Source organism: Dasypus novemcinctus, chromosome X, assembly GCF_030445035.2.
Source record: "Dasypus novemcinctus isolate mDasNov1 chromosome X, mDasNov1.1.hap2, whole genome shotgun sequence".
NCBI classification, from domain to species: Eukaryota; Metazoa; Chordata; class Mammalia; order Cingulata; family Dasypodidae; genus Dasypus; species Dasypus novemcinctus.
In genome coordinates this window covers 153,633,772-153,704,922 of record NC_080704.1, presented here as the reverse complement: position 1 = coordinate 153,704,922, position 71,151 = coordinate 153,633,772, and the positions used below count along the sequence as shown (strand labels likewise).

At 40.3% G+C, this 71,151-nt stretch overlaps 1 protein-coding gene across 2 annotated transcripts; it reads right to left on the bottom strand.

Annotated features, from left to right (window-relative positions):
• Positions 1-10,656: 10,656 nt before the first annotated feature.
• HPRT1 (hypoxanthine phosphoribosyltransferase 1) lies at positions 10,657-46,674 on the bottom strand. Of its 2 annotated transcripts, XM_004474308.4 has the most exons (9): positions 46,522-46,674; positions 38,944-39,050; positions 37,741-37,924; positions 30,776-30,841; positions 22,706-22,723; positions 19,087-19,169; positions 12,952-12,998; positions 12,704-12,780; positions 10,657-11,363 (listed from the first exon to the last, which is right to left on the bottom strand). In XM_004474308.4, the coding sequence occupies exons 1-9, from the start codon at positions 46,546-46,548 to the stop codon at positions 11,316-11,318; spliced, it is 657 nt and encodes a 218-aa protein (XP_004474365.1). In that variant the 5' UTR covers positions 46,549-46,674; the 3' UTR covers positions 10,657-11,315. The 2 variants fall into 2 exon arrangements, with proteins under 2 accessions (XP_004474365.1, XP_058148236.1); XM_058292253.1 differs by lacking the exon at positions 22,706-22,723 and having other exon boundaries at positions 46,522-46,666.
• Between the last annotated feature and the right edge of the window lie 24,477 nt (positions 46,675-71,151).

Genomic DNA, 71,151 nt, shown 5'->3' with positions numbered 1-71,151 from the left:
ACCTCAATCTAATCATGAGAAAATGTCTGACGAACCCAACTTCAGAGACATTCTACAAAACAACAGACCAGTATTCATCAAAAGTGTCAGAATCATGAAAGACAGGGAAAGACTGAGGAACGGTCTCAGATGGGAGGAGACTAAGGTGACATGACAAAAAAAAACCCACAGTGAGATACCACTTTGCACCCACAAGGATGACTGTTATTTAAAACATGGAAAATAACGAGTGTTTGGAAAAGATGTGGGGAAATTGGAATTCTAGCACGTTGTTGGTGGGAATGTAAAATGGTGCAGTGACTGTGGAAACCAACATGGTGGTTCCTCAAAAAGTTAAATATAAAATTACCCTATGGCCTAGCAATTCCATTCCTAGGTACATACCCAAAGTGAAAACAGGGTCTCAAAACACCACTATTTATAGCAGCATCGTTCACAGTAGTCAAAAGATGGAAACAACCCAAGTGTCCGTTAACAAATGAAAGGGTTGGGGTTTAAGATCTATTTAGGGGATTTGAATCTCTGGACTGACAATGTGATAGCCAGGTCCTGAGCCTCAACAGACTCCAACACCTACAATCTGATTCATTGGACTCACCACACTCAGCTAAGATGGAGTTGAAGAAGGACAACCACCACACCATGGAGCCTAGAGTGATTACAACTGAAAGTGGGAGGATTGCATCCAGCATCCAGGTGGAATCTGAGCCTCCTCTTGACATAGAGGTGCAATGGACACAACCAATCCAATGTCCACATAGAAAAGGTGGCATTGGATTGAGAAAAGTGGACATGATGGCTGATGGGTATGGGGAAAGGCAGGAAGAGATGAGAGGTAGAGGCGTCTTTGGGACATGGAGCTGCCATGGATGGTGCTTCAGGGGCAATCACTGGACATTGTAAATCCTCACAGGGCCCACTGGATGGAATGGTGGAGAGTGTTTGCCATGGTGTGAACCGTTGACCATGGGGTGTGGGGGTGCCCAGAGATGTACTTGCCAAATCCAATGGATGTGTCATGATGATGGGAACGAGTGTTGCTGGGGGGGGGGGGAGAGGGGGGGTGGGGGGGGGGTTGAATGGGACCTCACATATATATTTTCAATGTAATATTATTACAAAGTCAATTAAAAAAAAAAGAAAGAAGCAAGGCTCAGAAGGACAAATATTGTGTCATGTAACTTATAAGAGTTATCTAGAAATAGCAAATTTGCAGAGACAGAATGTAGATTAAAGGTTACCAGAAGATAAGGGGAGAAGGAAAGGGGAGTTTTTGCTTGGTGGGTATAGAGTGTAAATAAAAATTAACATTTTAAAAAGGAGACATGACAAATAAGTGCAATGTAGGATCCTGGATTGGATCTTGGAGCAGAGAAAGAGCTTTAGTGAAAAATGTGAAGTAAGAATAAGGTCTTGAACCACACCAAGGAACCGAGAGAGTCTACAGCTGTGGGCATGAGAGTCCCACCCACTAGCCATGTGGGATCAAAGCCCTCTCTCAACTGAGAGGTAGAGTGGGCATCACCATCCCAGGGTCCCCAGGATAGAGAAATAAAATGTGGATTAGAGTAGACTTACTGGTATTCTACTATAGAACTATTGTGACTAGTAATGGAAGAAACTGTAGGATTGATGTGGAGAAAGTAGCCACGGTAGTTGCTGAGGGCAGGTAGAGGCAAGAAGAGATGTGATGTGGGGGCATTTTTGGGACTTGGAGTTGTCCTGAAGGATATTGCAGGGACAGAGGCTGGACATTATATATCCTGCCATAACCCCACTGAATGAAGTGGGGGAGAGTGTCAACTGCAATGTGAACTATAATCCATGCCGTGCTGCAGTGCTCCAAAATGTATTCATCAAACACTAATGAAAGGAGTTGATGGGGAGGAGTGGGGGGTAGGGGAATGGGGCATATGGGAACCTCCTGTATTTTTTAATGTAACATTTTGTGTGATCTATGTATCTTTTTGAAAAAATTAAAATCCATTTAAAAATTTTTTTTAAAAGAATACGGTCTTTAGGTCAGTTAATAGCATCGTATTAGTGCCGATTTCCTGGTTTTGATCATTGTACCATGGCATGCAAGTTATTGACATTAGAGCAGGGATTCTTAACCTGTTTTGTTCCATGGACCCCTCTGCCAGTCAGGTGAAAACCACAGACCCCTTCCTAAGTCCACACCATACTGTGTAGTATTTAATAAATACATCACACCTGCACCAACACTTCCCCACAAGAATACTGTTGTTTTGAATTTCAATTCAAGCTCATGGACCCCTGGTTAAGAGCCCCTGCATTAAGGAAGTCAGATGAAGGGCATATATAGGAACTCCCTGTTCCATTTTTGCAACTTTTCTGTATATCTAAAGTTGATTAAAAATAAACAGATAAAGGGGAGTGGGTGTAGCTCAGTTGGTTGAGTGTCTGCTTCCCATGTATGAGGTCCTGGCTTCAATCCCCAGTACCTCTTTAAAAAAATAAGATAAAATAAAATTTTAAAGAATAAAGATTAAAAGGAGATCATTTCAGATAGTGATAAGTGCCATGAAAGAAACAAAGGAGGTTAACAAGAAGGAAAGTGATTTGGGGTGGGAGTGTGAGTGGCTACTTTAAACAGGATGGGCAGGGAAAGTTTCTCTGGGGAGATGACATTTGAGCTGAGACCTGAAAAATGAGAAGACTCTTAAGAATATCTGAGGCAAGGGCGCTCAAAGCAGAATAAGCCATGTGCAATATAACTGAACTTTTGATTTATATCCATAGCTCTCAAATATTGTCATAATGAAAGGAATAGGATAAAAATGTTAAGGATGTTCTACTGAAAAGTTACCAAGTTTGAAAGTCATTTCAGTCATGAATCATAATGAGAGAGCTCATTATGAAATACACCCATATTGGGTAAAGAGAAAACTTGAAACTTAATTTGGCAGTTTTTTATCAGTGATGCTTGAAGTTACAAATAATAATGAAAAACCATTAAAAAATCATTACTCTTTCAAGTGGTTTTAAGCATCTATAAAACTCACATTTTAAAATGGCAAAGAGCACACACAATTCTTCATGCCAGAAAGTTATTTTGTCTGAAGCTGCCCATGGGATCGTAAAATAAGCCAGCAGAAAAATCTGAAGATCACATTAAAGGAACTTTGCAATTGGCTTTGAACATAGTTTCTAGTGCTAGAGGAAGTCCGTTTACATTCTTAATGACCTCAAAAAGCTGTGTTTAATGTATAATTTGTTTGGAAGTACTACCTTCAATGAACTTCATATTTTCCTCTACGCTATTAGTGTGTTAGTTTCCATATAAGAGCTGGGCACTATACAATAAGTGGCAATGAACTAAGAGGGCAGGCTCTGGAATAAGATGGCCTGGGTTCAAATTCCTACTCTGCCACTTCTTAGCTGTGTGATCTTGGACAAACGATGCAAAATCTCTAGGTCTGCATCTGTAAAATTGGGACAATTATAAAAAGCGTCATCGTAAGAATAAAGAAGTGCTTCACCCAGTGCCATTGCATATAGTAATGATTCAACAAATGCTGGCTAATATTAGTAACAAAGATTTAAATTTTAATTTTGGTGCAACCTGAAAAAGATACATTTTGCTTGTAATTCTAGGTAGTTTAGATATTCACAATTTTCAAGACTTTCCATTGTTTTTTAGCTTTCCATCACCTATCCAACAAATATTTATTAATACATAGTTTTCTAGGCACACTTCTGGAAGGCTAGGGATATAGCAGGGGACAAAACTGGCACAGTCCCTGCCCTCATGGAGCTGACAGTCTACCAGGGAGACAGACAATAAATAAGGAAAGGAATAAAGGAAAATATGAGCAGGAGCTTTTAAGGGAACAGCTCTGCAGTGGATGTCTCCACAGAGAACAGGCTCAAGCGGCGTCTGACCCAAGTCCTGGCAAAAACCCCTCTGTGATCCTCCCAGGAGCATGGCAAGAAACAGCAGTCCTGTGAGTAGCTGTCCCAAAGCCGCTTCCCATCTGCCTGCCTGTCTTGGACTTTCAACCTTGCCTCCCTCCCTAGGGTAGAACTGCAGGCTGTAAAAATCACTTAACTGCTTTAGGGAGGGGACTCCTCCAAGGCAGTGACCCATCGCTCCTGCCATCTGGCATCTGACCTCTCTGCTTTGATGTTGTCCTGTGTGTGACTAGGGGATGCGGGGAGCTGACACCAGGCTGATGTTGCTGCTGCTAATAAACTATCGCTGGCCACTTGGGCTGGGGCAGGGGCAGGGGCAAGCCCAACAGAGCTGAGTGGCAAGCCCAACCGAGCAGCTGTAGCCGCTGCTTAGGGAACTCTTGACCGCCTGACAGTGCTAAGGACTCGGAGGAAAATAAAACCGGGGTAAGGTAAGAGCAGAAGTGACCTTGAGGATTTAGAGACAGGGGTCAGGGTAGGGTTCACCAAGGTAATATGTGAGCCTGCCAAGCTAAGATTTCAGGTTATAGAGTGACAGGCAGAAGGAACAGCAATGACAGAGGTCCCAAGGCAAGCGGGAGATTGGTAGGTTCAGTGAGGCTCAAGGGAAGTGAGCAAGGAAGAGAAAAATCAACGAAGTTAGAGAAGTAGACAAGGACCAGCTGAGACAAGGGGTTGGAAGGCCCTAGAATAGTTTACATTTTCTTTTAAGTCTACCGGACAGCCATTTGGCGTGAAGCAGGCAAGCGATATGATCTGATTTATATTTTCAGAAGATCATCCTCCAAAACAAGAAATTCAACTGCAAAAACATCACCCCAATTCTGCAGTGAAGAGATTGACTGGAAAGGGGCAAGAGTGGAGGCAGGATGTTCCTAGCAGCATTATTCACAATTGCCAAAAGGTGGAAGCAACCCAAGGGTCCATCAACAAATGGATGGACAAAAATGTGGTGCATATATACAATGGAATATTATTCAGCCATAAAAGGAATGGAAGTTCTGATACCTGTGACAACATGGATGAAACCTGATGTTGAGTAAGATAAGCCAGTCACAAAAGGACAGATATTGTATGAGCTCACTGATATGAAATAACTAAAATATGCAAATTCAAAGAGACAGAAAGGAAAGGACAGGTTACCAGGAGCCAGGGGGAGAGGGAATGGGGAGTTAATGCTTAATGGGTGCAGAGTTTCTGCTTGGGGGTGATGGAAAAGTTCTGGTAAGAAGATGATGATGAGGTAGCACAACATTGTGAAGGTGATGAACACCACTGAATTGTACACTTGAAAATGGTTAAATGGGAAAACGTATGTTGTATATATGCTACCACAATAAGAAGAGTGGAGGTAGGGAGACCAGTCAGGAGGCTGTTACAGTAATCCAAGCACTCTAAGGTTAGGGTGGTGGAAACTAGTGGAGCAGCAAGGGGGCAAAGAGTCGATTATACCCCATTGAAAGGACTTTGGTTTTCCCTCTGAAATGGGGAGCCACTGGAGGGATTTGAGCCAAAAAGTAACTCCCTGACTAAAGTTTTAACTAGGGTCACGTTGAGTGTGTGGGGGTGGGTGGAGGGAACAAGAATGGAAGCTGGAGATGAAGCCGGAGGCTACTGCACTCATCCAGACAAGAAATGATGCCCGATTTGACGCGGACAGCCTGGCCTCTGTGATGGTTAGTCTTAAGTGTCCACTTGGCCAGGGTGTGGTAGCCAGTAATATAAGCAAACACTAATCTGGGTGTTGCTGTGAAGGTATTTTGTAGATGTGGATAACATCCACCATCAGTTGGTCGACTTTAAGTAAAGGAGATTTCCTCCATAATCTGGGTGGCCCTCATCTAATTCATTGCAGGCCTTCAGAGAAAACCCAGAGGATTCCTGGAGAAGAAATTCTGTCTCTACATGGCAACATAAAAGCTGGCCTGTGTTTCCAGCTTACTGGCCTATCCTACAGATTTCAGACTTGGCAGCCCCCACAGTGATATGAACCAATCCCTTAAGATAAGTCTCTTCCCATGTCTATTTGTTCTGTCTCTCTGGAGAACCCTGACTGATAAGGAAATCTGTTCTCTCCACTAATTTGGAGAGGAGACGCCCTCCTCTGTGAAATGTGCTGTGAATAAAAATAATGTGAAAAAAGCACTTAGCACAGTATCTGGCACCTATTAAACACATCTTAAATAGTAGTTATGCAGAACAAATGTACGTTAATGCTACAAGATGTTAATAATAGGGTGATATCTGGGGAAAAATATAACCAAAGCAAACTATGGACTGTAGGGTATAGTAATATATTAATAGTCTTTCATCAATGGTAAAAAAAGGAAGTACGGTAAGTGAAAGAAACTAAACACAAAGTACGACATATTGTTTGACTCTATCTATACAAAGTGTAAATACAAATAAATCTATAGAGATGGAAACAGATTAGTAGCTACCTATAGCAGGGGAAGACTAGGATTGAGAGGTGACTACGAAGGGGTACGGTGTTTTCCTTTCTGGAGTAATGAAAATGCTCTAATATTGATTGCAATGATGAATGCACAACTCTGCAATTATACTAAAGGCCATTGATTGTACACTTTAGATGGATTGTACAGTTTATGAATACGTTTCAATAAAATTGGTTTTTTAAAAATATTATTCCTAAAAAAAAAGAAAAAAGAGAAAAAATTATTCCTGCAGTCCCTGTATCTGCTTTCAGGACTGCTTAGATTCTAAGCCTTAGAGGTTCTTGTGCTTTTGAGAAAATGCAAATGAAATCTTAGCACTCCCTGTTTAAAACCCTCCAGTGCTTTATGTTGAGCAAAGCAAGCCAGACACAAAAGGACAAATACGGTATGACTGCGTTACTACGAACCAAATATATTGTGTAACATATTGTATGATTCAAAAAAAATGATATGTATCCAGTACATTTGAGAAATGGATGTTTTTTTTAACTGTGTTCTCTTTTTAGTTTTAAATTGTTTTTATTTTCAATTATTAAATGTACAAAATAAAGTTTTAAAAACACAAAACCCTCCAATGCTGTCCCAGTGCGGAATGTAGAAAATCTAAACTCCTCTACTGGAGCCTGCAAGGTCGTCCCTGGTCTGCCCTGGCCCTGCCTCTTCTGTCTCAGAGGCTCCCACTCTCCTGAGACTCCCAATCCCAGCTGTCTTCCTTCTCTCCCTCGAACACCTCAGGCTTGTCACCATCGCAGGGCCTCTGGCAGTTGCTATTCCGACTGCAAGGACCTCTCTACCCCTACCTCTGCACGTGGCTGCTTGCTCCTTGACATTCAGGTCTCAGCCCAAACGTGAGCCTCCCTAACCACCTTATTTAAAGTACGGCGTCCAGCCCTCCCCTGCTTGCCCCCAGTGCCTGGCACATCGCCCTTCATAATCTGTCACTATTTGAAATGATCTTGTTTATGGTTCCTCTCCCCAACTCGAGTGGCCTCTCCAGGAAACCAGGAACTTTTCTGTCTTCCCCAGTACCTGGCGCCCAGAGGGGCCTCAATGGGTTTCTGCAATCTTACCTTTCCAAGCTCAAGTGTAGGAGCAACAGCTAGGATTATTCACAAATCTTTTATACATGGAATTAAAGTGGGGTTCTACCTGTATTTACAGATGTGACACATACAGTGTTCTAAGCATTCACAATACAGAAACACATGAAGGGCTCGACGCGTTAATTTTCCAGGTAACCAAAGCTTACCTCTTTTTTAAGGACCTCTGCTCCCTTGGATAGTAATGTTTCTAAAATGGACTCCATGTTTCCCAATCTCCTCAAATCAAGTAAATGAAATTTCATTTTTCCTTCCTTACGAACATCCTTATTATATGAGGTGGTAATGAAAGTGAAAGCCCAAGGGGTTATTAAAGTGAGGCATTTTGGACCATTTGCTTCTTTACTAAATGGCCCCATGTGGCTATTTTTTCTCTACCTGGACGGTTATCTTTAAAATTACTGCTGCTCCTTTCAGTAGCTCCCTTTCCCCATCTTATAAACTATGTCTAATCTGTTGAATGTTGGCTAAGTAAGTAAAATTATTAGAATTGTATGCCCAAAAAGCAGGTTATGTAAAGGTCTGAGGAGTAGCCTTCTGAGAAAGTATACAAGCCTTTAGTTCAGGCATGGAATTCTCATTCCTAGCTGTTAGCTGGGTTTCTTGCTGTGTTTACCAACCAGTGAAAGCATTACTTAAACTCAAGAGTTTGGGCAAAATTGGAAGGGGAAAGAGTTCAGCTTCTTCATGATATTGTAGAATCACACAGGTCCAGCTTTAAATCTTGGCTCTGGCCCTTACTACTCACTAGCTATGTGCGTAAGTACTCAGGATATATATTTTTTTCAGCAGCAACTAATGTTTATGGAGCTCTTGAGATGTCCTGGGCCACTGTCCTGTTTTACCTGCACTATCCCATCTAATTAATCCGTATAGTAAGCACCACTCACCAGTTGAGAGAAGAGGTTCCAAAGCTAAATAGCTTGCTTCGCTTCGCATAGCTAATAAAGTCTAACTCAGAGCTTGCCCAGAGCTCTTAGCTATGCAGTCATTCAACAATCATTTGAGCTCCTACTGTTTGTTTTCTGAGGCACTAATCTGGGCAATTTAGGGTACGTCAGTGAACTAGACAGATCAAATCGCTTGTCCTCCTCCTGGAGTTTATCATTCTTACTGCGGTGGGTGGGGCAGGCAAATTGGGAGCAATAAGCACAACAGTAAGCTGTGCAGTGTTATTAGATCATGCCACTTGAAACTGCCAGTAGCTAACCATTGTTTTGACCGACAAAAATAGTCATTTCTAGAAGGTAGTAAGTGCAACTGAGGGGGGAAAGAAAGCAGGGTAAGGACATTTGGAAGTAGAACGCAGGCTGTGGGATTAAATGGGGCAGTCAGGTCGGCCTCACTGAGGGGACATCTGAGGAAAGACTTGAAGCAGCTCCCTGGGGGAGGAGCGGGCTAGGCAGAGCCAGCAGCCAGCGCGCAGACTCCAAGGCAGACATAGCTGGTGCGTTCAAGGAAGGAGGGCACCCATGTGGCTGGTGTAGTAAGCAAGGAGAGGGGTAGATGAGGTCAGAGGAAATGAAGGGGAGGGGGACGGTGGAATGAAGTAGGGCCAGGTGGCCCATTATAAACCATGGAAGCCCTTAGGGGATCGTGAGCAGGGACGACAGGATGTAGCCTAAGACTGTAAGAGTGCAAGTTGGAAGCTGTTAAATAGGCCCTTGCAATGACCTGGGAGAGGTGACAGTGGCACAGAGCAGGGTAGGAGCAGTGATCAGATTCTAGGGTTTCTTTCCTGATTTCTAAAAAAAATGTTATGGCAAGCTTCAAGTGCAGGAGAAGAGAGGGCAGTCACCCTCCTACCCTCCAGCTACCACAATCATCAGTGAACGGCTGCTCTTGTTTCAGAGGTGAGACCTGGCAACCCTTGCCTCTCCCTCCCCAGTGGATTATTTAGAAACCAACCAGGATACTGAATACATTTTAAAGTTGAGTTCAACAGAATTTCCTGACAGGTTGGATGTGGGGTGTAATTAAAAGAGGCCTCCCGGGAAGCAGATGTGGCTTAAGCCATTGGGCTCCCATCTGCCATATAGGAGGTTCAGGGTTCGATGCTCAGGGCCTCCTGGTGAAGGCAAGCTGGCCTGTGTGGTGGGTGAGCTGGTCCATGCGGAGTGCTGGCCCACACAGAAAGCTGGTGCAGCAAGATGATGCAACAAAAAGAGATACAGAGGAGACACAATAAGACACAGCAGATCAGGGAGCTGAGGTGGAGCAAGAGAATGATCACCTCTCCCCAACTCCAGAAGGTCCCGGATTGGTTCCCAGAGCCACCTAATGAGAATACAAGCAGACACAGAACACACAGCAAATGGACAGAGAGAGCAGACAACAGGTGGGGGGGGGGGGGTAGGGGGGAGAAATAAAAAAATAAATCTTTTTTTTAAAAAAGAAGGTCCCCCAAGCTTTAGGGTTCAGGTAACTTCTAGGAGGACGCAGGTGGCATCAACTGAGACGGGGACAGCTGAGGGTGCAATCTGGGGGCGGAGAAGGGCAATGAGGAGTTATTTTGTATATTGGGTTCACCTGTGGTAGCACCTACCTCAACCTCAGTGCTATAAGGATCCGATGAAGATGTTTTGAAAATCAGGAAGTACTAGGATTATAGCAAATTATTTTTCCATATTATTTCAGTTCTCTCACTTTGCTGCTTGGAATTACAGCAAACTCTTTTAAGGCATAAATACTGCTTGAAATGGCTTACAACGTTGCTAGGTCATACCTCACCTGGAGCAAAGAAGTGATTAAAAGCTTTGATTTAAACTTTTTCGTGCTGCTCCCAGAAAACAAAAGGCTTCGCTATTGTTCTTTGGTCAATAAAGTATTATCTACACAAAGAAGATAAAAGCATATGTCTGAAAACAAACTGTGGACATGCAACTGAGACTGCAATCTGTACAGTTAAACTGAACTCCAAGAGAAAATCTTGTTATTCAGGATAGTAAAATGTAATAAAGTATACCATGTGTCTGAAATTGAATGTCTCTGAAAGTAGGAATTTCACTAGCTCCACCAACTTATTCTACCAGATAATCATTATTTGCTGTGTCTGGTAAAAGATTACAATTAAACTAGCTACTAAGACTTAACAGACAAGGAAAGAGTAACCAACAGAAAAACTATACTAGGTTAATTTGTACAGAAATGATGAGTATGCATACTTTCCTTTAAAGAGACAGTCTTTATTTTCAGGATTTTTACAGTGAAGAATTCAAAAAAGTGGTAAAGTATTTTGGAATATATTTATTTATATTTAAAAGGAACTATTGATGAAGATTCACCAGAAATAACCTGAACGAGTGCAAAAATTCAGTTAATACTACTGAAACACTACTAAAATAATTCCAGGACACATGGTTCTGTACACAATAAAATCTGTCATTGATACGAAAACTGACTGCTTCCTACTTTTCTAAACACTTGATGGTATAATTAACAATATTCAACCACTTCTGTTCTTTCATTAATATATAAAAATTAAAATACTAATTAAAAAACTAATATATCTTCTCTTTAAATGTTTCTTACAGATACATTTTCAATATTTTCCTTCAATAGTGGTGTGGTGTAAGAGATTTTCCATTCATAAGCGAAACTGCAATCCATCCAAAAGGAACTGATAGTCTATAGGCTCATAGTGCAAATAAAGAATTCACGCTGCAGCAAATGACATTTCTAATGTACAAAACAGATAAAATTCTTAGAAGGTACATGCACAAGCTCTATTAAGCAGATGGTCACAAAACTAGGACATTTCATAATTTTATTGGTGATGTCAATGAGACTTGGGGTAGTTGCAAACTCGACTTGAACTCTCATCTCAGGCTTTGTATTTTGCTTTTCCAGTTTCGCTAATGACACAAACATGCTATAAAAGAAAAACCCAGAATAAATAAAACAAACAAAATAACCAAAAAATCCAGAAATTCACATTAGAAAAGTATTCTGAAATGAAAGACAATGGTATTTTCCATATCGTATAAAAATAGTTATGCCACAAGAGTTCTTAATAAGATAGAGACACAAGTAGTAATGTTGTACTTAGACCAGTAACTTTGGGGGCAGGAGGCAGGGTACACGGAGCATTTCTTTTGAAAACAAAGCAGTAGAGTGTCCCATGTATGTGCTGGGCTTTTTGTCTCGTTATTTAATTTTGAATAACAAATGAAATAGGGGATTTGAAGTCTATCAAAGCAGGGGCCACAGTAAGTGGTGAAAAAAGATTAAGAACTGCTTGAGATCATACTGTCCGTGTAGTTCTTCCTCAACCATGTTCATAAACACGTCCATGGGACTCCTGCCCTCAGGGGGATGTGGTGAGAGACCCATCCATCATCCAAACGGGATCGAAGCCCTCTCTCAATTAGAGGTGGAGTGGACATCATCATCCCCCATCCTCAGGACTGGGGAATAAAATACGGACTAGAGTGGACTTACTGGTATTCTACTATAGACTTATTGTGATTCTAACAATGGAAGAAATATCATTGATGTGGAGACAGCGACCACTGGAGGTGCTAAAGGCAGGGAGAGGGAAAAAGAGGTGAAATAGCAGGCATTTTCAGGACTTGGACTTGTCCTGAATAACATTGCAAAGACAGATAAAAGCCATTATATATCTTGCCATAACCTACAGAATGGAGCAGAGAGAGAGTGTAAACTACAATGAAAACTATAATCCAGGCTTAGTGGCAATGCTCCAAAATGGGTTCATCAGCTGCAATGAATATACCACATTAATGAAAGAAGTTGTTAATGTGGGACAAGTGGGAGGTATGGGAAGTGGGGTATATGGGAATCCCTTATATTTTCTGTGTAACATTTTATGTAATCTAAGTATCTTTTAAAAATAAAAATTTAATTTTAAAAAGTGGGATGTGATATACTGAAGGAGAGTGAATTAAAAGACTTAAACTAGCTCATTGATTTCTTACTTAGGGCCACATTTATCATATGAACTAATATCTGGACAGTTATTCTTAGATTAAAGCTGTTCAACTTTTTCAGCCAGCAAAATGTGTCACCCTAGCCTGGCCAAGTTCCAGGTTTAAGGATGTCTGTACTTGACTACAGCTTTATGTGACTAATGAGAACCATCAGTCTATTCAACTTATGAGGTGCTGGAAAGAGAAAACAATTATTCTTTTTCTTAAATTTTTATATGGGGTTTGAAAAATGAGAGTTAAAAAAAAAAGAAGCACTACTTACATTCAAATCCCTGAAGTATTCATTATAGTCAAGGGCATATCCTACAACAAACTTGTCTGGAATTTCAAACCCAACAACTAAAAAGAATCAGAAGTCAGTATTAAGATACAAAAAAGATCACTTTCAGCTCCAATATGTGCAAATGTGCCTTCTCTACAAATACTCTAATGTAACTCTACACCACTTCTTACGAAACCTGTTTTAGGTTAAAGATGGCTAAATGATTGACAAAAAAGTAATTCACTTACAGTCTGGTCTATATCCAACACTTCGAGGGGTCCTTTTCACCAGTAAGCTGTTAATTACAAAAGGTGACATGTGACACATATAGACACTACAGGGCATTAAAAAGAGAACATTAATCTTCGCCAACACTGTTTCATCTGCATTCAGTAGTCTATGGTGAGTCTTAACATAGACTATGGAACTGAGAGCTAAACCTCAGGGATCATCATGCAGAGGGCAGCAATATGTTCACTCTAGAGATGAGGCTTCTGGCTGATCGCCACCTGAAACATGATGTGCGGTTCTGACAGCTGCACCTTGGCTACCAACGTTCAAATCAAGAGGATGAATGGACGGGGAGTGCCAATGCACTAAGATGAAAAGGGAAGGGCTCTCAGGCCAGAATCCCTGGAAATATAGTCCCTAAGCCCCAAAGGGCAGGCATTGGTGAGGTCAGCATCACTTTTCATCAAGATGTTTAATAGCTGGCTTACAAACAGGAACTTTTGGCTAAAAAAAATAACTAGCACATTCAAGAAACCAGTATCTATTTCTGAGAGCAAAAGTTTGCAGGTGGGGTGAGCCTACTCTACTGAAAGCTAATTTTATAATGCAAAGGCTGCCTGTTGAACATGCTCAGCCAATTGCAAAAAAAAGCTGTAGAAGGTGCTTTGAAAGCCTTTGCATAGGTTAAGGACAGTCCCATTAAAACTTATGATTTCATACCTCCCTAGGTAAATGTATTTAAAGAGCTGGAAAGGGCCTAAAGTGATTTTCAACCTTGGCTGCACATCAGAATCACCTCAAGAGCTTAAAAAAAATCTTGGTGACTCAGGCCACAGGCCTGACCAATTATATCAGAATCTCAGGGGAAAACAAACAAAAAGAAATTAAAACAAAACAAAAAACAGAAATAAAAACGAAAAATAAAAGTAAAAACCAAAACAAAGAAAGAATCTCAGGGGAGGGGACATGGACATAGGTTTGCTTATTTTAGTCCCAGGTGATTCCAACGTGCACCCAAGTTGAGAACCACTGGCCTAAAGCCTCAGGTCCTAGACAGGGTTCTTAACCTATTTTGTTCCATGGACCCCTTTTCCAGTCAGGTGAAAACCACAGACCCCTTACTAAGTCCATACCATACTGGGTATTATTTAATAAATATATCACACCTGCACCAACACGCCCCACAAGACTGTTTTTTTTTTTTTTAATTTCAACTCAAGTTCATGGACCCCTTGTTAAGAATCCCTGCCCTAACGGATCATCTAATCAAGTCCCTCAGGATTCCTTTTCAATAATTATATAGGCTACACTTGAACTCAATTTCCATTTAGAAAGAAAATAATGACCCCAAAAACCCTTCCCTCCATCTGAACTCACTCAGGAAAGCTCCAGAAAAGGTACCACTAAACATGCAAGCTGGACTAAGACTCCAGGGGAACTTAGTACCTTATATGCCTATAGATCTGAATATTTACTAAAGCTCCACGGGTAAGGTATGTTTTTAGCTGGTGTTTGAAGCAATTTTCAAACTTTAAAATGGGTAATCACACCGAAGAAAATATGCAAATGGCCGATAAGTACATGAAAAGATGCTCAACCTCATTAGTCATAAGGGAAATGCAAACCAAAACCAGTAAGATAGCACATCACACCCACTAGGATAGCTATAATAAAAAAGACAGAGAAATGTAACATGGGATTGTATAACACAGTGAAACCGCATGTAAAATATGAATATGGATGACATTGCATATGACTGTTTTTACAAAATATAAACATAAACTAGAGACATGGAAAGAATATCAGCTATGTACAAAAGTTAAGACAGAGAAATTGAGAGGTGATGAGTTTTTTTGTTTGTTTTTTATTATTAGGATAATGAAAATGCTCTAAATATGACTGAAGTGATGAATGCACAAAACTATGTGATTTTACTGAATACCAATGATGGTACACTTTGGATGGATTTATGCTTTATTCATATGCATCAATAAAATTGATTTGTTAAAAAAATACATATTCCTAACTTATTGGACCTCTGTACCTTGCTGCTGGGAATGTAAAATGGTGCAGCCACTGCGCAAAACAGCCCAGTTGTTCTTGAACATGTTAAAGAGTTACCATACAACCCGCAATCTCACTCCTAGGTGTATATACCAAAGAGAATTGAAAACAGGTGGTCAAACAAAAACATGTACATGGATGTTCACAGCAGCACTATGGGCAACAGCCAAAAGACGGCAACGACCCAAATGTTCATCAACTAATGAATGGACAAACAAAGTGTAGGATATATGCATGAAATGGATTATTTGGTCTTAAAAAGGAATTAATTAATTTTACATGCTACAACATGGCTGAACCTTAGAAATACTACACTAGTGAAAGGAGCCAGATACAAAAGGCCACATACCGTATGATCCCATTTATGTGAAATGTCCGAAACAGGGAAATCCATAGAGATCATACTGGTGGTTGCTAGCAGCTGTGGGGTTGGGAGTAAATAGGGAGTTACTGATAATGGGTATGGGGTTTCTTTTTGGAGAATTTGATAGTGGTGATGTGTGCACAACTGTGTGATTATACTGAAAGCTACTGAGTTGTATACTTTAAAACAGTGAGTTTTATGGTATGTGAATTATATCTCAGTGAAAAAAAAAGGGTAATCATTTCCAGAATCAGCCACATATAATGAGCTATAAAAACCTTACTATCCTTCCTACATTCCAAGAAGCACAATTAAACAGCTGCACACTACATGAGGTCCACCACATTACAACAACCAACAGTGCAGCAGTGCTTTGCAGCTCTAAAAGATTTTCGTACACATCATCTCCTCTGACTCTCACAGATACCCTTTAAGAGAGAGTCAGGGTATAATGATCACCCTGTTTAAGGATTAGGAAACATGTTCAGAGAGGTTAAGTACTGGATAGTACCAAGAAATGCCAGTGTGAAGCCTAAAGCCCATGCCTTTCTCACTGTCCTGCTCTGCCCAGACACTGGAAACTGGAAAGAGTGGGAAGAGCCTTAGCTGTCAACTGGGCCGCGTATTCTCAACAGCAAGGATACCACTTTCAAGGGAGCCAAAACTGCTTGTGGGCGTGGAGAGGCAGGAAATTTCAGATATTACCATAATCGTGGCCCTCCAAGTCGCAATTCTACCCAACAAAATCTTATTCTTTGGTATTTCATTTCTGTTTTTGGGTTTTCTTGGATATCACACAGAACAGTGACAGTGAGTTCATGGAAGATACATAAAATGTATGCAAAATCAGCACATTTTAATATGGCAAATAGAAAGCTGTTATTAGAGGACTTTTACCAAAGGCTAGACCTTGAAGTTATGTCATGAGAGGTGGCCTGCAGGTGCCTGTTTGCTGCCTGTGTTGTTTATATTTGCTTCTCAGTTTATATTTTATTATTTAATTCCACAAAAGTTATTCGATCCACTATTAATTATGTTCAGTACTGAAAAGAAAAACTGTTGGTAAGAGCTGCATGAATATCTAGAAGTTGGTTAAGTTCAAAGCTAATTTTCAAGCAGAAGTTAAAAGTTAAGTTTACTAAAAATAATTTTTTAAGAAATTATTTCTTCATTTGGTTGATGTACTAGAAAAATAATAGTTCTGAATGAGTCTTCTAAAAATGTGATTACACTGCTTGTAGTATTAGGTATTTTAATTGCTAATTTGCATATGAGATTTGTCACAATCTGTGTAAGTAAATCCCACTGATATTCATAGTGGCATTTTTCACAGCTGCCAAAAGAGGGAAACAACCGAACTGTCCATCAACCAATGAATGGATACATGTGATATATACATACAATGGAATATTACTCATCTATAAAAGTATAGTTCTTATTCATGTGACAACATGGATGAACCTTGAAGACATCATATTGAGTGAAAAAAGTCAGACACAAAAGGATAAATGTGGTATAATCTCACTGATATGAATTAATCAGAATAAGCAAACTCATAGAGCCAGAATCTAGAATATAGGTTACCAGGTGATGGAGTTAGCATAGGGAATAAGGAGTTAATGCTTAAATTGTACAGAGCTTCTATTTGGGTTGATGGAAAAGTTTTGGAAATAGACGGTGTTGACAATGTAGCGCAAATTGTGAACATAATTAACAACACTGAATGTGATTAAAAGTGGAAATTTTACGTTTTATATAATAAAAATTTTAAAACATAGGATTGTACAAGATGAATAGTGAAACCTAATGTAAACCATGAACTACAGTTAATAGTACAACTAAAAAGATGTTCTTTCATGAATTGTAACAAATGTATCACACTAATGCAAGACGTTAAAAATAGGGTGGTGTATGGGAACACTCCATGTATGATTTTTCTGTAAACCTACAGCTTTTCTAAATAAAAAAAAATGGTGCCAGGCACATAGTAGATATTTAAGAAAAAAATAACAGGGAAAACCATATGTGTGTGGGGGGGAATGGTATATGTGATCTCTGTACTTTCTGCATGATTTTTCTGTAAACCTACAACTGCTCTAATAAAAAAAAAGTTAATGTGATTACACTGCTAGTAGTATTAGGTATATAAATTGTAATGTATGTATGTAATTTGATATGATCCTTTTAAGTAAATAACTTCTATTCAAAGTTACTCAGCAAGTATAATTATTAAGTTAAATGTTAATAGTTTTAAACATTTAAAAATTTTTGAGTAATTATAGATTCACAGGGGAGATCCCATTTACCTTTTACCCAATTTCCCCCAATGGTAACAGCCTGCCTGACTATAGTAAATGATCACAAGGACGTTGACATTGGTACAATCCAGTGACCTTATCCAGATTTTACGTTTTACATGGACTCATTTGTGTGTTAGTTCTGTGCCATTTTACCCCATGTCTAAACTCATGTAACCACCACCATCATCACAATACAGAACTGTTCCATCACCACCAGCCTTGGTACCCCCGGATAGTCATGTCCACTCCATCACCCCCCTAACCCTTGGCAACCACTAATCTGCTCTCCATTTATATAATTTTGTCATTTCGGAAACGTTGTACAAATGGAACCACAACAGTATGTAACCTTCCGAGATGGGCTTTGGTCGGCACAGTTCCCCTGAAAACTGCTGTGTGTATCAGTAGTTCCTATCTTTTGCTGAGTAGTATTCTGTGGTATGCGTGTACCACAGTTTGCTTCACCATTCACCTACTGAAGCACATTTGGGTTGTTTCCAGTTTGAGGCTATTACAAATAAAGCTGCTATAAACATTTGCATTCAGGTTTTTGTGTGGACATAAGCTTCCATTTCTCCGGGATAAGTACCCAGGGGTGCAACTGCTGGGTCACAGGGTATTTGTATGTTTAGTTTCATATTCCATGAAAGAGGTACAAAAGAAGATCCATAGTACACTTTATGGCACAATAGGCTGGCACTTAAAATCCTAAACAGCATGCAGAGAAATAAGCAAAAGCACTGATTGGTTTATAGAACATTATTTAGTGCCCTAAAATGCTTCATTTACCCACTCTCTTGCCTCTCCCAAATCCATTTAAAGTAAAAACTCATTGAAGATATACTTGCACTAGCTTTCAGAAAAGCCCACAAGGGCAAACTGCTGACACATGACTTATTGGCAGGCTTACCCCAATTCAGAGACACTCAACTGATACTTTGATCCTTTAAAAGGTTTTTTTTTTCCTTAAAAATAAATCAAGTCATTTAGAGAAAAATACGTTTAAATCCTTGACCAATCTACGATTTTTGTGTAAGGGGTCACAGCACCATTGCATTACTCAATTCCAGGAGCTCCAAATCTTCATGGCCCACCTCTTCCTATAACCCCCTCATGCCCTTTTGGGATCCCTAGTCTCATTTTGTAAGGAGGCCCCAAATCCTCTGTCTTGCAACACAGGAAAAGGTGGTAAGAATTAGCATGCTAAAAGAGAAAATGTTAATATCAGGCCAGGAGATAACTATAATAAAGGGCTTTATATGAAAAAAAATTACTTAAAAGGATATTTATGAGTCCTATTAGAGATTACACTGCTTTGTAAATGAGTAATGTAAAATGAGCCAAGAACATCTACCCTCACAAGAAGCAATGATTTACTCCTCTTTCAAATGAAGAAAATATCCTACGTCAAAATGTCAACATACCTTGCAACCTTGACCATCTTTGGATTATACTGCTTGACCAAGGAAAGCAGGGTTTGCATTGTTTTGCCAGTGTCAATTATATCCTTAAAAAAAGAGAAGAAAGCACAGTTAAATGGTAAATAAAACCAGCATGGCTTTAAATCAAATTACATAAACACGAAATACCCAAACTGGAATAATGCTTTTTTTTTCCAGTGTAGTTCTTTTCACCAAAATTCGAATACTGAAACATTCCGGGATTTGTAAATCCTCTGGTCATCAGCAAGCAGTAGGAATACCAGTCTCCAAGACTGGATCTTCTAGGGACAAAGAGGTCAATTACAGCAAATTTAAATACATGTGTGTGTGTGCAAGTACACAGATGCATGTTTCATTAGAGATTTCTGATGCTGCCCTTCATTATAAAAGGTATTTTAGTTTTTTTTTTCATAAACTCAAGACAAAGGTTTTCTCCCCTCAACACTATGATGCAGGTGGTAAACAGACCAGTTTTTGAGGAACACTGCTTTATACCATCTTAACAGTACCCTACTAAATCCAAATTATTAAGTATTTTATATAAAATGACTTTACATGAAAGTGAATCTCAGCTAGTCAATCAAAAGTAGGACATTATTCAAAACAAACCTATCTCTCTAATAAGAAAAATATTTTAAAACTATAACCCTAATAAAAAATATAGTGTATAAACATATGAAAGGGGTTAAAATGGGTGTGTGTTATCACAATAAAAGTTTTTAAAAGACAGTATAAAGCAGTGCTTCCCCAACTGAGTTCTGTGAGACATCAGAACCATCAACATTGGACTTGTGAAAAATGCAGATTTCTGGGTTATAGTAGGCAGAATTCTGAGATGCCCCCTCCCCAAGATTCCAACCCCTGATGTACAACACACCCAGATTAACCCGCTTCCCTTGAAAGGAGGCAGGACATGTACATGTGATGGCACAGCCACTGCCTTGATTAGGCTATGTCACAAAGGACACTGGTAGCTGACTGAAGAGGGATTTTCTGGCTAGTTGCAAAAAGGTAAGCTGCCATGTTGTGAGAGGGCCACATGCTAGGACCTGAGGATGGCCTCCAGTTGCTGAGTGACCCTCGGCCAGCAGCCAGCAAGAAAATGGGGATCTCAGTCCTATGACTGCAAGGAATTGAGTTCTGCCAACAACCTGAGTGGGAAGAAGACCTGTGCCTCAGAGGAGACCGGCACCCCAGGCAATGCCTTCACTGCAGCCTGATGAGACCCTGAGCACAGACCCCGCTAACCGGTATCTGGACTCTTGAACCATAGAAACTGAGATGATTAAATGTGTCTGGTTGGAAGCTGCTAAGTGGGTGGCAATTTTTTAGGCAGCATTTCCCCAGACAAAACGAACTGCTCTGAAGTGAGGATAGTGAATCTGCATTTTTTAAAAAGCAACCATTTTTTAAAATTGTACTTTTTTAAAGATACATACATCACAAAAAAGTTACATTAAAAAATATAAGAAGTTCCCATATACCCCCCACCCCACTGAAAATATTATTTTTTAAAAATTTATTTTCACACACATGCACAAGAGGACATGCATAAGGATGCCTTAGCAGCCCTGTTGTAGTAGGAAAAAATAAAAGCAAACTCTGTTGATTAGGGCAATGAATGCTAATAAATTGGCTGATTTGTGCCATGCGATGCTAACAGCATTTTAAGACAAACTAACTCTATATGTCTCAACATGACCTCAAAACCAACTCTGAGTGATAAAAACAAGTTGCAAGAGAGAATATGTATAATGTGGCACTATATAAAATTTTAAATAAAAAATATACTTTGCACAGATACATATTATGCAACAGAAGTGTAAAAAAGCATGCATAAATGATATATATCAACTACAAAGACAGCTATCACACCTCTGAGAATGAAAGTGTAAGAATATGACCTTAGCTGCAGTATGATTTTAATTTCCTTAAAAAAAAACCCACAGAGATCTGAAGCAATATGGCAAAAGGTTCATCTTTTGTGGTGCATATGTGGGTGTTGAGCATATCATTTCCTGAGTTCAAAATATTTCATGATATGGCATATATCCATACAATGGAATATTATTCAGTAGTAGAAAAGAAGGAAGTACGAATACATGCTACAGCAAGGATGAACCTTGAAAACATCATGCTGAGTAAAAGAAGCCAGACACAGAAAGATCCCATATTGTAGTATGATTCCATTAATACAATAGGTCCAATGGGCAAATTTATAGAAACAGAAAGTAGATTCGTGGTTGCCTCCGGTTGGGGGGCAGGGAATAGGGGGGTAATAGCTAAAGGGTAGAGTTTCTCTTTAGGACAATGAAAATGTTCTAAAATGGACTTTGGTGGTACATGCACAATTCTGTGAACATAATAAAAACCACTGAACTGTACACTTTAAATGTATGAATGGCATGGTATGTGAATAAAGCTGCTATTTTAAAAAAATAAAGAGAAAGAAGACACAAAGAACCAGGGGCAGAAAAACGGGAGAACAGGCTCTAGGAAGCAGTGAAAAAGTATAGAGAAAACGAACACGCAAGTTACTGGAGAATGAGGTTGGTAATGTACATTTGAAGGGGGCAGAAAGAATCTGAGTAGGCGGTGTGATCACAGCTGTGCTTCAGAAGTTTCTAGATTTCAGTAAGGCAGAAAGATCTGAAGAGGGAGACCACAGACCAAAAATAAAGAGGTATATACAGGCCATTAGACAGTAATAAGTGATCAGGAAAAATATATATATATGGAAGGAGAGGAAATTGTATGCCTGTGTGGGCAAGGTGGGGATTCTCTTAGGGTAGCCAGGGAATGCCTTAAGGCAAAGGTGATTTAGGAGTAAAGCAAGGGTTCTCAAATTTTTGTGTGCATCAGAATTACATGGAGAACTTGTGATAGTCTAGTGTGAGGGGCCTCATCACAGATTTTGGTTTAGGAAGTTAGCTGCCTTTCTAAAAAATTCCCAGCTGCTGCTTTTGGTCTGAGGACCACGCTTTGAGAATTGCCAAGCTAAGGGAAGTGAAGATTTGAATCTTCATTCCACTTCCTAGCTGGTAACCTTGGGGAAATTGCTTAACATATTTGTGCTTCTGTTTCCTTTTTTGTAAAATGAGGATAATAAAATTTGTTACCACATATGGTTGTGTTAAGAACTAAACGAGTTAGTTCAAAGCACTTAGAATTGTGCCTGGCACAAAGTGACCACTTGATAAATTGAGCTATTATTACATACAAAATACTTCAGAACATAACAGTAAATGGAAAATAGTACGGATATTATGAATATTCTTTTTTATGTATCAAATATTGCATAAGACAAAATTTAAGCAAGATACTAAATTATAAATATATATAATATTTGATTATAACATGTTAAAAAATGAAACAATTTCAAACAAAAAAAGAGACTGGTAGGAAATATTAAAATTTTTCTGTTACCCGATAAAAAAAATACATTAAATATTCTTTACAAGAAATGGTCTCACTCCTTTACAATACAAGCCCACCATTAGAATTGATGAAGAGAAATTTATTTCCCTGGTTTACCTTTAGAACGGTGCATACTAAGTTAGAAAATCATAAACACTGTATTAAAAGTAAATGCAGAACTTACTTCAACAATCAAGACATTCTAGAAGACAAAGAGAAATGAAAATCAGTACAATGAGTCAGTGTTTCCAATTATGTCAAATCACATCATAACAAACTAAGAAATTATCCAAATTCTTGTTTTAAGATGCTTTACTATATCAAACCCTGCTTTAAACAAGTGGGCCATCTGTTGGGATTTGGAACTCTGTAACACTGAAAATTTCATTGCAATGGAATTTTTAAAAATAAAATTTGACCCATATGTTCATTTTAAAAAGGCTTTCATTACTTAACTTACTTAATCTTGAACAAGTCATGAAATTTCTCTGGGCCTCAGTTTCCCAAGTGTAAAATGAAGAACTTGAACTAGTTGGTCTCATGTGTCTTTTAACTCAAACATTCTTAGAACTATAACTTGTGCAATAACTCCAAAAGCATGCAGTTACTCACCATATAGAATCCAATCCAAAACCCATTTTCTCTGCATTTTCTGAATTTGTCTACATTCTTGAACTAAAAAAATATAGTAATGCTTCCTCCCACCATAAACCCTTACCTAATTTCTACATCTCAGAATTTTTTAACTGGAAGGACCCTTAGAAAAAATACCATCCAACAATTACTCCCAAAGTAGAGAGGGATCCTTTCTACTTATGGTAGTTGGAGGAATGAGGGGGCATTTCACATATTGGTTATAATTGTTGCCAAAAGAAGATTCATGCTATATTGTTTATTTGTAGTTCTCATTATACTCTTGTCACATAACCATAGCATCGGAATTTTAATGTTCTATATAATTCTTCTAAACCAGTGGTTACATCAAAGTAGGGCATCCAAGATCCAGTGGGTTGCAAGAAATATTAGAACTTTTTTTACCTCACCTTGCTTAATCTATATTTTTACACGGGTTTTACAATATATGCAACTTCAGTATAGTAGTTCATATACAGTTTATAAACATATATTATATATTAGGAGTAAATGATCAAAATGATTGTGGTCGATTGACAGTCTATTTACAGGCAGGGAAAACTTACTTTTTATTCAAAATGGGGCTCAGAATAAGGGGCAGGGAAATGAAACAGATATAAGGCACATAGCAAACTAGTAGCATAATTAAGTACTACCACCACATTCGATTTTTATGAGGCCTCAGTATCTAATTAGAATGCAAACACATTAATGAACTAGGAAAAAAAGGCTACATAACTTCTGATATATCTCAGTGTAGTGCAAAGAGTACAGATATTGGAGTCAGGCATTTCTCAGTTCAAATTGTGGTTCTGCCAACTAACAGCTGCACGGCCTTCCTTATTCATAGAAGGGAATAATACTCTCTTCATAAGGCCAATGTGAGAATCAAATGAGATAATAAAGTTGAATAAGGCAGTGAATGCTTAATAAGTTAGTTCCCCTCCTTTCCTCATACCACAACTAATTTGTCCCTTTTCAAATGATTCTGCAATTTAAAGCTGTAGAAAAATTGAATAAAATCAATTTTATTCAAGTGACTGTTTCATCATCTACTATGTAGTTCTCGACCTTAGCACACCAGAAGGATAACATATCCCATCAGTAACTATGACTCATTTGCACCATGCGATGGAGCTTTAGCTTGAAAGAGTGCACTGAATTCTGAGACAGAGAAACTGAATTTCAGTCCTGGCTCTGTTATTAAGTAAATGCTCATCTTGATTAAGTCATAACCATAGGCTTTTAGTAGTATAAGATCCCTTATACAAATCAATGAAGTCAAGGTCAGAGAAATTAAATATTTGTCCAATACACAACTGTAGTATCTACAGGATGAACCCAGTAGTGTTTAAAAAAATAAAAGAATGAGAACTGCTACCATTTACCCACAGCCCATTTTATGTGCCAAGTAGCTACCTTCCTAACAGAGTAAATGAAAAACATGAGGCTCAGTGGTCAAATGACTTGCCTAAAGTCATAAAGGTAGCCAAAAGTGGCAGAAGGAGGAGTTGAACAGTGATGTTTTCAAGGTTCAAAGCCCATATTCTCAATCACTAGCTGGAAGAAATGGGGGGAAAATACTTATATACATATGTATCTGCACACATTTTGTCCAAAAAGACAAATGAAATCGTTTAATCCTTAATCCCACCATCAAGAATGAACTTTATGCCATTGCTATTTCTTGATTTTCCACAATAAATATGCTTCATTGTGACTATTATGAAAAAGAGCTACTTTAAAACCAGAGAGGGACTTGTTTATGATCATAACTGAGTGGGACAGAACCATTAAGTGGAAAAGGCAAGGTCAAACTAAATCACAGCAGGCCTTGAAGGCTAGGCCCCTTCCAGCACTAAAAACTGATCATAGGAGTGAGGACTTCAAATGGCTTTCAAATATGGGCAAAGCATGCTGAAAGGGAAGGAGGAACAGTCTGGCAGTGGTTTATAGGATGGTCAAAGGAAGAAAAGAGTCAACAGATTATAATTTCTCCTTTTGAAATTTTCAAAAGATGTCAGGGAAGACAGTATTGATTTGGCAGGCCCCCAATAAGAGAGCACAGAGTTTTACACGACTGTGGTATGGTTAAAGTCTTCTGAAAAAGACTCAGTCAATAAGCAGCAAAAATTTAAAAATTAAAACCCAAAAGCCAGAGGAAGAAAGCACTTTGGAGCCAGACAGACCTGCATTCAAATTCTAGCGCCACTGCTTTTGGCTGTGTGACTTTGAGCAAGTCCTTTAACCTTGCTGAGCTTCAGTTTCCTGATCTGTAAGTGGGGATAATATCTCTCTGACAGGATTGCTGGAAAACTTTTATGAGATTATTCATACCTGGCCTGGTACCTGTAAGTAAGCAATAATTGGCAGCTTAAAAAATTGTCTACACGGGAAAGAATTCTGATTTATAAAAAAACCTCTTTGCGATTTCTCTAAATAGCAATCTGATGGGGTTCACTGCCATGTCAGTTGGCCCTTCTTTGGAGCTGGTGTTTCTGCGTGATGGAGCTGGACACAGATGGGATCTCTTTTCACAAGGCTTTCATGCTACTTTACTGGAATTGTAGTTGGTGCTGGGGTTTAAGATATATCTAGGGGATTTGAATCTCCGGACTGACAATATGATAGCCACGCCCTGAGCCTCAACAGACTTCAACTCCTACACTCTGATTTATTGGACTTACCCCACTCAGCTAACATGGAGTTGAAGAATGTCAACCACCATACCATGGAGCCTAGGGTGCCTACAACTGAAAGCAGGAGGATTGCATCCAATATCCATGTGGAATCTAAGCCTCCTCTTGACATAGAGGTGCAATGGACACAACCAATCCAAGGTCCACAGAGAAAAAGTGGCATTGGTGTGGGAAAAGTGGCCATGGTGGCTGCTGGGTGTGGGGAATGGGAGGAAGAGATGAGATATGGAGGCGTTTTCGGGACTTGGAGTTGTCCTGGGTGGTGCTTCAGGGACAATTACAGGACACTGTAGATCCTCCCAGGGCCCACTGGATGGAACGTGGGAGAGTGTGGGCTATGATGTGGACCATTGACCATGGGGTGCAGCAATGCCCAGAGATGTACTTACCAGGTGCAATGGATGTGTCATGATGATGGGAGTGAGTGTTGCTGGGGGGGAGTGGAGGGGTGGGGGTGGTGGGGTTGAATGGGACCTCATATTTTTTGAATGTAATATTTTTACAAAATGAATAAAATTTAAAAAAAGAAAAAAAATAAATAGCAATCTGTTTGAATTTACTAAGTGTCCTAACTGCTAGAAACTGTTCTAAGAGCTCTGCTTGCATTAGAACATTTAATCCTCTTCACTCCAGGAGGTAGCTGCAATTATCATCTCCACCTTACAAATAGGACACAGAGAGGTTAAGTAACCTCCCTAAAGTCACAAGATAGAAGTACATGAAGCAGACTTGGCCCAGTGGTTAGGGCTTCCGTCTACTACATGGGAGGCGGTTCAAACCCCGGGCCTCTTTGACCCATGTGCAGCTGGCCCATGCTGCTGTGCCACGCAGGGGTGTCCCCCGCATAGGGGAGCCCCACGCACAAGGAGTACGCCCCATAAGGAGAGCCACCCAGCATGAAAGAAGGTGCAGCCTGCCTAAGAATGGCGGAGCTGACGCAGCAAGATGACACAACAACGAAGAGACACAGATTCATGTGCCGCTGACAAGAGAAGCAGACAAAGAAGATGACCACGCAGCAAATAGACACAGAGAACAGACAATGGGGGCGGGGGAAATAAATAAATCTTTAAAAAAATAAAAAAGATAGAAGTACAGAGCCAGGATTTGAGTCAAAGCTGCCAGGCTCCGGAGCATACACTATCAGCTACAACACTATTCTGCTTCTCTTTTAAGAAACTATGTGTGAGTCTATTTCTAAAAAGAGGGACTCCCCCTCCCTATTTATGTGTTTTGAATTTGGAAACAGCAGTAGACCCAATCCCCGGAGAAGATGGCTCATTGCATACATAAGGAAATGCAAAGTAGTAAGTAAAAAAGCAAAACATACAATTCGTTGGTTTTTGTTACTGGTACTAGCTAACAAGCAAGTAAAAGGGAGTGCCTGGGGCAGTCCTGAAGCTGGGCCAAGCTGAGATTTTGGCCTCAGGGCCACTGTCAAAGGGACAAAAAGCCTCCTTGACCTCTGATCACCAAGAGGTCGTCCAGCTGGGAGAAGGGCAAACCCAGGAAGCCATTGAAACTAGGGGTAGAGCTTGAAGGAGCCATTTCATTTTGGGGACTGGTAACACCAGCTTCCTGAAGAACCTTTACTAAAATGGATTGTGAGAGTGACTCACTGAGGGACAGGATCTGCGGTTTGGAATGCTGCAGAGTAGAAGGGCATGTTTGGGTTGAGGGAGGTCCCAGAACTCACTAAAGAACAATCCAGATCAGGCTATACCTGATCCAAGCATATGACAGGTCATTCCCAAGGAAACCGCTAGCCTGCTGGACTGGATAAAAGCCAACGTAAAGTTTGTTTACCCTGAGAAGGGAGATTGTCCTGTTCCTCCTATAAATGCCAAGAGGAGTTGATATGCTCCCTATGCAAGCCATGTTGGATCGGCTTTATGATGATTCGGACATTCATTCATTGAATATGCCCCTTGCCCAGGCCATGGTAAATACTTTGATTAAGGGTGCCCCTTCGGAATGGTCATCCCAATATAACCTGACTGCTGCAAAATTGAGAAACAGTCCAAGAAGCTTTCTCAGATTTGCTGTCTCAGCTTTCCCCTTATGGGTCTTACAGATGCTAAGAGAATTAGAGTAATCCACAAGAAAATGGGGAAAGACAGAGAAGAGATTCAAGGGACTCACCCCATCAGGGTAAAAATCGTGGACATTGATAGAGCTGAAACGAAGGTAGGATGGTTTAAGAATGGCAGTTCCCAGGTAATGGGAGAGTATCCTGTTTGGAAGGCCATGCCATTGAGGCCAGCAGACAGAAAGACCCTGATTGAAGAAGGTAAAAACCAATCAACCTGGTGGGCTGAACCGCATGCTATGTGTTTGGATGCCTAGGTTTTTACCAAGGCACGGTCGGTGGCCAATGGCCTGGCCATATGGTCAGGCAGAAGGGCAATGGAGAACTGGCCTAGTAAAGGGAGGCCTGTATAGGGCACAGCTCTATGGGAATCACTACGGGAACCAGAGGGGTACATTATTGTAGGATACATCAATGCCCATCAGAACCAGAAGGTGATTGGGTCCTGCAGCTGGGCATCCTGGGGTGCTTGCTTGAGGTGCCCACCGGGTCCATGAAATGAGTAGACACTGGGGGATTGTAGCAATGCAGGGGTGGGCTGAGTCTAGACATATTTCTCTTGTATCCTCTGAGGCACAAAATGTCAATAAGAACTGTTCTGTCGGCAACCCGAGACACAGAGACTGCAGTTGGTAATGGAGCAAATTCCCTGGGGAAAGGCCCTGCACATTGCTGGCAAGTCAGACTGATGCCAGTAGCCACGGGAGGCTACAATCGGTTTCTGACAGGAATAGGCACTTACTCTGGACCGGGTCCTTGCTGACCTGGTGGTAGATGCAAATAACCAAAATATGGCAAAAGAACCACAACAGAAGATATCGAACCAATTCAGACAGTTGAGTCACATTCCTTCAGACCAGGAGATAAAGGCATGAAGGGCTAGCATATATGCCTTCATGAGTGTGCACTCACACTCAACGTGAGGGCGGCCAAGGAAGGGCCTCGACTGGGTAGACTGCTCTGCTTTTCTGGCGGATCTGAGGAAAAGGGGTGGGGAGGATGCTGGTATAACTATGTCGTTCTTCCCACTGAGGGAAGATGCTGGCATGACTACAATGTATCTTCCCCATACCGCCTCAGTTTTTTTTCTTTTTTTATCACCTCACCTCCAATTTCCTTTTCCTACCTGTTGCAGCGGTTACAGGGCAAGGCTTCAACTACAAGTTCTGGGAGCATGAATGGTTCTTAAGCAAGAGACTGTAACTAAGTAGACTTTTAAATCTTTGTGTTTGATTTCCTGGTACCTGATGGTAGGTGAGGGCAGGGATTGTGTCTTCACCCCATCTGGCAAAACTCGTGTTGACAGTGAATGCTGCCAGTGAGTGTTGCCTAGTGGTTGAGAAAGCCCGCTAGTTCTGTGCCTGGGTATCTCTCCCCTATATGGATGAGAGTGGACTGAGGAGGAGGCACTTCCAAAGCTAGTCTTGCTGCTGGCAATCTGGTCCAGCACAGTGGGCGAACCTAAGGTCCCTCACAAAGGTTCAAAAGTTTGGGTAAAAATCAATGACAAACGTAGAGGAGAAATAATATCCGAGGGTACAGGAAGGAAGAAACAGGTTATGAAATCCAGTATTATACTAACACCTTGAAAGCAGGAGGATAACACTGTCGTTAAGTTCAATTAAACTAGATGCCTGACAGGGTGAAGCCATATATTGCTGCGAGCACGCCTGTTTTGGAACCTGACAAGATCAAATGTAAACCTGCAAACCTGGGTAGCCTTGTCCAGGGAGACTTTTTGGTCATACCATATGATGATAGACTGGATTGATTATGAAAAACTTGGCTGGTCTTTGTCCTCAGTTCCTAGGGAAGCAACTTCTGAATCTTTGGAATTTCCTGTAATAGGTGTATACTTGGTAGTTCATATGCTAAGGAGATGACAGGGAGGGGCCAGCCACACCTGTAGTTTTAGGGTGGGGGCTGCCCCCACCAGAAAGTTCAACCAGGTGGTTAGTGGGGCTGGGGCTTTGAGCCACATCATATCAACCCACCTGCCCGAACTCTGCCAAGGACAGGGGGCTGCAGATTGAGCTCAACCAGGTGGACAGTGATTCTATCAAGCATGCCTATGTAATGAGACACTATATCAACTCAGGACACTTGAACCTCTATGAGCTTCCATGGCTGAGGAAATATATCGCCACTTGTGCTGAGAGAGCAAGGCATTCCGACTCCACTTGGAGAGGACAGGGAAGTTTGCCTTTGAGACCCTCCCAGATCTTGCCCCATGGGTCTCTTCTTTTGGTTTCTTCTTGTTTATTTCCCTTTACTCTCACCAAACTATAATCCTAAGGATAGCACTTTTCAGTGAGGTCTGTGAGTTGTTCTAGTGAGTTATTGAACCTGAGGTGGTGGTGGGAACCCCTGAAGCAGTAACCCATGGTCAGAAGTGCGGGTTTGTGCCTGAAAGACAATCTTGTAGAGGACTGCCCTTAACCTGTTGAGTATGGCCTAACTCTGGGTAGTTAAGAGTCAAAATGAATTGACTGAGTTACTGCAGTATTTGCAATTGGTGTTAGAAGCTCTGCAGTTGAACTGACAGGTTTTTGATAATCTTCTTAATACCAAATTATTTTCTCACTGAGGCAGACAGCAGGACCTGGTAACGTGAGCTTTTAAGTTTAATGTTGCATTCTGCTGCCTTTGCTATGCGACCTAGGGAAAGATTCTTAACCTAGATGGCTTCCAAGGGTTAAATAAGCCAAGTTTAAGTGCATACATAACTACAAGTGATATACTATGTAAACTGCCTCTTAATGGTTGATTGGAAGCACAGGTTACTAATTAAGTGACTCTTTTCATCCCCCTCTACCCCTTTCTGGATACATACCTTTCCAGTTAAAGTTGAGAGATCATCTCCACCAATCACTTTTATGTCTCCTGTTGACTGGTCATTCTAGTAAAAAATTAAAAGAATACATATAATATATGTGTGTGCATGTGTATATAAACACACACAAACATAAAGAGCTAGAAGATTTAAGAAGTTAGCTATCTAAAGTCCATGGCATTGTGATATTCTAAATGATATGAATTATAAGAAGTATGTTTCTAGAAATGAATAACTAGGTAATTTTCAGTTAGAGATTAGTAAAAACTTAAAAATGTCTTCATTGGCCATTACTGATCTGGATGTTTTTAAAAGTCATAAAGATAGGGTACACCCATTTTCGAGCAGGCAGTATTACAGCAGCCACCCATCTTCAATCAAGGTCACTGCTGAACCATGAGGGAAGTTATGAGCATGCCAGGTGTCTGGTTCTGGCCTTGTACCATTCTCATGAGTCGAGAAAATTGTAGAGGCTGGTTTTTATCATACCTAACTCCAAGGAGAGGTCCCTCATAAGTCTTAGGCCCAGGTGGCCTTCTACGTAGTCTGGGAAAGCAGGCTTCATCTGTAGTCATTTAAGGTACCCCTCTTTGGCTTCTAGTTTTTCTGCTACCACAGAATCCTGCAGAGAGCTTTACAGCAGTTTCAAAGGGGACGGCTCACCTACCACTGTAGTTGGTAGTGATACTAAGCATAATTTGGTTGTGCTGGATTCAAGATAGAAAACTGGGATGAAGGAGCAGGTGAGCAAAAGAGCTTAGACTTGCCCTATCAGAGAGCAAACCACATCGTAAAGCTAAAGAAATTAATGGTGTGGTACCCCCTCAAAGTAACAGACAGATCAAGGAACAGAAACAGACCCAGAAACAAATGAGGATTTAATGTATGATAAAGATGTCATTTGAAGTCAGTAAGGAAGATATGAATTATTCAATAAATGGTATTTGGTCAACTACTTATCCATTTGGGAAAAAAAAGTATTATCCCTACCTCACAGCATACACAAAAATTAATTCCAGATGGATTAGGATCTGAATGTAAAAAATAAAGCCATAAGCAAATTGCAAGACAATGTCAGAGAATATTTTCACATTCTTGGAAAGAGTTAAACCTAAGCATGGCATGACCCAAAACTGAAATAAAAGATCTGTAACAAATATTCCTATAACACATCAGACTCCAACTGTAAGAACCCAGTAGGAAAGCAGAGAACTAACACAAACAGGCAATTTACAGAAGAGAAAGCCAGAATATATGAAATGAAACCTATCAGAGAGTCAAAAACTATAACCATCTAATTCTACTGTTCACCTACCCACATACAGGCAAAACCGGTCTGATGATACATTAGCAAAAGTGAGGGGAAACAAGCAGTCTCATTGGTACAACAAATTGGTACAACCTGTTTTGAAAAGCAAATAGCAATACCTATTAAACTTGTATATGTGCATGCCATTTGACCCAGAAATCCCACTTTCAGGGACAGAGACCTGAAAAACATTCTCAAGTATGCAGAGGTATATACAAGCATGTCACTGTACTGACTGCTTTGTAAAAAGAAAGACTGAAAACCAACATGTCCCTTAACAGGGGACCATTTAAATTAAGTTCATCCACACAATATAAAACCATGCAGCTATTAAAAGAGAACCCAGTAATCTATACATACGGACGTGGAACAACTCTAATTAAAACCACCAAGTAGCAGAACACTGCTGCCTATGAAAGCATTTTTGTTCAGTATTTAAAAAAATTTTTCAACAGCAAATAACTCTGAATAGTGAGAAGAGGGGATAGTGGGAGGTTTTACTTTTATACATTTAGTTTTGCAAACTAAATGTAAGTGAGGCTTCTGATATCAAAAAACCCTTAAAATTTTTCATCTTAAGGAAGGTAATTATGGACACCCCTTAATTAACTTAAAACCCAGACTTTTGAACATACAGAATTGATTAAAGAAAAAAGAACACATACAAAAACTGAAGCTTTACATGGGAGGGAAATCATGTTGAATGATTTATGCTATAAATCATGTGAAATGGTGACATCTTCTGTAGAAATTTGGTATTACAGTCCAACTCGAAAGGATCCTATTTTACAGACAGGACTCAAGGAAGATCTGAGAGCTGACAGGTGTGGAATCATGGGGGAAAAAACCATGTGATCCAAAGGCTGTGGTGACAGGGTAAGAGCTAAGGACACTCTCACCATGCAAGGCACTGCTGCTCTACTAGCATCCATATTTTCATAATCCTGTTGTCCCCACGGCTTTTAGCTTAAGACTCTCAGAAGTTTCTTCCATAGAATATGTTTCTATGAATATACAACTCTTAAATGGAGGCTAATAAAGAAGATTCATTTCAGAGTACTGTTATAATACACGATACTTGTAATGTATAGTATAGTATAGCACAGCACAGCATAGCATAGTGCTGGAATACAGGTTAAGTGCCCAACTTGCCTGCACTTAGCATCCATGGATCAATTGCCCCAGCTGAGTGGCCAGAGGAATTTTCTTGTAGTCTGGAAGAAGCTTCCCACCATTATCTCCACTTCATTATATTACTGAGTGCCTCTCAGGCACCTCATCTTTAATTACAGTCAAGTCCCACTTCTGAGATAACAGGACGGGCCCGGGTGAGGGAAGAGTCCACCAAGAATTGTTCTCCCCTCCCCTACTATCACATCCCCTTCTCCCAGCCAGAGACCCCAATCTGTCCTTAACTCAGAGTATCACTGTCAACTACATAAAATTGCCAGACAAGCTCTTGGGGCCTGCAAATACATCTCCTTACTGTCTGGGCTTCAGTTTTCTCTACCTCTCTTGAGTCTAAGCAAAAAATAAGAATGGGAACAGGAAAGAACTTTCTTTGTTCCTATATGTCCAACCCTAGGAATTCTGAAAACCTCTAGGTAGCATCAAGAACTGCAGCTTGGTATAACCAAAAGAGGAAGGAAAGCTGCGTGGAAGCATGCAGTGAATGGGCTAGAAAAGAACAGCTTGGAAGGTTCTGGGTAGTCTGAGGCCATGGAAGAGGAAGCAGAAAGGCCAATAAACAAGGCTGGTCTCCAAGAGGATATGACTGGGAATATCACTGAGGTAAGAAGTCCTGGCTCTATATCCCCTTAGTGGCCCAGCCTTTTCTTGAAAATCAAAGCTTATTGCCAGTTTAAAAAAATAATGCTGATGAACTACGGCCCTCAAAGATTATCTAAGCCTGCACTGTCTAACACAATAGCCACTAGCCGCATGAGGCCATTTAAATTTAAATTACTTAAAATTAAAAACTCAGTTCCTCTGTAGCAGAAGTCACATTTCAAGTGCTCAACTACATGTGCCTAGGGGCTCTATAACAGACAGCAGAGATCTAGAACATTTCTATCATCTCAGAAAGTTCTATTGGACAGCACTGTTCTAATCAAATCAAAGATACCATTTAGTACAACACAGCACTAGAAAAGACAGAAGAGTTAGTGTGATGCTTAATACTAGAAAGTTTACTTTTGTCCCGAGTTCTGTTAAGGTTTCCTTATATGACAGAGAGTAGACATTTCCACTCCTGCCAGTTTAGGCTGAACAATTTTTTTTCCTCCATCCCATCTATGATCTCAATTCAATAAGCAGGAGAAAAGCATGGACCACTTCACTTGTTTTATACACACACACACACACACACACGACATAGCCAGACAGATAGATTTACAGGAAAAAACTTTAGATCTAACGTCAACATCAAAGCAGTGTACCTACATTTAACTTTGTTCTGGAGAGAAGAGCATACTTCAGTTGATTAAGTACATACAGAAAAAAGTCAGGCTGAAAGCTACTGACTTCTTTTAAGAGACACTTAGAGAAACCACTCCAACATTTTCTGCATTCTTCTTTAACATGGTCATGCATATAGGCACTGTCTTACAAGAAACACTTTACTCCCTGCCTACCCTACGGTGTGCCCTTACATTGCTTTATGTGACATAGTCAAGAACCTGGACTGTTTTTCTTTTCTTGTTTCTTAATAAACTCTTTACTCCCTTGCTTACTCTTTTAAAAAAAATCAAATGCTCTGTAATAATGCTGTCATGGCTCTTTATATATTCTTGAAACATTTCACGGTTCACAGAACATTTCTTTCAATGGTACTGATGCTACAAACAATTTTAAATTTTTATTTTATGGTTTTATCGAATAAAGCTACCTGGTTTTGTTTCTTTGTTATTAGGTGTTTTTTTTTAGGAGGTACAGGATTTGAACCCAGGACCTCATATATAGGAAGCAGGCACTTAATCACTGAGTTATATCAACTACCCAATGAGAGCTGTATTTTTTTGGTTGTTTGCTTATTTTGTTTTTAGGAGGTACTGGGGATCAAACACAGAACCTCATTCATGGGATGCAGGCACTCAATCACTTGAGCTACATCTGCTCCCCACCTGGTTTTTTATATGCATATCTGAGTATCTTCCATGACAAACTGATGGATTATTAAAATAGTATAGAGATATTAGTTCAGATTTACAGGTAATATCTAGATAATTTTCTTGATTTCTACATTTAGCAGTACACCTACACAGAATTTCACAAAATAAAACAGATATTAATTTTTTCCACGAGAAAATTATTCTAAAAATGCTTTGTGTATGTTTAAGATTTCATGCTTTTTACCATTTGAGAAATTCAGCTTAATAATACTTTAAGATCTAAAACAAATAGGGAAAAAACTAAAAGTAGACAATAGACTTAAAATGTCAAAGTGTTTCTATCATTCCAAATTGTTCTGGCAACTATAAAATACTTTTTAAAAGAAAATATTAAACTCTACCTCCAATTTTTTACTTGTTTTTGCTTTTCAAAGAAAGAAAATTTTGTGTAATGCACTCAAAGAATAAAGTATGAGTCATCAAGTAAGAAGATTGAATTTGTGTGTGTGTGTGGCTTAGGAAGATCAAAAAGATAAATCATACCATGCACACAAAAGTACATGTTTCAACTCTAAGCAACAAGACATAAAAGGCTGGCCATTCTCTCTTGTGCTAGCAGTTGTGCTGACTAGAATTAAGTACTAGCCTAAGCTATCAAAAAAATAAATAAAAATACCTAAGAAACTTACGTTAAGTGAAAGTCCAAATTTTGTGTTTAAACAAGTCTTTAATTCAATTAAGACTCTGAGAAGTTAAAAAGAGCTGGAGCTTATTAAGTATGAAATAATGTCATATTTAATAATGTCATAATGTACAGGCATAAAGGGTTTTACTGGGGTAGGGAAAATATCAATGATAATACGAAAATAGTTGCTCAGTTACCCACAGGATTGATGAAAATGTGGAAAAGGTCAAAGACTCAGTTCATGCAAATCAATGATTAACAGACAGAATAAAGATTATAAGTTTCACATAGAAAAGTGAGATGATTCTCAATAAAATCTTAACATAAGTCAAGTTTCTACAAAGATGGCCATGAAACAGCAAAGAATGGACATTTAATCTTTGAAGAAGCTAGAAAAATCCCATTTTCAAGGAAAATACCAACTCTGAGGAAATACACTCACAACATGAAACTAGAAACAAATGATCTGAAGTAATAAAAACCAAACATTCAGATTATCAAAAGAAAGCGTGGATGATGAAATCCACATGTAAAGATCCTGCTGATTTTGTTTTATCCCACTGTCAATCTTGCTATTGTGTCAACTGTTCTGAAGCACTTGAGATCATGTGATATAGAGTAAAGGGTAAATCAAAAGTGGTGTTTCTGCATGATGAAACTGGATTCAGATGGAATCTCTTTTCATTAGACTTTCATACTACTTTACTGGAATTGTAGTTGGTGTTGGGGTTTAAGATATATTTAGGGGATTTGAATCTCTGGACTGACAATATGATAGCCAGGCCCTGAGCCTCGACAGACTTCAGCTCCTACAATCTGATTTATTGGACTCACCTCACTCAGCTAAGATGGAGTTGAAGAAGGACAACCACCACACCATGGAGCCTAGAGTGCCTACAACTGAAAGCAGGAGGATTGCATCCACTATCCATGTGTAATCTGAGCCTCCTCTGGACATAGAAATGCCACGGACATAACCAATCCAAGGTCCACAGAGAAAAGGTGGCATTGGAGTTGAGTGAGAAAAGTGGACATGGTGGCTGATATGGGTATGGGGAATAGCAGGAAGAGATGAGATGTGGAGGCGCCTTTGGGACTTAGAGTTGCCCTGGATGGTGTTGCAGGGACAATCACCGGACATTGTAAATCCTCCCAGGGCCCACTGGATGGAATGTGGGAGAGTATGGGCCATGATGTGGACCATTGACCATGAGATGCAGAGATGCCCAGAGATGTACTTACCAAATGCAATGGATGTATCATGATGATGGGAGTGAGTGTTGCTGGGGGGAGAGTGGTGGGGTGGGGGTGGTGGGGTTGAATGGGACCTCATATTGTTTTTTTAATGTAATATTTTTACAAAATCATAAAAAAAAAGTGGTTTCTTCAAACATAAAACAATTTTAAAAAGTGGTTTCTTCAATGTGCCAATGCTCTAGCTTCATATGTATTTTGGGAAACTGTTCTTGACCCACCTTGTTGATGTGACCTAGTTCCAAATGACTTACAGCTCCCCCCACCCCAAACCAATCTAGCTTTCAAAGTATTTCCCACCCGTAAGTATACTCCAAAGAATATTCCCTGAGCCAATAGCAGTTCCTAAAAGGGATTTCAAAAAGAAAATATTAAACTAATATTTAAGAATTTGAAAAAACACATTAAAATAAGCACATAGCCCCCAAGGTAACTAGTCTGAAGATAATATTCACTTGGATATAAATTGCTAGTGAATATGGTAGAAATTTCCCTGTAACCAAGTAAAATGGACATGTCAGTACAGTTTACAGAGCTTCAAAGAAAATATAGGAAAACACAGAGCTGCCATATTTTTAAAAAGTCATATAATATTAAATATACTTACACAGTAGCTCTTTAGTCTGATAAAATCTACAGTCATAGGAATGGATCTATCGCTATTTCTGTTCAGTGCTTTGATGTAATCCAGTAAGTCGGCAAAGAATTTATAGCCCCCCTTGAGCACACAGAGGGCTACGATGTGATGGCCTCCCATCTCCTTCATCACATCTCGAGCAAGCCGTTCAGTTCTATAGAAATAAAATCAGGAATTTAAGAAAAAGGGTCTTACAATTTACATAATGCCCCTGAAGCCTTTAACTTCCATAAAATACATCCTTTGCTCCAATGAAGTACACTCTTGTTTCATAAAGCAAAGATAAATGCAAATTAAAATATATCCTTTTCACTTAATAGATTAGCAAACTCTGATTAAATGAAATTTCTCTGATAATATCTACTTTTAGAAGAGATTGGGAGCAAAAGGGCACTCTCATATACCATTGGGAATATAAACTTCAAATACAACTTTCTGGAGGATAATTAGGCAGTAACAAAATATTCAATAAATATCCTCCCCCTTGACCCAGAATTCCCACTCCAATAAAGTTGAACAAGTGGCCAAATGTGTATAAAGAACCTTCTCTCTAGTATGGTCTGTCAGAGCAAAATAATGTAGAGATCTTGAGTGCCCATCATTATGGGACTGGTTAAACCAATGGTAGCACATCCATAAAATGAAATGCTATGTAACCATAAAATAAATGAGGAAGATCTAGCTGTACTGATTTGAAATATGCCCAATAAACTTTAGAACTAGATGATCATATGTATCCATATGTTAAAATATATATGTATATATGCACATCAGCATACAGTATATGTACAGAGACAATGCCTAAGGAGGGAATGTAGACAGGAGACTGGCAGATTTTTCCTCTTTTGAGGGAAACTTTCAAGCTAGATGTGCATAATCATCAAAGTCTGACCTTACCTTCGTGTTATTCAGTTCTCAGCCCATTTCCCTGCTGAGGGTTGAGAAACCATCTTCCAGTCTCCTATCAGTGTTTACTGAATTGTACTCCCCACAGATTCCTATAGATTCCTATACTACAACGTATAGTGGATATTTAGTAAGACTTTATTTTGTTAAAGAGGGCTTTAAAAATAGAAAGTATTATCTAACAAGCTGGTCTAGTTTACGCTGAAATATCAACTACTCAAAACAGTTGGTAGACACTTGAAAATAAAGCTCAATTTAAGATCTTACCTGTCCATAATTAGTCCATGAGGAATAAATACCCTTTCCAAATCTTCAGCATAATGATTAGGTATACAAAATAAATTTAGGTCATAACCTGGTTCATCATCGCTAATCTGAAAAAGAAGTGTGGCTGTTTCAATGAAAACATTAAGGAATACAAATATTAGACTGGAATTAGAGGTTAAAAAACTTTCATCTATCAGAGAAATTTAAAGAAGGACTAGATATGAGATGATATCAAGAACTTTTCTATATCTATGTAGAGATGATAATGAACTATAATTATATAAGGAAAACAACCATATGTTTTAGAGATGAATATTCAAGTATGTATAAGTAAAATGACATGATATGGAATTTCCTTAGTTCAGCAAAGAGAAAAAAGGAAATTTTTAAAGAGCTAAGACAAATGTAGCAAAAGTCTTGATAATGTTTCAAAAATAGGTGATGAGTATATGGGAATTCATTATTCTATTCTCTCTACTTTTACCATGTTTGAAAATTTAATTTAAAAAATTTAAAGACAGACCTGTAGTCTAACAAGTTAAAATATCATGCTTAAGAAAATCTGCTATTCCCCATCCCAAAGAGTCTCTCTCATCTCACAACAGCAAAAAAAAAAACAACACACACACACACAAAACAGCTAAGTAAGATCTTTTAAAAACCCAAACTCCTTAAAAGTTTGAAATTGCTATAATCAACTCATGAGATGCCTTTACAGTAGCTACTCAGATTGAGTATAACCATATTATCGATTGTCTTGGTATCGCCAGTCACTGGGATACAAAATATTTAATAACATGGAAAAATACTGGTGATGTGGTAACCTGTGGTGGTAAAATGTACTATAAATATTACACATCTATGTACCTGTAAACACAGAAAAAAGAAAATAGTAAAATCATAAAAGCTGTTATCTTGAGGAGTTAAGAGATTTTATTTAGTTCTTAATACTTTGCTATATTCCAAATTTTCTTCAATTAGTAAATATTGCCTTAAAAATTCAAGTCTCTCTTAAAAATTATTTTTGCAGTATTTTTTATATATACACATTAGAAAGTATGGGGAACTTTAAAAAGAAAGCAAACTACACAAGCAAAAAAAGTGTAAGGCAAAAAGATAAAAAGGAAGTAAGGAAGAGGAGGAGGATGGAAAAACAGATGGAAGGAAGGAAACAACAGATGAGTGAGAATGGAGGAAGAGAGCAAGCAATGTTTATCTATGGAAATGGGGACTTGATACATTCTACACTTTAATATTGGTTTGTTTTTAAACAAACACTCATCACTTTCATAAGCAGAAAAATATCCATTTTGGAGGAAAAATATTATGCCAGATCTTGTAAGAGTATTTGAAACATTTATATCATGCTAATATCAGAACACATTTATTACAAGAATGGAAATGGGACATCAGTGTCACTTACAGGGGCATTTCAAGAATATTTTACAATTATTATGCTTTTATACATCTTATAAATTTATAAATTGAAATTTAGTTCAAGTTTTGGAAACAGGTATTTATCAGATCCCGTAAGGTGATAACAATAAACATCCATGTCAGTCTCAGTAGAATTTATCTGCTATCACCCAACAAAAATGAAAGTACACCATTTCATGGTGCTTTAAAACCAAGAAGATCCAAAGTGTCAAAAATGGCTTCCCTGAAGCTTACTCACTTCTTCCTCCCAGTTACTCATGGCCTCTGCCACAAGCATAAACCAGGACCCACCCAGGGCTCTCTGAGATATGCAGTACTTGGTAAAGACTGCTGCTTCTGAGAAAAAATGGCTGAGTGCCGGGCTATCGGTGTTGCAGGATGTCTAAGAACTTCAAGAGTCTTGTCTTTCTCAATATGAATTGTACCCAAAAGTCCATTTGAGACATGCAGTCTAAGAATAGAGACAAACCAGCAAGGATGCACCCCAAAATAGGACTTCCATCTCTGTCAACACACCAAATTAATTTCCAATTAAAAACTCACAATTTTTATATTTCTCTATTACTATATAATTTATAACTAATATATATATATTAATGTCACAGGGCTGATTTGTTATTTCAAGCACAAAAAAAGCATGTAAATATAACTTTTTTCAAAACGCAAAACCAAAAATACATAAAACTTGCATTGATTTAGGTACTCCAGCCATGAATTCACAACTTTGTTTTAATTTATTACAATTCACTATATATAAATGGGCTATATTTATGGGGGGTTATAGTTTAAGAAATATACACTTGCCCATGGAGGGACAAGTGTCAGAACTGGGCAATGAGCATGTAAGGGTTCATCATACTATTATGTCTACGTGTGTATGTTCAAAATACATCATAATACAAAGTTAAATTACCCCATCTGATATGGATTGAGGGGTGTGGGGGGTATATGGGGGCCTCTTATATTTTTTGAATGTAACATTTTAAAAAAAACAATAAAGAGATATGCTGTGTTAAAAAACAAAAACAAAACCAAAACAAAACAAAACAACCCAGTAACTGCTTTGATAGGAAAAGTTCATGCGACTGGAAACTGTGATACATTCAGCTACATAAAAATGCATTCAGCATCTACCATGACTAAGGCACTCTGCTAAGTCTTATGGGAGGATACAAAGATGATTATAAATATAAGAGCTTGCCATCTAGTGAAAAAGATATAAATACATATAACTGTAAGGGACAATAAAGCTCATAATATGTGCGCAAATCCAATTTGACCAGCCCACAAACCTGTGGATTATCCAGTTATATATACACTAAAGATAAACCTGGAATCCAGCACCAATGACTCCCTTCTAGAGCAATACCAGGCTTAAAGGGTCAGTATATTCTGTTGCCTACGCTGTAAGCTGAAAGGGCCAACATGTCTCTGACAGTACAATGGTACAGTTCTCTAAATCCACTATGCAAGAACAGTGTGCAACTTTCTATAGAAATGTAAATCACATATGCGTTACTTAATTGTGATTTGGTATTAAGTGTCTAAGCAAGTAGTTATCACTGGCATCTTCTAAAAGAAGCTAACAGGAAATGGCTAAAGAAGACCACAAAGAAGGTCTTGCATGGCTTTGGGGTACCCAGCCCCAAAACATGTGAAGAGAACTCCTGAGGTACTGAAAGTGGTAAACAAATGAGAATGTGGTTTCTCTGCAGATCCACCTTTCCTTTTATTTCCATTTCTTGTTGACCTGGAAATCAAAGGACAAATAATTCACAGCTCTCAGTTATTTACCATTTACCCAGACAGTTCAGACATCTAACTACATCTCCTCCAAGCTCTGGAACACAGCTCTCAAAATGCTAACCTATCTGTGACATATACTTATCAATGATAAAATCTACATAGGAACTTATATTAATACAAAAGATTACTGAGAAAAAAACTGGCACCACAAGTTCTTTTTTATTTTTTTTTAGGTACTGGACCTGGGGATTGAACCCCAGACCTTGTATGTGGGAAGCCAGTACTCAATCCCTGAGCCACATTGGTTCCCTTGAGTCAGTTTTTTCATTTGTTTGCTTGTTGTGTTGTGTTTTGTTTTGTTTTTAGGAGGCACTAGGGACTGAACCCAGGACCTCCCATGTGGGAAGCAGGTGCTCAACTGCTTGAGCCATATCTGCTCCCCACAAGTTCTCAATTATGTGTCACATCTATAATAATGGCCTTCATAAGTGAACATTTTTATGGTTTGTACATAACATTTCTAATTATAAAGATATACTATCCAAAGTTTCAGTAAACAGGGAAATTAGCCCAAGCTAGGGCTATACCTATACCATCAAATTCATTTCTATGACTACGATTGCTTAAGTCTATGTGGTAAAAAATGACAATGTATTAAGACTAAAAAGGGAAGCAGATGTGGCTCAGCAATTGAGCTTCCACATGGGAGGTCCCAGGTTCATTCCCAGTGTTTCCTGGAGAAGGCAAGCTAGCACAGAGGGCAGGAGTGGTGAGCTGAGGCAAGATGATACAACAAAAGAGACACAAAGAGTAAAGACAATGAGCGACACAACAAACCAGGGAGCTGAGTTGGCTCAGGTTATTGGGCACTGGTCTTCTGCATGGGAGGTCCTGGGTTCAGTTCCTGGTGCCTCCTAAGGAGAAGATGAGCAGACACAGAGAGGACACAGCAAACGGACAGAGAGAGCAGACAGCGAGTGCAAGCAACGGGGTAGGGGTGGAAGAATAAAATAAATTTTTAAAAAGGAGTGGGGTATATTGGAACCTCATATTTTCTAATATAACATTTTGTATGATTTATGTATCTTAAAAAAAAGACAATAAAAAATTGCTACAAAAAAAGGACCAAGCAAAAGTGAGGAAATGTACCTTAAAATGAACTATGTGTCTTGAAAAATGTACAATGACAGATAAAACACATTTGATTTTTTCCTAGAAACCAACATTTTTAAGTTCTCTTGGAATTGCTAGTTGGCCTATTTTAACATTTTACACTTAGGTACAGTAACTATTTTTTAAAAGCAGCAAAGCAGATAATATGCCATCCCCTTGGGATAATTTTTGATAACTCAAGGCATCATAAAACCAAAATTCTGAATTACTAATGCAGATATTCTAAATGTGAAAATAAATTAAGCTATGTTCCCCTTCCAATTTTATACTAGTTTTACAAATAAATTATATATAACTTGCTTGCCCTCCCTTTGAAAGGTTAAAGAGCTATTACAAGAATTAAAATCTGTCTTCTTGACTATTCAACCAAGGAATAAATGACTAGCTGCCATAGGCAAATAGGTCCATAACTACTACATGTGCAAGGATTTTTAATTTACACTAGACTATGATCTTTCCTTTTATTAGTATGCAAAGTAAAATAATAGAGAAGCTCATTTCTGAACAAAAAATTATACCTAGCAACTGTGCCTTTCAATCATCAAAAGCATCATACTGAAGTGAGTACCTCCACAGCAACTTGAAGTATGTATGTCTGAATTCTTATTAGTAGTAAATTATTACGGGATGTTAGGAATTTGGTAGCCACTGGCAGAAAGATAACAATCAATGAGAATTTCAATGTTGATATTTACAGTGGCAGTAGACACTGAATCCGCACAATTTAACATTATAGAAGGGTGGAAGAGTATACCAGCACACCTTTAGTATGGCTTCACCTCAGGGGAAAACAAAAAACATGGCCCAGTTATTGCCTAATGAACTACTCAAAACTCCAAGAAAACGCCAAGCCTCTTCTCTGCTGCTCTTGTTGGTCCTTTCATCTTTTTCCCACCTCTATGGCCGTGACAAACATACTACAGAGCCATCTTAATGATTTGCAGAACGAAGCCCCAAACTGAACTGCTCCATTTCTTGAAGGTCACAAAGAGTAATTTTGTTCTACACCTCTAGACAAACGTCAGCCTAAACCCTACTGATCACAACGACCTAAGCGATCTTGGGCAAGTTACCTCATCTATCTGTGCCTCTATGGTCATACAAGTAGTATTCACCTATTTCATAAGAAGACTTGTTATGTAACTTTGGGAGGTTTACATTAGACAGTGTCTGCAAAATATTGACCTCGGTGCCTAAGACATACGGAGCATTCAATATTCACTATTGTCACAACAAACTTAAAAATGTAGAGGGTAAGAGCAGCCTCTGGGGCCAGATAACTTAGGTTCAAATCCTTGAATTGCTGGGTGATCTCAGACAAGTTACTTAACCTCTCTTTGCTGCACAAATTTTTAATGAAAATCAAATCAGTTAATATATGTAAAGGGCTTTAGAGCAGTGCTCAGCATTTAGTAAGCACATATAAGTGCTTGTTATTGCTAGCATGCAAACAATTTCGGGGAAGGAAATAAAAAAAGGAACAAGAATTTGCAAACTGAAAACACAATGAATATGCTGATGCTCAAACAACAAACAGCTCAGTTTTATCACATCACAACTAGTTCTTTTATACACTGGGGCAGACATCATCTACCAGAGCTTTAAAAGTATCCAAATGTATTTGATATCTAACTTCCTTGGCAACAGAATAAAAACAATAGGCACCACCATTTTTTGAGTATCTACTACTAGCATAACATGTAAGCGCATGGGCTCTTGAGAGGAATGTAGGTTTGAACCTCTCTGAATAAATGCACGACCTTAGGGTGTGTCTGCTAACCTCGCCACATTCCAAAGATTCCGCATCTGTAAAATAGGATTATACAGACACTACAGAGTTATTTTGGGGATTAAATAGTACTCTGTATTTAGAGGGTTTAACTCAGTGATGGATATTCCCAGTGAGGAACAGTGCAGGGGTGTTTCTTCACATTGACAGGCTTAAAATCTTTTCAATAACACCAGGAGGTAGCCAACAACCTCAGTTAACACAAAAGGAAAATGAAGGCCAGAGAGGTTAAGTAAATTGCCCAAGGGCACACAGCTAGGAAATGGCCCAAACAAACAGGATTCCAGGCCAAAATACACAAAGAGCACTGCTCTGTATCCTAAGTCACAGTGCCTAATATGAAATAGAATCCTTTTTTCCTTAGGGCTCAAATGGTTAATTATTTAATCTGCGCACTCAATAAATTACCTCCTACATGCCAGGCACTGGGATTACAGTGGTGATTCCTGCCCTTTGAAGTTTATGTTTGGGGGGGGGGGGGGGAGACAATCAACAGGTAATCGCTAAAATAAACCAAACACAAGGCAGGCTAAGGCATTTAACTGGCTTGGGGAGTGGCTACTCAGTAAGCATGAGCAGAGAAGTGGGGGGTGGGGGTGGAGGGGGGAGAAGAGCCTGGCTTGTTCAGAAAAACAATCAAAAGAACCAATAAGGCTGGAGACAAGGCGCCAGAGACTGATTACGGGATGAATGCCCTTGCAAGGAAGGCCCAGGTTCGCATTTTCCATCCCACAGCATCAGAGCGTGGGATCTAGATTCAGGCGTGCCTGAATCCAGGCCCGGCTCCCTCTGGGCCCTGGGGGAGTTGCCTACTGTCTCCTCACTGGTTCCTTCGGGCGGAAAATAGGTAGGCATGGTTACCGCTGCCAGGATTGTTGGGAGGATTCCGTGAGGCAATGCGCAGTCCCACAAACATTAATTACGTGTTTGCAGAACTAAATGAAAATACCGTCCCCACATCCCCTCCCATGTGGTCGCTCTCCGAGCCTGGGGCCCTCCCCAAAGGTGCCTTCGTGACCTCCCCACCAGAAGGCACACGTACAGCGAAGGGCTTTTCGGGCGACAGCCCCCACCCCTTCACCCCAGCGGACCATTCCCGAGTTGGCCCCCGGCCCCTGCTAACGGCACGCTTGCGAGCGGCACATGTCAACCCAAACGCCATTTCCACCCTCTCCTCTCCCACGCAGCCCTCGTTCCCAGGGCTCTCCCAATGAGGAACCATCCCAATCCCGCCATTCCGTCCCCCCTTCCGCCCTCGAGTGGCGTAAGGCCGAAGCAGGGCAGCTGTGGCCGCCCTCCCCCCGCATGCCCGGCGTTCCCCGGGTCACCCCAGGCCGAGCCTGCACTGCGGGCCCCGCGCTCCTGAGGCCGGGTGGCCCGAGGCGAGCCGCACCGGCCCGGGCGGGACGGCGCCGGCGGGCCGAGCTCCTCACCACGACACTGGGGCTGCGGGTCGCCATAGCGGAGCCGGTCGGCGCGCGGGCTTAGGAGAAGGAAGCCGGCTGAGAGGGGGAGGAGGCGGAGGCAGCCGCGCGCGGGAGGGCCGGAGGGTCGCGGGAAAGCGCTGGGTCGCCGCCGCGAAGGGAGGCGGCGCAGGCCCCGCCCCTCGCCCCGCCCCGGCCCCCACGCCCCGCCCCCACGCCCGCCCGCGCGCCTGCGGCGGCAGGTTTTACCGTGACCGAGCGACCGTGGGAATTTTCTTCCCGATCCAGCAGAGGCCCCCCCTCGCCCTCCCAGCGCAGCCCCTAGCCCTCTTCCCCTCCGGCTCTCATTCGGAGGGCTCCCCAATTCCCAAACGTACCGCCACCCCGAAGCTGGGCGTCGGCTCTTCGCTTCCCACCTGGTTCCTCCCGCCGGGAAAACCTTGGCTAAGACTGGGTACTACATTGCAGTTTCCATTTTTCCTCATTCGTGGTCCAGTGCGTCCAGACGTCCTTAACTGGTTGTAAGGGTTGAGACCCGGAGCCCTGGAGCTAGTAAGATTAGGCCACAAATCCGGGAAGGAAGGGGGGGGGGGGGGAGGCGACACTTAACCTCTCTGTGACCTTGAGGCTTTCTTTTGTCCTCCGTAAAAGGAGGCTCTAAAGGGTTCACGAACAGGATTGTTGTGAGGATGGACGGGGATGATAACTATAGAAAGATAGGAAGTACGGTAGTTAGACGGAGTGCACTCAGTATATGGGAACTATAGCTATTACCCTTCTTTATTTTTTGCCTCCAGAATTCTTTGGAACTGAAAAAAAATTCTACCCATTCTCAAAAAGGTCAAGTAAGCCCCAGTTGCTGCAGTCATGCCATTCCTCCCATATTCACCTGTAGAGCTCCAGCACCCACCGCAGTGCCTAGCAGGCAGTTAGACGCTGCCCCCTTCTCCCATTAAGGGCACTGAGGGATGTGGGGGTTATGAGATGGAAACGTCGCTGAACCCCTGTCTCTGTATCTGAAAAAAAAAAAAGAATAATTCCCACCGTGAGGGGTTATTATGAGAATTCATAAAAATGTATGCAAAGCACATGCCACTGTATTTGCCACCACATAGGAGTAAACGCTTAAGAAAATGTAGCTGTTATCGTTTTAGCAAGTATGAACTCCATGTTTCCTGAGCTTCTCTTCCTTCCCCATCTATCAGAGGACTCCCAGAGATAGCTAAACTAGATACAACCCCAGAGTATTGGTTCTTCTGAGGGCTACAGAGACCCACAGGTTCAAAGGTCATGGCAGATGGAGTTCAGTGCCATGTCAGTTGGCCCTACTTTGGAGTTTGTGTTTCTGTGTGATGGAGCTGGACTCAGATGTGATCTTTGTCCACAAGCCTCTCCTGTTACTTTTACCGGAACTGTAGTTGGTGCTGGGGTTTAATGTATACCCAGGGGACCTCAATCTCTGGACTGACCATGTGATAGTGATAGCCAGGCCCTAAGCCTCAACAGACTTCAGCTCATATACACTCTGGTTTGTTGGACTTACCCCACTCACCTAACTTGGAGTCGAAGGTCAACCACCACACCAGGGAGCTGAGAGTTCCTACAACTGAAAGCAGGAGAATTGCATCCAGCATCCATGTGGAATCTAAGCCCCCTCTTGATATAGATGTGGAGTGGACACAACCATCCCAGGGTCCACAGGATGTAGGAATAGAGTATGGATTAGAGTGGACTTACTGATATTCTATTCATGAACTACTGTGATTAGTAATCAAAGAAAATATAGCATTGATGTGGAGAAAGTGGCCATGGTAGCTGCTGAGGGTAAGGAGTGCGAAGAAAAGATGTGATGTGGGGGCATTTTCGGGACTTAGAGTTGTCCTGGGGGGTACTGCAGGGACAGTTACTGGACATTGTACATCCTGCCATGGCCCACTGGCTGGACTGGGGGAGAGTGTAAACTACACTGTAAACCATTATCCACGTGGTGCAGCAGTGCTCCAGAATGTATTTATCAAATGCAATGAATATCCCATGATGATGAAAGAGGTTGTTGTTATGGGAGGAGTGGGGTGAGGGGGCTGGGAGTATATGGGGACCTCATATTTTTTTAATGTAACATTTAAAAAAATAAAGACAAAAATTTTTTTAAAAAAGCAAAACTACTAGGTTTTAGCCTATTTCGAAAAAAGAAAAAAAGAGGGAGACAGCTGGCCATAAAGTGGGAAAAGTATATGTGGACTATGGACTGAGAAAGATCTGAATTCAAATTCTGGTTCACATACTACCGTTATGATGCTGGGCAAGATCCTTGACCTCTGAGTGCTTCAGTTTCCTCCAGGTCAGTTGGGGATTATATCTCTTTCACAGGGTGTGGTGAGGATTAAACAAAAGAGCCTAGCGTAGTGCTTGTTATGGCAAGTGATAACACCAAGGTTATGTCGTCCATGATTTTGCCTTAAACAGTTCTTCACACTATCCTTCTAGCTCTAAGACTTCTTATTCCTTCTCCTGTCGGGGGGACATTTGGCCAGTTTTCAGGTTTTGGCTATTACAAACATAGTACAGCTGGGAATATTCCTTGCATGTCTTTTGGTGACCATATAAATGAATTTCGATTGGGTAGAGACCTTGAAGTTCAATTTAGCATATTTTTATTCCTTCTCCTTTTAATAAACGTTACGTTCCCCAGGGAAGGTAAATCAGAGTCCTCCCCATGATTTAGTCAGCCCCTGACACAGGTAGTTTCCACAGGTAAACTACCTGCATTTGTTTCTATATTAGGTACCCTAGGAAGCAGAGGTGGCTCAAGAGTTGAGCTCCCACCTACCACATGGGAAGATTCCCTGGTTCAGGTCCAGTGCCTCCTAAAGAAACAAGGAAGACGAACAGACACAGCAATTGCAAACAACGAGGGGGTGGGGAGAAATAAATAAAAATAAATCTTAAAAGAAATAAATTAGATACCCAACATTCAGAATCCTTCCAGCTTGTTTCTGGAATTGCAGCTCCCGTCTCCATGCCCTGTGGTAACACCCACTTGTTGCATTTCAACAGAAGATTTGAAATAAGCAGTGATAGCCCAGAGAGGGTAAAAGCAAAACTATCAGAACCATTATTTCAATCTTGTCATTCTAAGTGACCACTTGGAGGGTTTACTTGTGTTTAAAATTCAAAACAGCAAACAGAATGCAAATGACCAGATGTAGTATTTTTGTGTGGTAGGTGAAAATTTGGTTCCCATATGCAATATTTAACTGAATTTGAATACTATATTGAAAATGGAAAATTTAGTCTTTGGAAGTTTTAATTGTTTTAAAACTAAAGAAATCAAGAAAATAATGGTTATGACTAATGACGACATGGTTACTATACTTACCAGGTGCAATGGATGTGTCATGATGATGGGAGAGCATGTTGCTGTGGGGGGAGTGGGGGGTGGGGGCGGTGGGGTTGAATGGGACCTCATATTTTTTGAATGTAATATATATATTTTTTAAATGAATTAAAAAAATTAAAAAATGAATAAATAAATACAAAAATAATTTTGTCATATCAAACTTGTTGCCTTAAAACTTAAGGAATCAAGAAAATAACGGTAATTACTAATTATTACATACTACTACTAAAAATAGTTTTCAAATAGAGGCAAGGGATGTTAAAAAATGATCCACTGGTGTCAAATATGCTAGGTGTACCGCTGTTCTTAACTAAAATAACCGCATACAGGAAGAAATGAGGAAAGGGGTATAATTCAAGATTCCCCTCCCCCCACTCCTACTGTTCGAGAAAGCATTTTGTAATCTACTTGTTTGAACACAATAGTGTGTGTTCTACAACCAATTCTAATTACATTTCTGCTCCATAAGTTTCTTAATTTAGTAAGAATATTTATTTGACCATGGTGCTCTGCTCCACCGAAATTTGCATTGCTATGCAAAGAAGAAGAAAAAAAGATTACCTCCAAAATACTTTTCTTAAATATTGAATTTTAAAAGAGTTTGCAATAGCTTTCTCAATAACATGAGATGTTTTGGTTTCATCTGAATAAACCTCCATAGGTTCTACTTTTTTAAAAAGCAGTTTTCTTGTGATATATTCACACACCACACAATCTACCCAAAGTGTGCAATCAATAGCTTTTGGTAGAATCACAGTGTTGTGCATTTATCACCACAAAAAAATTATAGAACAATTTCATTACTCCAAAAAGAACTCCACAACCCTTAGGAGTCACCTCTCAATCCCTCTCCAGCACTACATAACCACTAATCTAATTCTATCATTATAAATTGATTTATATAAATGGAATCATATGATACAATATATAGTACCTTGTATTTGGTTTCTTTCACTTAGCATAATGTGCTTTTTTGCCTGGTATTAACATACATAATGTTCAGTTTCAAAGAAAAATTGTCTTGTATATGCACCATTACCCATATTCATATTTCACATGAGGTTTCACTACACATACAGTCCCACGTTACAGTTTTTAGCTTTCCTTCTAGTAATATGCGTGACCTTAGACTTTGCCTTTCAACCACTGTCATACCCATATAATGGCTCTGCGGGTTACAAACACCATCATGTGCTTTCAACTTTTCTATTCATTTCCAAAGTGTAACAAACGACAAACGACCTTTTTTTTTTTTTTTTTTTTTTTTCTTACCAATTCTGCACAGATTATTTCTCAGTTTTCCATTCTATATTCTCATTCTATTTTCTGGTGACTTACCTCTAATTATTAACTGCATGAGTTTACTCAGTATATTTAGATCATAATGCAATCAAACAGTATTTGTCCTTTTGTGTCTGACTTGCCTCACTCCACATAATGTCCTTCAGGTTCATCCATGTTGTCATATGCTTCAAGATTTCATTTCCTCTTACAACTGCACGGTAGTCCATTGTGTGTATACCCCACAGTTTATTTATCCATTCATCAGTTGATGAACACCTGGGTTGTTTCCAGTTTTTGGCAATCGTGAATAATGCTGCTATGAACATCAGTGTGCAGATGTCTGTTTGTGTCACTGCTCTCAGATCTTCTGGGATATACCCAGTAGAGGTATTAGGATCTGCCTAACAGTCCTCCACAGTGGCTGGACCATTCTACATTCCCACCAACAGTGAATAAGCATTCCTATCTCTCCACATCCTTTCCAACACTTGCAGGTTTCTGTCTTTTTAATAGTGGCCATTCTAATAGGTGTGAAATGATATCTCATTGTATCTTTGATTTGTATTTCCCTAATCACTAGTGATGTTAACAGCTTTTCATGGTTTTTTTTTGCCATTTGTATTTCCTTCTTGGACAAATGTCTATTCCAGTCTTTTGTCTATTTTTTAATCAGGTTGTCTTTTTATTGTTGAGTTGTAGCATCTCTTTATATATCATGGATATTAAACCTTTATCAGATATGTGATTGCCAAATATTTTCTCCCATTGAGTCAGCTGCTTTTTCACTCTTTTGATCAAGTTTTTTGAGGTGCAAAAGTATTTACTTGTGAGGAGGTCTTATTTCTCTATTTTTTTCTTTTCTTACTCCTGCTTTGGATTCTTGAAGATGTTTCCCTACATTTTCTTCTAGTAGTTTTATGGTCCTGGCTTTTATATTTAGGTCTTTGATCCATTTTGAGTTGATTCTTGTATAGAAAATAAGATAGGGGTCATATTTCATTTTTTTCATTATGGATATCCAGTTCTCCCAGCACCATTTGTTGAAGAGACTGTTTTGTCTCATTAACATGGACTTGGTAGGCTTGTCAAGAAACAGTTGGCCTTAGAGGTGAGGGTTTATTTCTGGACCCTCAATTCGATTCTACTGATCAATGTGTCTATCTCTATGCAACTACCATGCTGTTTTGACCTCTGCAGCTTTGTAATATTTTTCAAGGTCAGGCAGTGAAAGTCCTCCCACATCGCTTTTCTTTTTTAGAATGCTTTTGGCTATATGGGTGCATTTTGCCTTCTAAATAAATTTGATAGTTGCCTTTTCTTTTTCTGTAAAGTAGGCTGTTGGAATTTTTATTGTTATTGCATAGAATCAATAAATCAATTTGGGTAGGATTAACATCTTCACAATATTTAGTCTTCCAATCCATGAACACAGAATGTTCTTCTATTTGTTTAGGTCTTCCTTGAGTTCTGTTAGCATTGTTTTTTAGTTTCTGAAATAGGTCCTGTACATCTTTGGTTAAATTTATTCCTAGAAGCGGACTTGGACCAGTGGTTAGGGCATCCGTCTACCACATGGGAGGTCCGTGGTTCAAACCCCGGGCCTCCTTGACCTGCATGGAGCTGGCCCATGCGCAGTGTTGATGCGTGCAAGGAGTGCCGTGCCACGCAGGGGTGTCCCCCGCGTAGGGGAGCCCCACACGCAAGGAGTGCGCCCGTAAGGAGAGCTGCCCAGCATGAAAGAAAGAGCAGCCTGCCCAGGAATGGTGCCACACACATGAGAGCTGACACAACAAGATGATGCAACAAAAAGAAACACAGATTCCCATGCCGCTGACAACAACAGAAGCGGACAAAGAAGACGCAGCAAATAGACACAGAGAACAGACAACCAGTGCGGGAGGGGGGCCGAAGGGGAGAGAAATAAATAAATTAAATATATCTTTTTAAAAAATTGATTCCTAGGTACTTGAGTCTTTTTGTTGCAATTGTAAGTGGAATTTTTTTCCTGATTCACTCCTCAGATTGTTCAATACTAGTGTACAGACACATTACTGATTTTTGCATGTTGATCTTGTATCCTGCCACTTTGCTGAACTCATTTATTAGCTCAAGTAAATTTTTTGTAGACATTTCAGAAGTTTCTAAATACAGGATCATGCCATCTGCAAATAGTGAGAGTTTTACTTCCTTTTTTCCTAGTTGGAGGCCTTTTTTTCCCTTGTCTAATTGCTCTAGTTAGAACTTCTAGCACGATATTGAATGACAGTGGTGACGGTAGGCATCCTTGTTTTGTTCTCAATCTTAGTGGGAAAGATTTCAATCTTTCCCCATTGAGTACAATGCTGGCTGTGGGTTTTTCAACTATGCCCTTTATCATGTTGAGGAAATTACCTTCAATTCCTACCTTTTGAAGTGTTTTTATCAAGAAAGGATGCTGGATTTTGTTGAATGCCTTTTCTGCTTCGATTGAGATGATCATGTGTTTTTTTCCCTTCAATTTGCTAATGTGGTGTATTATATTAATTGATTTTCTTATGTTAAACCAGCCTTGCATACCAGGAATAAATTCCACTTGGTCGTGATTATAAATCTTTTGATATGCTGTTGGATTCTATTTGCAAGTATTTTGTTGAGAATTTTTGCATCTATATTCATTAGAGAGATTGGTCTGTAGTTTTCTTTTATTATAGTATCTTTATCTGGCTTTGGTGTTAGGATGATGTTAGCTTCATAAAGTGCATTAGGTAATTTTCCCTCCTCTTCAATTTTTTGGAAGAGTTTAAGCAGGATTGGTGTTAATTCTCTTCGAAATTCTTAGTGGAATTCACCTGTGAAGCCATCTGGTCCTGGACTTTCCTTTGCTGGGAGGTTTTTGATGACAGATTCAATCTCTTTAAATATGATTGGTTTGTTAAATTCTCATATTTCTTGTAGCGTCCATGTAGGTTGTGCATTTCCAGGAATTTGTCCATTTCATCTAGGTTGTCCAGTTTGTTGGCATACAGTTTCTAATAATATCCTTTTAAGATTTCTTTTATTTCTGTGAGTCGTAACTTTCCCCCTTTCATTTCTGATTGTACTTATTTGCATCTTCTCTCTTTTTTTTCTTTGTTTGTCTAGCTAGGGGTTTGTCCATTTTATTGAAGTTCTCAAAGAACCAGCTTTTGGTTTTGTGTATTTTCTCTAATCTTTTCTCAAATTCATTTAATTCTACACTAATTTTCATTTCTTTCCTACTGCTTGCTTTGGGAATGGTTTGCTATTCTTTTTCTAGTTTCTCCAGTTGTTCAGTTAGATCTCTGATTTTAGCTCTTTTTTTTATATAGGAGTTGGAGCTATAAATTTTCTTCTCAGCACTGCCTTCTCTGTATCCCATAAATTCTCATAAGTTGTATTTTCTTTACATTCATCTCAATATATTTACTGATTTCACTGACAATTTCTTCTTTGACCCACTGATTGTTTAGGAGGGTAGTACAGCCTCCACACACTTGCATATTTTCTTCTTTCCCATCTATTATTGATTTCCAGTTTCATTCTATTATGATCTGAGGAGGTGCTTTGTATAATTTCAGTCTTTTTGTATTTATTGAGACCTGTTTTATGCCCTAACGTGGTCCATCCTGGAGAAAGAGCCATGGGCACTTGAGAAGAATGTATTACTCACTGATTTGTCATGCAACATTCTGTATATGTGTGTTAGGTCTAACTCATCCTTCATATTGTTCAAATTCTCTGTTTCCTTGTTGATCTTCTGTTTAGTTGTTCTACCTAATAATGTGAGTTGGGTGTTGAAGTCTCCAACTATTATTGTAGAGGTGTCTATTTCTCCCTTCAGTTTTCCCAGAGTCTGCCTCATGTATTTTGGGGCACCCTGTTTAAGCACATAGATATTTATGACTGTTATATCTTCCTGGTGGATTGTCCCTTTTATTAATATATAGTAGCTTTCTGTATCTCTCATAAGTTTTTTGCATTTAAAGTCTTTTTCGTCTGATATTAGTATAGCTACCCCTGCTCTTTTTTTTTTTTTGGTTATTATTTGCATGGAGTATGTTTTTCCAACCTTTCACTTTTAACTGCTTTGTATCCCTGCGTCTAAGGTGAGTTTCTTCTAAGTAGCATATGGCTGACCATGGGTTTTTATTTTTTTTATTTTTTTTTTGCTCTCTCCCATCTTTTTTTTTTTAATTATTTATTTATTTTTAAAAATTACATTCAAAAAATATGAGGTCCCATTTAACCCCACCGCCCCCACCCCCCACTCCCCCCACGGCAACACTTGCTCCCATCATCGTGACACATCCATTGCACCTGGTAAGAACATCTCTGAGCATCACTGCACCCCATAGTCAATGATCCACATCATAGCCCACACTCTCCCACGTTCCATCCAGTGGGCCCTGGGGGGATCTACAATGTCCCCGTAGTTGTCCATGAAACACCACCCAGGACAACTCGACGTCCCGTAACCGGCTCCACCTCTCATCTCTTCCTCCCATTCCCCAAACCCAGCAGCCACCATGGCTACCCTTCCCAAACCCACTCCACATTTTCTCTGTGGACATTGGATTGGTTGTGTCCATTGCACATCTATGTCAAGTGGGGGCTTAGATTCCACATGGATACTGGATGCACTCCTCCTGCTTTCAGTTGTAGACACTCTAGGCTCCATGGTGTGGTGGTTGACCTTCTTCAACTCCATGTTAGCTGAATGGGGTAAGTCCAATAAATCAACGTGTAGGAGCTGAAGTCTGTTGAGGCTCTGGGCCTGGGTGTCATATTATCAGTCCAGAGATTCAAATCCCCTAAATATATCTTAAACCCCAGCACCTATTAAAATTCCTATAAAGTAGCATGGAAGTCTTGTGAAAAGAGATCCCCTCTGAGTCCAATTCCATCACGCAGAAACACAGGCTCCGAAGAAGGGCCATCTGCCATGGCAGTGAACCCTATCTGCCATGACCACAGAACCCGTGGGTCTCTTTATCCCTCAAAAGAACCAGTACCTGGGGTTGTATCTACTTTGTCTGTCTCTCAGACTCTGCTCAGTTGTGCACAAGGGGATTCCTTCTGACAACCTCCAGACTCTTTTTTAGAGACTCACAGCCTTATAATCTCATTTCTCCTTTCCATTTCCCCCTTACATTAGGTCAATCAGCATTTTGAAGTCATGTTATTATTGACCATGGGTTTTTAAAATCCATTCTGTCAGCCTGTATCTTTTGAGGGGGAAGCTTAATCCATTCCCATTCAATGATATTCCTGTAAATGCATTATTTACTTCAACCATTTTATTCTTTGGTTTTCAAATGTTGTATCTTATTAATATTTTCATCTGTCTTTTTATTTTTTGGTTTTCTTTTCTGCTATTCTTGCCATCTACACTCTCCTCCAAGTCTTGCTCTCATGTCTTTTTTTTTTTTGGGCTGTAAGGCTTTGTTTAATATTTCCAATGTTGAATTCTTGTTTATGAACTCTCTTAGTTTCTGTTTATTTGTCAATGTTTTAAACTCAGCTTCATATCTGAAGGAAAATTTTGCTGGATAAAGAATTCTCAGTGGCAATTTTTCTCTTTCATTATCCTAATTGTATCATACCACTCTCTTTTCACCTTCATAGATTCTGATGAGAAATCCACACTAAGTCTTACTGGATGTCCCTTGTATGTGATGGTTTACTTCTCCTTTGCTGCTCTGAGAATTTTCTTTTTATCTTTGACATTTGACATTTGGAGTAGTATGTGTCTTGGAGTAGGTGTATTCAGATTTATTCTGACAGGAGTACGCTGTGTTTCTTGGACATATGTGATGGTTAGGCTAATGTGTAAAGTCAGTTAGGTAATTGAGCCCAGTTGTTTGGTCAAGTAAGCACTGGGATAATTATAATACAAAGACATTTATGGACTTTAGTCACCAGTGAGTTTACTGCATAGATGGCTGATTACATCTATATCAATCAGGGAGATTACCATCAACAATGCGTGATGCTTTATCTAATCAGTTGAAATCAGTGATTTCAGCATTCAGAGAGAATTTCCCACCTCATCCTTGGACAGCCAGCATCTCCTGGAAACTCATTAAGGATCTTCATTGGACTTTCATCAGATACCCTGGTTTGCAGCCTGCCTGCAGAATCTGGACTTGTGCATCCCCCACATTCACATGAGAGAATTTTATAAAATCTCATACTATTTACAGATATCTCCTGTTGAATCTATTTCCATAGAGAACCCTAAGTAATACAGCATGGTACCAGGAGTGGTTCCTGAGGAACAGAATTTTAAATATGGGATGTCGGAAGTAGTTCTGGGAGTTTTGCAATTGGTGATCTACTCTAATTGGACTCAAGGGACTACTAATGACTCCCTTTCCAATAATGAAGAGGCTGCTAACAGTCCATGGTATGAATTGGCAATCGAGATACACAAAATATCATCACTAGATTCCCCTACTTCCACACTTTAAGAGGCAAGGATCTGGGTGAGTTTGTTTTCAATACCTTAACAGAGCTTTGTGGAGTCAAAGGTACAATGACGTTGACTGGCTCCTTCTAGATGTTCTGGATACAGTTACAAAAGAAAGGGATAAGTTAAAGTCTTCAAATTTGAAACTTAAATGCTGCATGAGTGATGTGAAAGTTTCTATGTGTTTTCTAAAAGAAAATCTTGTTTGCTGCAGCCACAGGCTTGAGATATCTGAAAACCAGACTCAGAATCTCTTTGTATGGGTAGCAGAGATACAAAGAAAACTAAACTCTCAACACCACAGGGTATCTGAAGTTAAAGTGAAGGCATTGATTAGAAAGGAGTGGAATGCTGAGGGTTGGAATGGAGACATATGGGATGATGATAATATTGGTGGGAACATTGGAACCCTAAATTCTGCAAAGACTTCACAAGATAATCCTGCCATGGCCTGCCCTGTCCAGACCACACCTTGTCAACCTTGTATCACCCAGCCTCCAGGCTGCCCCAGGGAGTCCTGACCTCCTTCCAGCCCTGGGATGGGTACCAGCCAAACTGAGGCCTGCACTGCCCAACCTCCACCTTGCCCTTAGGAATCTGCCATCCATCACCTGCCTGAAGAGATCCTGTCTAACCAGATGAAAATGCAAAGGAATGACCTGAGACCAGTAGCTTGATCAGACATTTCAGGGATTATTAGAAACTGGCTCAGAAGCGACATTAATTCCAGGAGACCCAAGACATCACTGTGGTCCACCAGTCAGAGAAGGGGCTTATGAAAGTCAGGTGATTGATGAAGTTTTAGCTCAGGTCCATCTCACAGTGGTTCCAGTGGGTCCTCAGACCCACTGTAGTTGTTTCCCAAGTTCCAGAATGCATAATTGGAACAGACATACTCAATGTGATGGTAGGCTAATATATCAACTCGGCCAGGAAATTGTGCCCAGTTGTTTGGTCAAGCAAGCACGGAGCTAACTGTAATACGAGGGCATTTATTGACTTTAGTTACCATTGACTTTACTGTGTGGTAAATCATAGATAGCTGATTACAATTACATCAGTCAAGGAGATTGCCATCAGCAATGAGTGATGCTTATCCAATCAGTCAAATGCCTTAAAAGGGGAAGTGATTCCAGCATTGAGTGAGAATTTCCCAGCTCGTCTTTGGACAGCCAACATCACCAAGAACTTGTCAAGAACCTTTATTGGACTTGCATTGGAGCTCCTGGTTGCAGCCTGCCTGTGGAACCTGGACTTGTGCATCCCCTCAGTCACGTGAGCAACTCTTATAAAATCACATATTGTTGGCAGATATCTCTTGTTGATTCTGTTTCCCTAGAGAACCCTGACTAATGCAGCTTGGTACCAGGAGTGTTTCTTGAGGAACAGCGTATTAAACATGTGGTGTCATGAGGTGGCTCTGGGAGTTTTGCAATTGGCTCTATACTCTAATTGGACTTGAGGGTATTAACAATTCCCTTTCCAACAATGAAGAGGCGGCTAACAGTCCATGGTGCATGATAGCAATTGAGATATGCAAAGCATCATCATTGGATTCCCCTACTTCTTCACTTATAAAAAGCAAGGGTCTGGGTGAGAGTGTTTCCAACAACTTAACAGAATTTTGTGGAGTCAAATGGTATAATGATGTTGGCTTACTCCTGCTAGATACTCTGGATACTGTTACAAAAGAAAGAGATGAGTTAAAGGCTTCAAATTTGCCACATGAATGATGGGACATTTGCTATGTGTGCTCTGAAAGAAAATCTTGTCCCCCGAAGTCACAGTAGTCACAGGCTCGAAATATCTGAGAAAGAAAAGCAGACTCTCATTGTAAGAGTAGCTGAGTTACAAAGGAAACTAAAATCTCAACCCCACAGGGTTTCTGCAGTTAAAGTGAAGGCACTGATTGGAAAAGAGTGGAATCCAGAGAATTGGGATGGAGACATATGGGATGATGATAATATTAGTGAAGATATTGGAACCCTGAATTCTGCTGAGACTTTACCAGATAAGCCTATGATGGTCTGCCATGTCCAGACCACACCTTGTCAACCTAGTATCATTCAGCCTTCTGCCTGCCCCAGGGAGTCTGAAACAACTTCCAGCTCTGACGTGGGTACCAGCCAAAATGAACGCTGCCCTGCCCAGCCTCCAATCTGCCCTGAGGAAACTGCCTTCCAACTCCTGCATGAAGAGATTAATACTGTCTCACCAGAAGAAAATGCAAGAGAATGCCCTGAGGCCAGTAGTTTGCAAAATATTTCTAATCCTTCTCCTTACCCACCCTCACCACCTCTCTTGTCTTCGAGACCAATTACTAGCCTAAAATCACAATGAGGTCCCAAAGGTGAAATACGAAGTATGACCCATGAGGAAGTAAGGTATACTCAGAAAGAGCTGCATGAGTTTTCCAACTTATATAGACAGAAACCAGGGGAATATGTGTGGGAATGGATACTAAGGATATGGGATAAAGGTGGAAGGAACATGAAGTTGGATCAGGCTGAATGTATTGATATGGGCCTAATAAGCAGAAATTCTGGATTCAACACTATAGCTTGAGGGGTTAGAAAGGGTTCTGACAGTTTCTTCAGGCAGCTGACTGAAACATGGACCAAAAGATGGCCTAGCATGTCTGAGGTTGAGATTCCTGATTTGCCCTGGTATACAGTAGAAGAGGGAATTCAAAGGATTAGGGAGATTGGAGTGTTAGAATGGATTTACCATTTGAGAGCTGCCCACCCACCCCAGGAATATACAGAGGAAACACCTTTAACCAGGACTGTGAGGAATAAATTTGTAAGAATAACTCCATCTTCCCTCATGAGCTCTGTGGTTGCTCTTCTCTGTAGTCCAGTTATTACTGTAGGAAGGGCTGTGATGGAATTAGAATCCTTAAACATTATGAGAATGATCAGATGTTGGTCTGGTAAAAGTCAAGTATCGGCAGTTAATCACCAAAGTCAAGGTGGGCATGGCTACCGCAATGAAAGGCAGATTCATAAAAGCACTCAGAATAATCCGAGTTGCGTAGAGTTATGGCACTGGTTAATAAATCATGGGGTACCTAGCAGTGATATAGACAAGCAGTCTATTAAATTTTTTTCTGGATCTGTATAAAGAGAAGAGTTCTAGGTCAAGTGAACAAAACCCTAAGTCAAATTACAGACCCAGAGAATCATGGCCCCTTAATCAATTCCCAGACTTGAAACCGTTTACAGACCTAGAGTCCCTTGAATGAGAGGGCCAGGTCTCCTTGGGGAATGATCCTGTTAAACTGCCAAAAATTTGTACTGCTAATTTTCCTACTACCTTTCCCCAAGGAGATCTATGGCTTTTTACCAGAGTAACTGCATTGGGGAAAAGGAAATGATCAGACATTTCAGGGATTATTAGACCCTAGCTCAGAAGTGACATTAATTCCAGGAGACCCAAAACGTCACTGTGGTCCACAGTCAGAGTAGGGGCTTATGGAGGTCAGGTGATTAATGGACTTTTAGCTCAGGGCCATCTCACAGTTGGTCCCTGGACCCATTCTGTGCTTATTTCCCCAGTTCCAGAACTCATAATTGGAATAGAAATACCCAGCAACTGGCAGAATCCTCACATTGGATCCCTGACTTGTGGAGTGAGGGCTATTATGGTTGGAAAGGCCAAGTGGAAGCCACTAGAACTACCTCTGCTAGCAAAATAGTAAAAAAAAGCAATACCGGATTCCTGGAGGGATTGCAGAAATTAGTGCCACCATCAAGGATTTGAAGGATGCAGAGGTGGTGATTCCCACCACATCCCCATTCAACTCTCCTATTTGGCCTGTGTGGAAAACAGATGGAACTTGGAGGATGGCAGTAGATTATTGTAAACTTAACCAGGTGGTGACTCCAATTGCAGCTGCTGTCCCAGATGTGGTACCATTGCTCGAGCAAATCAACATGTCCTCTGGTACCTGATATACAGCTGTTGACTTGGCAATTCCTTTTTTCTCAATTGCTATTAGTAAGGACACCCAGAAACAGTTTGCTTTCAGCTGGGAAGGCCAGCAGTTTACCTTCACTCTCCTGCCTCAGGGGTATGTCAACTCTCCAGCTCTATGTCATAATATTGTCCACAGGGATCTTGATCATCTCTTCCTCCTACAAGACATCACACTGGTTCATTATATTGATGTGGGCTATGGGTGGGAGGCTCTTCATCTCTTTGTAGATAACCTAAGCTGTCTGTGACTTGTGGGTGTGGGATGGTAAGAGGCTGCAGTCCTGCCCTTCATGACCATGGCAACAACTCCAGTCCCAGGAAACAGTTTATCAATGCAAACTCTACAAACTTTAAATATTCAGGGAAAATGCAAACCAAATATGCTAAAAGCTTATCTAGAATGTATAAGGTACATGCTAAAAGCTTACCTAGGATGTGGATGATATATGCTAATTCAAGCCTATTGAGCACTGAAACAAAGAACAATTTGACACTTCCTCTCTGTACAAAAGGACCTCAAAATTCTTGGTCAGGGCTCGAGTTTGAAACAGAAAGCTCCTGAGTCCAGCCAGCCATCAATAAATCATTTTTCCTTCTCAAAATCATTCCTGAGTCCTGGCCTTTCTATATGCAAATAATTGAACCTCTCTCAACTTATACAACAATATTGATGATATCATGTTGATAGGACCTAGTGAGCAAGAACTAGCAAAGACTCTAGACTTATTAGTAAGGCATTTGCATGAGAGAGGATGGGAGATAAATCCAACTAAAATACAAGGTCTTTCCACCTCAGTGAAATTTCTAGGTGTCCAGTAGTATGAGGCATATTGAGATATCCCTTCTAAAGTGAAAGGTAAGCTGTTGCATCTGGCCCTTCCTACAACCAAAAAAAGAGATGCACAATGCTTAGTTGGTATCTTTGGATTTTGGAAACAACACATTCCTCATTTGGGTGTGCTACTCTGGCCCATTTACCAGGTGACCAGAAAAGCTGCTAGTTTTGATTGGGGACCTGAACAAGAAGAGGCTCTGCATCAGGTCCAGGCTGCTGTGCAAGCTGCACTACCACTTGGGACATATGACCCAGCAGATCCAATGGTGCTGGAAGTTTCAGTGGCAAATAGAGATGCTGTCTGGAGTCCTTGGCAGGCCCCTATAGGAGAATCAAAATGCAGACCCTTAGGATTTTGGAGCAAAGCCGTGCTCTCCTCTGCAGATAACTACTCCCCTTTTGAGAAATAGCTTTTGGCCTGCTACTGAGCTTTAGTGGAGACTGAATGCTTAACTATGGGCCATCAAGTTACCATGAGACCTGAGTTGCCTATCATGAGGTGGATATTGTCTGACCCACCAAACCATAAAGTCGGGTGCACTCAGCAGCACTCCATAATAAAGTGAAAGCAGTATATATGAGATAGGGCTCGATCAGGTCCTGAAGGCACAAGTAAATTACATGAGGAAGTAGCCCAAATGCCCGTGGTCACCACCCCTGCCATGTTACCTTCTCTTTCCCAGCCCTTCCTACAGTAATAACTGGATTAAAGAGAAGAGCAACCACAGAGCTTTGGCCTCTTGGGGAGTCCCTTACAATTGGGAAGAGAAAACCCAAGCTGGTTTATAGATGGTTCTGCATGATATGCAGGTACCAACTGAAAGTGGACAGCTGAGACACTGCAGCCCCTTTCTGGGACATCCCTGAAGGACAGTGGTGAGGGCAAATCCTCCCAGTGGGCAGAACTTCGAGCAGTGCACCTGGTTGTTCATTTTGATTGGAAGAAGAAATGGCCAGAAGTGTGTTTGTACACTGATTCATGGGCTGTTGTCAATGGTTTGGCTGGATGGTCAGGTACCTGGAAGGAACATGATTGGAAAATTGGTTACAAAGAGATTCTGGGGAAGTAGTATGTGGATAGACTTTTCTGAGTGGGTAAAAAACATGAAAATATTTGTGTACCATGTGAGTGCTTGCCAAAGGGTGATTTCAGCAGAGGAAGATATTAATAATCAAGTGGATAAGAGGATCCACTCTGTGGCTAATGCACAACCTCTCTTCCTAGTCACTCCTGCCATTGCCCAATGGGCTCATGAACAAAGTGGCCATGGAGGTAGGTGTATTAGTCATGGTTCCCTAGGTAAACAGAATCAAAAGGAGATATCTTTCAATAGTATGCTATTTTATAAAAATCTCTCATGTGACTGTGGGGATGCACAAGTCCAGGTTCCACAGGCAGGCTGCAATCCAGGGCCCCTGATGAAAGTCCAATGATTGTCCTTGATAAGTTTCCAGGAGAAGTGGGTGTCCAAGGACAAGTGGGAAGTTCTCTCTGAATTCTGGAATCACTTCCCCTTTTAAGGTATTCCGCTTATTGGATAAGGTATCATGCATTGGCTGACAGCAATCTCCCTGATTGATATAGATGTAGTCAGCTACCTATGCAGTAAACTCACTGGTGACTAAAGTCTATAAATATGCTTGTATTAAAATGATCCCGAGATTGCTTGACCAAACAATTGGTTGCAATTACCTGGCTGAGTTTACACATTAGCCTAACCATCACAGTAGGGATGGAGCTTATGCATGAGCTCAGCAACATGAACTTCCACTCACCAAGGCTGACTTGGCTATAGTCACTGCTGAGTGCCCAATCTGCCAGCAGCAGAGACCCACACTCTGCCCTGATATGGCACCATTCCCAAGGTGACCAGCCTGCTACCGGGTGACAGGTTGACTACATTGGACCACTTCCACCATGGAAGGGGCAGCGATTTGTTTGAACTGAAACAGACACCTCTTCTGGATATGGGTTTGCATTTCTTGCATGCAATGCTTCTTCCAAAACTACCATCTGTAGACATATTGAATGCCTTATCTACCGCCATAGCATTCCACACAGCATTGCTTCTGATTAAGGAACCCATTTCACAGCAAATGATGTGCAGGAATGAGCACATGTCCATGGAATTCACTTGTCTTACCATGTTCTCCATTATCCTGAAGCACCTGTATTGATAGAATGGTAAAATGGCCTTTTGAAGACTCAATTACGGTGCCAACTAGGTGGCAATACCTTGCAGGGCTGGGGCGATGTTCTCCAGGATGCTGTGTATTCTCTAAATCAGCATCCACTCTATGGTATTGTTTCTCCCATAGCCAGGATTCATGGGCCCAGGAATCAAGCATGGAAATAGGAGTGTTACTACTCACTATTAACCCTAGTGATCCACTAGGAAAATTTTGGCTTCCTGTCCCTGCAACCTTAAGCTCTGCTGGTCTACGGGTCTTAGTTCCAAAAGGAGAAGTGTTTTCACCAGGGAACACAACAGTGATTCCACTGAACTGCAAGTTAAGACTGCCACCTGGCCACTTTGGTCTCCTCTTACCTCTGAATCAATAGGCAAAGAAGAAAATTACTGTACAGGCTGGTGATTGATCCTGACTATCAAGGGGAAATAGGACTGCCTCTACATAATGGGGGTAAAGAAGAGTTTGCCTGGAATACAGGAGACCCTCTAGGGCATTTCTTAGTACTGCCATGTCCTATGATTAAAGTCAATGGAAAATTGCAACAACGCAGAATCTTCAGGAATGAAAGTTTGGGTCACCCAACAAGGCAAAGAACCACAGCCAGCTGATGTGCTTGCTGAAGGTAATGGGAACATGGTATGGGTAATGGAAGAAGCTAATGATAAATATGAACTTCAACCACGTGGCCAGGTACAGAAACCAGGACGGTAACAGCCATGAATCTTTCTCCCTTGTTTTGTTATGGGTATGATTGCATATGTACATAAAATGAAAAATTTTTTCTTCCCCTTATCCCTTATCATATGACAAGTTGTATTAGTTTTATGTCATAATATTTAAGGATGTCAAGCTTAAGAGTGAATATTACCCAAGGACTTGCACCCTATTCTATAGGGAATTAATGCATTTCTGGTTGTACATAGGAGAGTTGAACATTGTTAGGTGGAGATATATATATAGATATAGATATATACATGTCTGTTATTGTTTTTACTTAGAGACTAAGTATGGCTTAAGGTAATGTGTATGGTTTCCAAATTGACAAAGGGTGGACTGTGATGGTTAGGCTAATGAGTAAATTCAGCCAGGTAATTGTGCCCAGTTGTCTTTGTAATACAAAGACATTTATGGATTTTAGTCATCAGTGAGTTTCCTGCATAGATGGCTGATTACATCTATGATCACCCAGGGAGTTTGCCATCAGCAATGAGTGATGTTTTCTCCAATTAGTTGAATACCTTAGAAGGGGAAGTGATTTCTGCATTCAAAGAGAATTTCCCAGCTTGTCTTTGGACAGCCTACATCTTCTGGAAACTCATCAAGGACCTTCATTGGGCTTTCATTTGAGCTCCTGGTTTGCAGCCTGCCTACAGAATCTGGTCTTGTGCATCCTTATGGTCACATGACAGAATTTTATAAAATCTCATACTATTTACAGATATCACCTGTTGATTCTGTTTCCCTAGAGAACCCTGACTGATACAGACATGTAAATTCATTTCTTTCATGAGAGTAGGGCAATTTTCAGCCATTATTTATTTATTTTTTATTTTAAAAAGATTTATTTTATTTATTTCTCTCCCCTTCCCCCACCCCCCACCCCCACCCCAGTTGTCTGTTCTCTGTGTCCATTTTGCTGTGTGTTCTTTTTGTCTGCTTCTGTTGTTGTCAGTGGCACGGGAATCTGTGTTTCTTTTTGTTGCATCATCTTGCTGCGTCAGCTCTCTGTGTGTGCAGTGCCATTCCTGGGTAGGCTGCACTTTCTTTCCCACTGAGTGGCTCTCCTTACAGGGCACACTCCTTGCGTGTGGGGCTCCCCTACAGGGGGGACACCCCTGCATGGCACAGCACTCCTTGCACGCATCAGCACTGCGCATGGGCTAGCTCCACACAGGTCCAGGAGGCCCGGGGTTTGAACTGTGGACTTCCCATGTGGTAGATGGATGCCCTATCCACCAGGCCAAGTCCGTTTCCCAGCCATTATTTCTTCAAATACTTTCTGCCCCTTTTCACTTTTCTTCTCCTTCCTGAACTCCCATGACATGCATGTTGTTGTATTTCATGTTATTCAACTCCCTGAGCCTCTGCTCTATTTTTCCATTCTTTTCACTCTCTATTCTTCTTCTTCTTCAACTTCAGCTATTCTGTCTTCTTTATCCGTTATTCTTATATCATTTCAAGTCTGCTGTTCTATGCCGCTAATGTGTTTTTTTTTTCCTATTTTTTTATTTGTTTGTTTGGAAGGTCCTATGCATTTAATTAATTAATTTACTTAAATTTTTTGAAGTATATCACTTATACATAAGCATACATAAACAATAAGTGTATAGTAATTGTTGTGAACTTACAAGACAAACATGTATAACACCATGCAGGACTCTCATAACTCAGCCTACCACCAATGCCTTGCATTGTTGTTAAACTTTTTTTTTTCATAAAGGGTATTTATTTGGGGTAGAAGCTTACAGTCACCAGGTCCTAAAGAGTCCAACTCAGGGTACCATAAGAGGTACTTTCTCACCCAGAGTCTGTTGCCACGTGTTGACACAATATGGCAGGTGTTTTCTGCGAGGGTTTAGTCTTCCTCCTCCTCTCAAGACTCTGTGGTCCTGGCTTCTTCCAACCTCAGCCACAGGCTGGGACAAGTCTAGTTTCTCTCCCAGCTCAGCTGCTCTGCTCTCTGCACAAGGCCAGCTGTAAACTCTCAGGTAAACAGCTCCTCTCTTTTCCCAGTGCTTTCACCATGTTTAATGGAGCCTTCTCTCTTTCCTCACCTATCTGCTTCTCTGTGTGCTTATTATCTGGGATCCAGGAACCTAAACTTTTTAAACTAATGATTAAAGAGCTTTGTCAAAATATTACTACTAACAAAAGCATTTTACCCCAACCCACCCCATTATCATTATTATCTCTATATCATTCACACATGAACACACACAAACAAGTGTATAGCAAATGCTGTGAACCCACAAAGCAAACATGCATACCATCATACAGGGTTACCATATATCAACCCTCTACCAACACCCTGCATTGTTGTGAGACACCCACCACAAATCATGAAAGAATATTGTCAAAATCTTACTACGAATTATAGTCCTTATCTTACATTTGGTGTGTCCCTCCTCCAACCCACCCGGTCACCTTTCCAAATATTCCTTCTATGGCAGAAGTTGTAAACTTACAAAACAATCATGCACATGTGCAGAATTCCCAAACAACACCCCTCCATCAACAAACCACACCATGGCAGAACACTTGTTACAGATAAGATAATATCATACGATTGTTACCACATCCATAGTGAGCATCTAATGTGTTTTTTATCTAACCTGTCATGTCTTTCATTCCCATGAGCTCTGTTATTTTTCTATTCAGGTTTTCAAAATCTTCTTTGTGTTCATTCAATGTCTTCTTGATGTCCTTTACTTCTTTAGCCATATTGTCTTTCAATTCATTAATTTGATTTTGGGAATTTGTGTGAATTTCATTGAGTAGTTGTCTCAAATACTGTGCCTCATCTGGGGTTTTGATATATTCCTTTGCCTGGGCCATTTCTTCCATTTTCTTAGTATGGCTTGTAATTTTTTCCTGGTGTCTAGGCATCTGACTATGATGGTGAATTTACTCTGATGCTCAATTTCTCTCTCTTTCATAAGGATTTAGTGGTGGACGGATGTGTGTTACTGCCATTCTTTTCTTTCTTGGTTAAACCTGTTCTAGGTCTTTAGGATTGTTCTTGTTAGTTGCTCAAGTCTCAGCCTTGGACCCAGTAATTGGTTGCAGACCTGCTTCCATGTGTTTTGGGAGGGAGGCTATAATGCTGGAAAAAGTCTTTCATACTTATTTACTTTTAATTTCCTCACATGCACTTTCTTCATTCATGAGCAGATGGCACTCCTTGGCAGCCCTCTCAGTTCAAAGACTGATCAGAGTGTGTTCACTGCAGCATGGACTGGATCAATGTGATAGAGCATCCTGCCCAGTGGTTAAGAGCCTCACAATTCAAACTTTCTCAGAGGCAGTCCTCCAACCTTTGCTGGCAGTCCCCTCCCTTTTCCCAGGTAGAAAATAATTTCATTCCCGTCTGCATCCTCAACAATCATTTCTGGTCAGTAGGGAGGATGATTGAGAGGCTCAGCTCTCTTTAGTCCCGTGCAGGTTCCCAGAGCCAGCAATGATACAGCCCCACTCAGCCTGAAAGGACTCCTGGGACACAGCAGACCAAATTTGTGGACCAAAAGCTTTAGCAGCCTTAGACTGCATCCCCCTCTCTCCTGTATCCTGGGGATGTGGATGCCTGCATCCCCCTTTGTCTGTAGCCACAAGTCAGAAGCCAGAGAATTTAAAAATCACTGTTCTGAGGGAGGGGGGAGAGTGCTGGCAGCTTCTTCCACTCACCATCTTTCCATTGAGATTTTTTTCCTGTGCCCCTCTCTCTTATGGACACTGTCCAGCCTTTCCCTGGTATCCTAACCTCTAGAACATTTTATTCCTGGCATTTTTGCCTGTCCTCTAGCTATTTTTTTTGAGAGAGGAGAGAGTCCCCCATGTTTCTAATCTGCCATCTTCCCAAAACTTTCCATAAGCTTTACTTTGATCCCATAAATTAGATAAGAAATTGAACAATTATTGGAATTAACAGATTTTCTATTTGCAGCATCTGATAACATCAATATGGAATGGATTATTTAACTGTTTGTGAAGTTCTTATGCTAATAGAGTGCCTCATTAAAAGCTACTGTTTTACGTTTTGTTATGTACAATGAAATCTGATGTGGAAAATGAGTACATGTATTTTTTTTAGTGTTTGTGTCACATGAACTTTTTTAAAATTTATTTTGTACATTTAATAATTGAAAATATAAAGAATTAAAAACTAAGAAGAAAACATTGTTGAATAAAACATACATTTCTCAATTAAATGTACTGGATAGATATAAACTTTTTAAAACCATACAATATGTTACACAATATATTTGGTTCATAGTAATGCAATCATACAGCATTTGTCCTTTGGTGTCTGACTTGCTTCACTCAACATAATGTCCTCCAGGTTCATCCATGTTGTTATATGCTTAACTACTTTATTTCTTCTTACTATTGCACAATAGTCCATCATATGAATACCCCTCAGTTTGTTTATCCATTCATTGGTTGATGGACACCTGGGTTGTTTCCAACTTTTGGCAATCATGAATAATGCTGCTATGAACATCAGTGTGCAGGTGTCTGTTTGTGTCACTGCTCTCAGTTCTTCTGGGATATACCCACTAGTGGTATTGCAGAGTCACGTGGCAAGTCTATATACAAATTCTTTAGGAACTGCCAAACAGTCCGCCGTAGTGGCTGTACCATTCTGCATTCCCACAAACAGTGAATAAGCATTCTTATCTCTCCACATCCTCTCCAACACTTGTAGGTCTGTGTCTTTTTAATAGTGGCCATTCTTAAGGTGCAAAATTACCTCTTTGTAGTTTTGATTTGCATTTCCCTAAATATTAGTGATGTTGAGCGCATCTTCGTGAGTTTTTTTTTGCCATTTGTATTTCTTGTTTGGACAATTGTCTATTCAAGTCTTTTGCCCATTTTTTTTTTGCTTTTATTTATTTTTTTATTGACTTTGTAATAATATTACATTAAAAATATATATGTGAGGTCCCATTCAACCCCACCCCCCCACCCCCCTCTCCCCCCCCAACAACACTCGTTCCCATCATCATGACACATCCATTGGATTTGGTAAGTACATCTTTGGGCACCTCTGCACCTCATAGACAATGGTTCACATCATGGCCCATACTCTCCTCCATTCCATCCAGTGGGCCCTGTGAGGATTTACAATGTCCGGTGATTACCTCTGAAGCACCATCCAGGGCAGCTCCATGTCCCAAAGACGCCGCCACCTCTCATCTCTTCCTGCCTTTCCCCATACCCATCGTCCACCATGTCCACTTTTCCCAATCCAATGCCACCTCTTCTATGTGGACATTGGATTGGTTGTGTCCATTGCCCCTCTATGTCAAGAGGAGGCTCAGATTCCACATGGATGCTGGATGCAATCCTCCCGCTTTCAGTTGTAATCACTCTAGGCTCCATGGTGTGGTGGTTGTCCTTCTTCAACTCCATCTTAGCTGAGTGTGGTAAGTCCAATAGATCAGATTGTAGGTGCTGGAGTCTGTTGAGGCTCAGGACCTGGCTATCACATTGTCAGTCCAGAGATTCAAATCCCCTAAATATATCTTAAACCCCAACATTAACTGCACCTCCAGCACATTAGCATGAAAGTCTTATGAAGGGAGATCCCATCTGAGTCCAGATTCATCACACATAAACACCATTTCCAAAGAGGGGCCATCTGCCCTGGTAGTTAACCCCATCGGCCATGACCATAACTCCCATGGGTCTCTTTAGCCCTCAAAGGAACCAATATCTGGGGGTTGTATCTGCTTTATCTGTCTCTCTGACTCTGCTCAGTTGTGC

Coding starts and splice junctions, on each gene's coding strand:
- HPRT1 (XM_004474308.4), bottom strand. CDS start 46,548: ATGGCGACCCGCAGCCCCAGTGTCGTG. Junction 12,999..19,086: donor AAGATGGTCAAGGTTGCAAG/GTATGTTGACAT, acceptor TGTAATTAACAG/CTTACTGGTGAAAAGGACCC. Junction 12,781..12,951: donor TGTTGGATATAGACCAGACT/GTAAGTGAATTA, acceptor GATTCTTTTTAG/TTGTTGGGTTTGAAATTCCA.